This window comes from Bombus impatiens, unplaced genomic scaffold, assembly GCF_000188095.3.
Source record: "Bombus impatiens unplaced genomic scaffold, BIMP_2.2 scf_0653, whole genome shotgun sequence".
NCBI classification, from domain to species: Eukaryota; Metazoa; Arthropoda; class Insecta; order Hymenoptera; family Apidae; genus Bombus; species Bombus impatiens.
In genome coordinates this window covers 352,191-424,279 of record NT_177072.1, presented here as the reverse complement: position 1 = coordinate 424,279, position 72,089 = coordinate 352,191, and the positions used below count along the sequence as shown (strand labels likewise).

At 35.3% G+C, this 72,089-nt stretch overlaps 2 protein-coding genes across 2 annotated transcripts in view; one reads left to right on the top strand and one right to left on the bottom strand.

The window, feature by feature from the left end:
* The first annotated feature begins 11,923 nt into the window (after positions 1 to 11,923).
* LOC100747777 (protein tipE) lies at positions 11,924 to 46,325 on the top strand. The gene is made up of 6 exons (XM_012389718.3): positions 11,924 to 12,559; positions 17,225 to 17,557; positions 27,109 to 27,396; positions 28,367 to 28,560; positions 32,565 to 32,884; positions 45,314 to 46,325. The coding sequence occupies exons 2-6, from the start codon at positions 17,353 to 17,355 to the stop codon at positions 45,375 to 45,377; spliced, it is 1,071 nt and encodes a 356-aa protein (XP_012245141.1). The 5' UTR covers positions 11,924 to 12,559; positions 17,225 to 17,352; the 3' UTR covers positions 45,378 to 46,325.
* Positions 46,326 to 65,201: 18,876 nt separating this feature from the next.
* LOC100747655 (homeobox protein GBX-2) overlaps positions 65,202 to 72,089 on the bottom strand; it is a 17,182-nt gene continuing 10,294 nt past the window's right edge. The window contains exon 3 of the mRNA XM_003492147.4: positions 65,202 to 66,810. Coding sequence (XP_003492195.1) covers positions 66,050 to 66,810 — 761 coding nt within the window. The 3' untranslated portion in view covers positions 65,202 to 66,049. The remainder of the gene's footprint in view (positions 66,811 to 72,089) is intronic.

Sequence of the window (72,089 nt, the reverse complement as noted above, 5' to 3'; positions counted from 1 at the left end):
GTGACGGGGATTCCCACAAGAAGGTGAGGTGAGTGGTCTTGGCAGATACGGGCCCACCAACTTCTCCGAGGTTCTCCGCATCGGATCGGCAAATTGGAGGGGGCCGAAGACGCCGACCAGTCACCATCCGGCTATAGGAGAATATCAGATTCATCGGGGTTTCCCAGGGCGTGGACCTACGCCCTGAGAACCCGTAGCCGCCTCGTGGCCCCCATTTCGATCCCGCAAGGAGATCGAGACTCGCGTGCCTTCCCTCTTGCCACTGACGACGGAGTATAGGCGCGACGCTTTAGTGCCATCCATTTTCAGGGCAAGCTGCTTCGGTAGGTGAGTTGTTACACACGCTCTACATATCTAAATGTCTTTATTCGTTGTAACATAAAGATAAGTTTCAAAATCTTTCGCACCGCTATATAATGTAATAGTATGTGGTATTCGTTTTTGTCTTATTTATTTCTAAAAGATGGTCTTTGTTATTTAGAGGATTTAAAGAGTTTATTTAGGAGAGTTGTAAAGATTTTTATTTTCTCTCGATATAGAATGTGATCATATTTTTCCATTTTCCAACTTTTAGTTTTGATCATTTTAGAAATGGTCGGAATAATAATCAGGAAACACGGGATGCAGATATGAAGACAAATTATGTAAAATTAATTTAAACACACTTCCGCGTGAGCGCACTGTTACAATTTATGCACACCTCACAATTTAAATTATTAGAGTGAAATCCAAGGTACATGTTGAAGTTAAAGATACACTGTGCCTTTTAACTTGTTACACTTGTCAGAGCTGCGCCCATAATTTTATTTCGCGTTCCTCTTAATTGCAGCCAAACCGTGCTTAGTGTTGTAGATTTATCGGCATCATTTGCATTTGACGCATATATGCAGATTTTCTGTGAAATCAGTTATGCGGAACCTTTGTATACCAGAAACCACGCTGAGAATTCATCTCACTCGGGATGATCCACGAGTTTTGTTTTATGCTAACGACGCATAATCTTATGCATGTCGTCAGCTGTGTTTGTACTTCAAAAAGATTTTTTGTATGATGTCGTATTTTCTACAAAATTTATTGCAATCTAAAAATATAATTTTAATATTCCAAAGTTGCTATTTAATCTTCTAGAAAATTAACAAAGGAAACGCGATAGAAAGTTTTGTTCATAAGAGAAGTGAAATAGGGAAACACTTGGTATTCAAAAAGTTTCCAAATGTCAGAAGGAACGAAATAAAGGCGAGAAGTTATCGAATGCGAGCAAATGGAAGACCAGCTGCGTCGAAGACCCGGCAATGTCATTTGCATCTGACACACTGTCAGTTAGTTGTGGGATTATCGATAATTCAATGGACATTAGATGTATTACAGAGGGATATCCCATTTGCGACCCGTTCAGTTGAGGCGGTCTGTTAAAACGATAAGATGGTTGTTGTTTATCGAAAACTTCGGAAAGCAATACTTTTCTCTCAAAGACATTTTTAAGAATTGTCTATTTACGAACATTAAATTTAAACGTACATACGAGTATGTTCTCATAAAACCTTTCCTTTATACATTTATTAAATTAACTCTATTATTAAATTTACATTTATTAAATTACCTTTATGGAAGATATTTCCTTTCTGCGCCAGGAAAGTTATTAGAATTATTATCATCGATATTATTTTCTAAGATAAAATTGCAATTTGAGTGAAATTATTCGTTGAACGAGGCGAGGGAAAAGGTAAATAGGGAAAAAGAGGATGTGGAAAACTAAGAAAGACGAAAGATCGAATAAAAAAAAAGTTGAAGAAAAAAAGAGGAAGGAAGGACAAGAAGGAAAGAAGGAAAATTATTATATTCAACTGTTCCTTTCTTATATTCCCTTCATAATGGATGTATATCCCAGAGTCAAAAAAGAATATTTATATTCTTTTTATTTCATTTAGTATATTCCTAATCACAAAATTTCTATCTAATAATTGTATGTGATAAATAATAAAGTTAATATGGAAAGCCAAGAAAATCCAAGATACATATTTCTTTAGAAACTGATCGACCCAGAATTACCATAAACTACATAAGTAGGTATCATTAGAATCCCCATTGGAACTTCCACGAATCACACGACAAAAATTCGGTAAACGTGACCCCGCACGAAGAATCAAGAGAAAAAGAGAGAACGGGTCGATTGGGAGCAGAGTGTACAATTAATGTAGAAGATATACAGGCGTCATTTGCATCGTATATTCCGCGAGGTATGGACCACAGATTATCAGAGAATCCATGGAACAGACAACGTGCACGGATACGAGGAAGACATTTGGCCCACATTTCCATTCATTGGCTCCCAGCCAATTTTCCCGAGAAACCGTCGCCCTAAGAACAAACCGTCCTCTCTGAAACGACACCGGTTAAATTGCTCAGTCCAATCTTTTCCCTGTCGCCGTGACTTCCGTAGGTTAGCATGGTGACAAAGTACGTTTCACAATGGCGATTCATCGTCTTTCTGATCTCCTTTGCGCTCGTTATGCCGCAGGGTCTAAAGCTAGAAACACAGACCGCTGCTTCATCACGGGTCAAAAAGGCATTTACCACGCGAATTCGAGATGGAAGGTTCAGAATAAGTGAAGTCGCGACGCGGCTCCGTGCAAATCGATCGAGATCAGACGGTGTGGAGCCATTTGTCACATCCGGACAGAACTGCCACCGGCGAATACTCGAAATTCATCGCGGATTATTACCAAAATTCCTGACATCCTTGCCTACGAGCCTTGTTGTCTTCTACGTACGTGATTCGTCGCGAGTCGCGTATGGAATTTCGGTCAGTATTATATTATTGCGTTCTAAGCAGCTGTCCGGCACTCAACGCTTCTGTGCTGTCGAGTTTTTTCGTAGAGACTGATTTCTTACGATGTATACTTGTTTTTAATTGCGAAGTTTTTTATGATAACAAGAAGTTTCTCCTAAGGGTATAAAATATACATCCTTCTCACCGACTATAATGATAGAGCTTGGTCAATTCCATACCAATATAAATAAATCAGACGAAAATAGATACAATACGTAGAATGTAAAACATGGTCCAATGAAGAATACATTTCTCATAAGAGTAATCCTTAATTTTTAGTGCGTAAAGGTCTGACGATGTTTAAATACTTTGACTCATCTTTAATTTTCTTTAATTTAAAAAAGAGCAAGAATATCTGACTTTTCTTTCACTCGTCATTGAATTAATTTTTCTTCGACTATTTAAAGTAAGAAATAACAATTCGTGGAAGACCGATAAAATAACGGTGAACGTAACCCTTATGTTCTTTAACAGGAATTACTCGATATCTTTCCTCGAAGCATACAAACTGTTGCAACTTTAAGCAATCTCCTGACGTTTATTTGCGACTGAACGTGCTTGAAGCCAGCAAGGATTGCGCGTATAAATTTCAACTAGGTCCGCTGGTCAGCTTAAGGAAGTTTAAGAGCTTGTTAAAAGTTGTTAGTTCTTCAACCAGACTTCTTTGCAGTGTCACGAAATAATTAAATAATTTTCTTAAATAAAAAGAACCGAAAAATAGACTGAGTCTTGACGAAATTATATTTTAACGAATTCGTTTCCTGCATAGATGTATATCAAACACCAAAAGCCGCAAAAGATATTTCTCCTGCCAAATAAAAAGGGGTATATGTATACAAAACGAGTAAGAAGAGCGGAAAAAAAGACTTTGATTCATAACACGGCAACGGAATACAAGCCAATTTTTTTTTGCCCAAGCAAATAGAGAAGATTCGTTGCCTCTTTCACGCTACCAGAAAAAGACGTAGCACCATTGTTAGTATCGTGAATGCTGTTTTTACGAGTTTAAGACGAAACTAGAATACAACAATATCCATGACTCTTGTATAGCTCTTTTCCTTTTCTTCTTGTTGAAATATTCAGCAACATCTTGTTGTATCGAATACACAACGTAAACTATAGCTTCCTTGACTTGGCCGTAAATAAAAAAATTAAATTTGCTTATGGAGTAGTGTAATGTTTTTGTTAAGTGGGATTAATTATTTCTCTGAATCGTAATTAAGAAAGTGTGTAAGTACTTTGAGCTTGTAACCCATTTTTTGAAGGATTGGGATTAGGTAGGTGCATATGAAATATCGTTTTTTCAAACTTTGATGAGTCAATACGATAGATTAAATTTTTTCCTATTATCAATTATCTACTATGATAAGGCGGATGAAATTTGCCATAAATCATGTGCATTCAATGTGTTAAGATTTTAATAGAAATGTTACAACCTTATTATTGCTCGTCATGAATAGGCAGAAGTTTAAGTTTGGGAAAACTACTACAAAAGTTGCTGGAAATATAAATTTAACATTTGAAAAAGATTAAAGATATTCTACACAATTTTTGACGAATAAATTATTTTCAAACAATTGTTGGCGAAAAAATTATAACAGGTCAATTTTAAGATTTTTCGAATTTTAGAATTAATAATTCTTATAAATTTGAAATAATGAAACTAGATAGTAATTTTCTGAATATAAAAGTTTATTGATTATCGAAATGTTACCGCAAATTATTAAACATGATTGATAAAACAGTATTTGAAGTGAAGTTATTCGCTTTAAACATCATACAGGTATAGTAACAATGAAAATGACTCCCAAACACTCAAAACCTCCACGCCTAGTCTGTGTAAACATGTTCTACTTACGAGACTCTCGGCTGGCCATGCTTTTGTCCTACTACTGAAGCCGGAGTTCGCGGAACAGTTTCCGCCACGATATAATGAGATTCTACACTACACGGAAGCATCAAGCAGATATATCACACCCACGATTGCATACAAAGTTCTACCTTTTTCAATAGAGATTGAATCACAGCTAAAGTTTACTTTATGCAACCGTGATTCAGTTTTACGTTCTCTAACTTATATCAATTTTCTAAATTGTCTAGACGATGTAACTTTTACAGTTTGACTCTTCTATTTCATAGGTTTGCAATATAAGTTTGCAATATCTGGAACAAACATTTAAAAAAAGAAACAATATTTTTAAATAGACAATGCGGTTAAATATCTAGACCAGATAAATTCGTACTTCTTATAACCAAATACTTTGAAAATTGTAAGAAGTGGTTTCAGTTATAATTGATCTTTCTATGAGGACTTTATCCAGAAGATTTCTGTTTTGGGCAAATGTATGAATACCATAGACTGTTGTACCGTTGCCATACCTTGCCATATTAAGAGTGGTATACTTTGAATATTTTATATATTTTTGCGCATTACGTGTATTCTATATATTTTTGCACTCTTGAACTTCTCATAAATGTACAAACAACCGTATGTTTACTGGAATTGTATTGGGATTGAGTTGAGTATGTAGGTACATATCAAACTTGATCCTATCCCTAGTAAGAAAACAATTCCAGTAGCGTAGAACCATTGATCATTAACAGCCGTAACAGAATCAAACGTAACAAAATTACAAAGGTCGTAAAACTATGCGTAAATACTCGTACCAGATGTCCAAGTAACAGCACGACATTTCGCAATAATCCCGTTTCTTTCATTTCCATAAACAGTGAAGAGAAACGGGCGAAGGAGTTGACAACATGACGCGACGATACGCTGTTTACTTATCGCATCCAGTTCACGGTGCAATCGAACGAAAGCAACACACATTCGCGCGATCCTCCGGAACAATAGCCCCGAGAGTAAATTATTTTGCAGTCTAGTTAACCCAGTGAATTCTTCGAAAGTACATGAGCAAATACCGATCCCTGTTTCATAACAGACGAAACTCGCGATAACAGTTTAACTTTAGCAGCGAGCAAAGGAGGATACAGCGACCGTACTCTCTCTAAATATTATACTCGAACGTTGAAGGGAAGAATAAACAGTCGAAGGCGAGAGTACATCTGATCAGTCCAGTTTATTCGAAAACGCGTAAGTGCTATTTGTTAAGCTGAAACGCGAAGGAAGGGAATTATTTGATATAATCTTTGTATCTTTCTGTTTCGATAATTCTAATGATAATATATTTGTTATTAATTGATACTTTAATTTGTTGTCGTTGTCGTAATTTTCCTACTGTTAAGTTATTATTGGTCATAAATGTTTGATTATTTGAAGAATTCGTAGCAAGATATAAGAAATATTTGTGGCAATGTGTTTTCATAGAACTGTGTCGTAACTAACCGATTCCATTTTGTTGTTTGAAATTTCTAATGAATAATTCCCTTTGAGTTCAGCCAAATGCACAATAGAAAGTAACCATTTGGGTCAAATAAGCGATTAAATTCTTCTAGTTACTAGGTTGAAAATATGATGGCAAAAAGTCATTTCATTAGCTGCAACACAATTCACAGCAATTTGTATTCACAATTATTACTCTACTATTATTACTTCTATTATTACTAGTCTTATATTATAACTAGGATAATGTAGGGTAGTATACTCCACTTAACAGTATTGCATAATAAAAACAAATTTAATTAACAAATTTTTCATTCCTTTTCTAATCATCAACAGCTACTATTTTGTGATCAATACTTATACAAATTATTTATTGTTATCAATATAATAATTCACATAGTTATTATCAAATAATATAAAAAAAATTGCAATTTAATTTTTCACCATATGATTTCGTTTTATATAAAAGATATATCCAATTCACCAAGGAATACTCTCAAAAAAATTCTCGTTTACAAAGAGTTAATATCGATCACCAGAAACACCACGAACTTCCAGAAACCTAATCTATTATACACATTTTGTTCTTTCAAATCGAACCATCGTTCCAATACGCAATGCTGGAAGAATCCTATATGCTATATCCTAAACACTCTGGAGGCTGTATATCAAACGGAAAGTAGGAAACGCGAAGTTACGAGTTTTGGTATTCCCTGGAAGACGTCCCGGGAATTTCATTTCACGACGGATCCCATCGGTAATAGAAAATAAACAACAATCAGGAATTGCATGAATGGATTCGTATCGTCGAGGAAACTGACAAGGATGAAACGTCGGCAACATCGATTCGTGATTGTGTAAAGTATTAAAAAGAAAGAAAGAAAAAGAAGCAATAGAGTGAAAAGTGTGTCGTCGTAACGATATTCCATATCATCAAGAGGATAAGAGTATCCGCCGTGCGGTCTGTATCAATAAAGAAACAAACCTAGCTGGTTCGAGCATACTTGGAGCGCACTCCACTTCCAATACGGCGAGGCGAAGCAGTTCACCAGGGGAGAGAAGGTTCGTTACGACATTGTTCAAAGTGCAACGTCCTGTGGGCTTGTTTTGATCGATCCATGTGTATGGCCTGTTGTTAGAGGCTAAACGCTTACATACTTGATATTCGAGTGCTAACGAGCAACGAATAGAAGGCTCTTCTTCGAACAAGGAATTATCACCGAGCAACACGAAACAAGAATGTCGGAATGCCAGCCACGAAACGAAACTTATATAATTACTCGATAATTATTATTGATCAAAATAATGGGTTCAATTTTCCTATCTAAATCGACAATGATCGAGATTCAATAATATGCTCGTACGTGATAATGTTACGAACATCTTGTCGGAAATTGCTAGTGACGTTCGGAAATATTAGATCTGTTCGTTTGATAAGAATAATACGTGTAGAAACGTTTCTAACGCGGTTTACTTTTAAGATCTAAAGTAGCTGACATATATATTGGACAAACTGTTATGACCCGAAAACAGGGTCAGATACATATTTATATGTTTCTTTTGTTATCAAATATCTTTATTGTTTTCATTATTTTTATGCTGTGAGATTAACTTCGGTATTGTTAGACTACGGATGTTTATGTAAATTCGTACTTTTATGAACCTAAGTAAAGAAATAGGATGTAAGGGGAGATCCTCTAAATGCCATTCTTATACATCCTCTAAATAAAAGTATTACGCTATTTTGAATACGCGAAAAGAAAACAAACCTTTTTGCCCCAACACAAAATATAAGCTCGATAATTAGAGCAAAGCACTAATATCATGGAACAGAAAGGAGAACTTTCATAGCAGTTTCATGACATGAAATATTCGGTCCCATAAATTATGACAACGACAAGGGAAGGCGTTTGGTAAAAACCTCGTGACAGAGTCGTCCCAGTTTTAACTAGTTCCGCGGGAATACCACGAAACGCAGGTGTAACGGAACGCAGACATCGTGATAATCGTAATAACTTGGAGATGGTGTCATCTCCCTTAATGGAATTGACGTTGAGTGACAATAGCTAGAATAAGCAAATGCGATAATCAACGAACTGTTCATCGGTAGACGGAAACAGACATCGAAACGCATATGCTGGCTCAATACGATTTGCGTGTTACGAACTGACCACGTTTGACCGCATGGAATAATCCTCGAATTTGGAACAGGGCAAAATTGTTAATCTCTAGAAATTTTTCGTACCACGATACGTATGCGTTTTTGCGCTATCTACAAGTTTACTTTAGCTTTAGCGAAGTAATTAAGGTCAGGGGACAATTACCTTTTCTGCACTTGAGGAGATCAAGTTTTAATACTTTAACCTATTAGAGATAAAATTCTATGGATTTAGCTATATTTCAAAATATAGCTACCGTAAGGTATAAGCAACGTAAGGTTGGGAAGGTGGAGAAAAAGCGAACAAAAAATTATTGCTTTTTTCCGAATTGGTCATTTAAAATAAAAATATTACAATGTCATATAAAATATTAGAGCAAAATCAGATACGAAATGCTATCTTGTATTATTATAAAAATGAGAAACATTAGCCATTTTATTAGTAAATGTTATGTAGGACGATGTTTCCTATTTTCTCCTTATATTTTAATTCAACAGTCGGATTCAGTTTTCGAATCAGTCAAATCTTCTGAGGTTCATCGTGCTCACCACAGATAGACAGATTAATACGACGAATCCACGTAGAGCTAGGTTTCATAAATGAAACGGCATTCCTGGCGAAGAGGATCGATTTACCCTGCCGGACAAACTAATTTCTCAAGCTCGTCTCGAACATCGCTGCACTGGCTAACTTCGTTACAACGATTTACAATTGTTCCAAACTCATGGTAGACCGGTTCTTATTGGTTTCGGTTCCAAGGCTCCACGGCTGCATCAGCATTAGGTCATTAGGGAAACCCTGGAGGGTGCATACACGATCTTGGAGAACTTACCTTCTCGCAATTTCTTGCGACTCGTCTTAATCCGAGGATAAAAACTTGTCTCATTACTAAATTGTATTTTCAAGAGATCCTTTTTTTCTTTTCTCTTTTATTAATCGACGTTTGATATTACAGAATTACTTGATTAAATTCTTAAATTTTATTATCTTATATTTAAAACATCTCCAACTGACAACCAAATTGAAAAATTCGAGGAATAGACTTATATGAAATATAATTTACTTTTATTTGTAATTATTACTTGAAATAAAAGTTTAAAAGCTGTTCTAGGCTAACAATGCTCCAAAGTACAATATAACAAACATACTTTTGAATCCCATATTATGGAAAAAATAGAAAGTATATAGAACTCTTGAAACTTAAAAAAGAATAGAAATAAAATTTTTCGCGACACAATTAGTTGAATTTACGAGTGTAATTTACCATCCAAGATATTTTTCAAGACGATAATTAATCATTTTACGTAACGAACGAAGTTGCATGGTCCGGCAATTATCCTTTTCTGTATACGAGGGAAATTGTACGAGGTGCAGTTGCGTAACCCAAACCATAGCCGATAATAGCACTCAGTAACGAAATACATGCGTAATTACGCAAGTCACTAATATCAAGTGTAATTCGAATTAGAATGTGAAATTCGTAACGTGGGAACTGTACATTTATTTAAAGAATCAAACGCAATAAGACCCCGTGATAATAAACAATGCATTGGTAAATCAAATTACGTGGCCATAAAATATGCGTTTACGTCGAGATCGATTTGCACAATTTGTGGCATTCCCACTAAACAGGGTGTTAACTTTCCTCGTTTATCTTTTCTTGATTAATGGACTAATGGATTAATTTTGCTTGAAACTCTACTCGTTAAAAATCAACGTGTAAAATTACATTTGATAACATCCCTCCACAACTATAATATTGAAAAGCAGAATTCAGAAGCGAATGAAGTGTCGCGTTAACACGATGTTGAAGAAAATTAACTTCCTTTACGAATTAATAAAAATTTGGTCCTGAAGAATTTAATGTCCGAACTGCGTCAGTGTATTCTATAGATAAAAATAAAACTAAAACTAAAACGTCATGTAGCAAAAATTCCATAAATGTTGTATTAAAAGCTATAAATAACTTCACGTACGACGTAAAGCTGTATACGGGGTGGTTGATAATTGGTGGTGCAAAAAAGAAGTCGAAAATATAGAATAAAAATTTTCTTTTTTTAATTTTTCCATCGAGACAACGATCTACAGTGAGATCCGTTATAACGAGACGTGATAAAGTGCACGCGTACCGAGCGAAAATTCAAAGTCGATTTTCTCGAAAACAAAGCCTCAAACGAAAAATTGTTATCCTATATTTTCGACTTCTTTTTTCGCGTAGAATCACCCCCTTTCCGCTTGTACCACCAGTTACCAACCACCCTGTATATTGGCCATTATATTTAATTTTAATCCTTTTAATCCTTTTTCTGGCGTAAAAACAGTAATCTTTCGGCTGTATTCAATCCCATAAGTTTCCACTGACACTTCACTCTAATCTCTGCAGTAGTATTATGTAAATTGAGAAGCATCAATGCCCGGCTATCGATAAACACATTGTAATTCGACCTTAAATGTCAGACATCTATTAAAATTCCCTGGCTAATTTCCAATATGTAAAACGTTATCGCAAACCAACCTGGTCTGTTACCAAAACGATATTTGATATAAATGGTAACAACCGAAATTGCACAAATCTGTCGACCTCCTAAGTTCGCCAGAAAAAACGAGTGTTTGTTACGAGAATAAATACCACCGTCGTGAAATGAATCATTCCGAATTATTGCAAGGAAAATCGCGGAGAGTCAGAGCTAAATCACTCGGATGCTTCCATGAAATCGCGAAACTTGGTAAACCAGTTTCGTCAAGTATTTCCGGTCGAGTGTTACGAAAAATACGTTTCGTTAATTTCAACCAGAATCTTATTACGATCCTCTTCCTCTTCTCGAATAACGTCGTCCGATCGATACAATCAGGTCTTCGATGAGTTTTCTGCTTTCACTTTTCTGTTTTTAACCTAAACAACTTTGTTAGGGAAATGAAAACATATAATTAAATTATGTAAAGGGCTCGTAACAATATTATGTACTTCTACAATATTGTCTATAAGTGTTTGAATGCCTCACGCAATTTAATCGAAATATTTATGTTTTTCCCATAACTCGGACTAAATACTCTGCTTTTAAATTAAAGCAGGAGATATGTCTAGATTACTGTATTTAACTACATGTCTATCTATAATGAATAATTCGCATCTTATATAATTGATATAAACTTATAAAATGCTGCTGGAAATACATATGTCAATCGGTTTCTTTGGAAAGGAAAAAGATAATTTAACTTTTTAAATGCCTGTTTATATTATACAACTGCTGTGTGGAATTATATCGCAAAAGAACCATATCTAATTAAATCATGATCGTAAAAATAGTAGCTCGTGTAGAAACGATTCAGAAATAACCACTACGAATATTCCATATCTGTCAATGCTAAAAGCGTATATACACGCAGATATGCTAAGAAAAAAGGTATACGTGTAAATGCAAAGGAAAGGAGGAACGAGAGAAAGAAGGACTGAAAGCGCAAGGTCGTGAAACAAGAAGCAGGAAGGCGTAGAAGATGAAGCGAAACCCAGTCAGGGGACGCCCTGGTGTCGATGTTGAGCGTCGGTTGGCGGCGTCGGCGGTGGTGGCGGCGGTGGCGACGGTCGATGCCACCAGATGCCACTGTGGCGCTAGCATCGCTCGAAAATAAGCTCGCCCAAAAGCTCTACCGACTGCAGTAGCCCGGCATCCGTCGGCGCCGCGGCCAGGACGAAAATTTCCCGCGGTTATATCATATTCCACCGTGTCGTGTGAGCCTCGCCGATGGAAACTCGAATGGCAGCTCGAGGTTAACCTAGAGATACGAGACGATCGACGGAACATTTCGTGTCGACCATCGAAATCGTACGATAAAACAGAAACGAGAAGGGAACGAGAGGAAATAAAAAAGAACAGGAAGAAAAGAAAAGAAGAAATAAAAGAACGGCGACCATGAGGTGGCAGCCACGATTAGTGGACTGAAAATTATTAGTCAGAGTTCTCACTGGTTACCTGACCTCGCTGTGCTTCGACGGAAACAGCGGGTTCTTGGTTCGATCGAGGCGCGGTGGTTCGCGAGATCGCGCGACAAATGTACACGGGAGTGGACAGTGTGACATAGTGCCGCGAAGTAGGCGACGAAGAGCGACGGGGAGGGAGGAAAAGGCCAGTGAGCAAAGAACGCGGGAAGAGGAGGAGGTGGGACAGGATGCGGGGGCACAGGAAGAGGGCGCAGAGCCCCGACGATTTCTCTTCTTCTTCATAGGGGGTACCGTTCCCTTCCTTTCGTCGCGGAAACAATCGAGCTTTCTCTTAAGTTGAGTCGTCTGAGTCTGTGAGCTTTTTCACACACGGGTAGGACGCGCCTTCAGGAGCTGCCTCACGAATGGATGGGTCAGGGGGTGGTAGTCGCGATTCAGACCGAGACTCGGTTATTACTCCACGTTCTATAATTCTAAAGTGTCTTCTTCCGTTTCTTTGTTACAATTCGTATAGTGTCGTATTATCTCATTTATTCTTACAAGTGACATAAGCATCTACAATAGAAACTTTTAATAAAAATGAAAAGACGTGATTTCTTTAAGAACTCGGTTGGCCCAGTTTCGAACGATAGGAACCATCGAGTGAATGTTGGTAGAATCTCCCTAGAGAGGATCCCCGGTAGCACGTGAAAAGGGTGAACCTGGTCGACTGAAAAAAACATTGCGAAATTGTTTTCATTCGTAGCTTCTTCAAATGTACTCAGAAATATACGAGTCCGATATTTTTCATGGAAATCAAGAGAGTCGAATCTCTAGTACACTTTCAATTACGTTTCTTCCATCATTGAAAAGGATTCTCGAGATCCTCCATTGAGAAAGGCCAACCGAGGGGCATGCTGATACGCGGACGAGGACGAAATCGCGAATTTAAAAGCACACCCAAGCATATACTAATTGCTGGTTAACGAGGCAGGCCTGGCTGCTTCCATTTGCAGGCACTGGCGCAGCTTCTTGTAGATTGGATACTTCCTTTCGTACGGACGCGGCCACGTAATCAACGTGGACACTTAATGCGGAGCGTGTTGATTTACGTCAAGTGGCTCTGTAAATGCAAAGCGTTCTCCCTCTCCACCCTCTTACACGGCTCGCCCCTTTGTCGTGAAGGGGTTGCAGCGGGACAATTTGATCATTCGGGGCGGAGAACGAGCTTGTCGTAATTCGAACTGCTCCGAATCACACCATAGATTTCAAAATTTATAGAAACGACTCCTCCATAAGTTGAAAATGAAGAGCTTTTTAAATCCAATATTTTTGATACTTTAAACAGAAATTTGGAAACGTTGAAAGAAGAAAGACTATAAAGTGTTTCGGTATTACATTTTAATTGATGCTTTCGTATTTCGAGAAAGAAATTAAAATTGAATTATAGTTTGAATAAAGTAATAAGTGCGTACGTTTGGGTGATGAATAGGATCTTGTTCACCGTAAAAGCTGTTTTTATCGTTTAAATCGTATTCAGAAAAGGTGTTGCTAAATTGTTGATACTTGATTGATACTTGAGTTTCAGTGTCAACGGAACATTAGAATAATGACGCGTCTGCGTAATAAGTGTAGCGGGTAAAAAATTGTAGGAGATATAAATATAGGCTGAAATTGTCTTCTTCACTTGCAAGGTGATATAAAAATGAGCAAAAATGTAAAATTACAAAGGACCGATGAAGATGATTTTACACAAAACACTCCTTTGAGCTTTCTCTGTGTCTAGCTTAAGCTTTCTCTGACGTAACTTGTCGGCACGAGACTCGTCAAGTCAATAAAGGAACACAGAGCACTTTGTGGCCGTAAAATCTAGTTTCTTTGTATTCCGGGCCTAAAATGCACACCAAAGGAGGGAAAATGCGATTTACAAAATCATGAACCTGCTCTTTTTTCTAACGTAAGATTTTTCTATATTCCTTTTCTACGTGCAACAACATAGAGACCTCGTTTTTATTTCTGCGCAATGCAAGAAGGGTTTAGACATTTTTTAAAAGGTTTATATAGGCGACTAAAATTAGTAAAAGGTGTAAGTGATAAATTGTCATTTAGCGAGGAAGCAAACAAATCGTGTATTCAAGGCTTAAAAAACAAACTCTTCCATGGCAGATCAGGAGTACGTAAGTACTAAACAAGTCAATCTAATGAACTCAAAAAATTGCAACAACTTGAAATTTTGCATTTTGCAAGTAAAAAGATTCATCCTGGCTTTCGTTTATCTACTAATCAATCAATTACTCTTCGCTACTTTATTTTAATCGTTCCTTCAAAACCTTGTTATCATTCGTCATCATTCTTTGTCATCACAATCTTAGTTTTTAAATAACGATTAACGTAAAAGTCGAGATAATACTTATCCTATTTAATTGCGGGAAAAACGGATGGTGCCAGAAACTACACGGCGGAAGACACTATGCCACACAAAGCTCGGCGCTAAGTTTTATCTCTATAATACTGGCGCTCCGTGAATCGGGGCAATCCAATAAAACAAATCCGTAGTTTGCGGCCTAAAGTGCGCGGAAGCGTCGAGTGTAGTTAAAGTTCCGTTACCAGTCTTGTAGAGACAAGTAAAAAGAAAGGATGGGGAGAAGAGAATGCACGATCGTGCGTTTAGTTATTTTCGTTTCCTCAGATTTATTAAAAGGAGCTTGCGCGACATGGGCGTTTATCGAAAGCTTCAAGGGCAGGCTACGCCCGCCACTGAGTTTAGTGATAGGCGAAATGCTTAAAATCCAATAAATAGCCACCAGTGTTCCATAATTTACGGAACACGAGAGCGCGAAATCTGACTCGCTTCCTTTTTTATACAAAAAATTTCGCAGAAAAAGTTTCTTACGTTAGGAGCGACTTATTAAAGTGTAAATCATATCGACTACTTTATTTCTATGTTTGTGTCAAGTCGAAGACCTTGATAAAAAGTTTTATCTTTCCTTTGAAGAAATTTATTTAGCGTGAGTTATCGAAAAATATAGGTTTATTGGAAAAATAGGGAAATTTAAGGCAAATTCGGAGTTAATATATTATTGTAAAAATATTATATGCATCGTTTTTTCGAGTGATATGTAACACTTTCTTGATAAATGTAAACTACAGCTCTCAAATTTAAGCTTAAAATCAAACAGTACAATCCGCATATTTACTTTTACGTTTTGTACTAGCAGAAAGTTCAAACAATCGGATCACGAAATATTTTTTTCCTGGTATGACGCGATAGTTTTCCCAGTGTAATTCGGTCGCTCAAAGAGCGGTAAAGCTCGGTTGAACTCTGTCTACGCGAAGCAAACTTTCCCAAAAAGTCAAAGCAATGCTTCGTAGATGAAATACCGTAAAAGTTTCGAGCGCAGATGGATCCAAATAGAATTATTCGTCGACTCAATTACAGGAAGACGTGAATGGAAAGTTCGTAGCTCGCGTATCGCATTGTTGGTTCATTGTCATGGAAATATCTTACGCGTAATGCTATGAAATTGGCACGTGCCTCTTGGATAAATGAATGGAAGGCATCGTGAACGATAGTTCAAGATCCGAATAGCTAAGGCTTCGTCTTATTTACAAGATAATAAAGACCAAGATATTGCTTTGTCGCTAAAGAAATGACCGTAAATATTGAAAAGCTTCATTTCAAAAACGCATTTCAATGTGTATTTACATTTCATTGCTTTTTATTACGTTGCCCCGTGAATTTCTCTGGTTTTCTACCAAGATTTTTACATAAAATTACTCAAAAGCATTGTGAAAGTAGCTTAATTATCAACGTATTTTTCTTTGTTTTAGAAACTAGTAAAATTTAGGAACCAACATTTTTACCTACAACTTCTAAAGTTTTAAAAATCTGTGTGCTTTAAAATTTTATTAAAATTTGTCAATAAAACTATTCCTCTTGAAGCCTCGAAAATCATCTGTGGCATGTTTTTACATATAAAGCTCGTGGATAAATGAAATTAATATTTTCAATTGCTGTCATTGCTGGATATTCTTTTTCGATTTGCATAACTTCTGTTAGGAATATCTAGAATGGAAACATTGTGCTTCCAAATGTTAGTATATGCGGTTAAAACGGATCACAAGATCCTGAGAACGAAATCGATACTGTTCCAAGAATCGCATAGCTTTCGGGGAGATTTATTGAATCTCGGTGTAGAAAACTCCGTTTCCTTGAAACTTCGTCGACATCGATACCACAAATATAGGAGCAAACTTGTGCGTTGACAGAACGTAAAGTCACAACAGACATTACTTTAGGATCCTCGTTGTGTCTCTTGGGCTTTCTTAAATCCAATTTGAGAATAGAAAGTCTAAAAGATTTCGGGGAACCTTTATCTAAAACTCTGACCTTGCTGTCAAATATTATACCTTAACATCCATTAAATAAGAAAATGATAAAGTGATTAGCTATTTACAATCTGCCATAACTCAAGAAATTCTATAGATGTATTATATATAGTATATTATAAATAGCTTCATTCAAACGTTCAAACTTCATGATACTCAATGATGTTTAAAGCTGCAACAGAATTCCGGAATTAGATCAAGATGAAACAGCAATATCTGAGAGATTACTCAAACGAAGCAGACTATCCTGAAACTTGATGGCTACCTTGACTATTTTTTACTAATTATTATCCAATACGATGAAGGGAAATCTTATCTTAGAAAAAAAATTAAATCTATCTTAGAGATTCTATAAGCTTAAACCTCGCTCTTGAACATATAAGTGCCCAACAAGACAGCTGGAAGTAACTCTCTGTCAAAATATTCAACCAACCATAAGAACCCTCGACTTGTTTGCTTTCAACAAGCTCGGTTCTAAATCTATAAGCCCGTCCAATCCGTGGAGAAAGCGTCTGTAAGAGAAAGCTCGATCTCTCGAAACGCGATACAAAAGCAAAGTGGTGAAATTTGAGACGAATCCGCAGATCGTTTCGCCTCATCGACGTCGAACGTGACGACGGGCAGCGAGTACGCCGAGGACGACGACGACGACGAACACGACGACGTCAACTAGGTGCACCCCTGAAACGAGCACTGCCGTTTGTTCTCCGAAATGGCGGAGGAGAAGGAGAAGCAGACGTTCCTGCAGAAGCTGCTGTTCTACACGACCGCGTTCTTCATCCTCCTCAGCACCTTCAGCCTCTTTGCCTTCCTCTTCTTGGTCCCCTTCGTCATCGACCCCGCCTTCACCACCATCTTCATGCAGTTCGACACTCGGCCAGCCGAGTGTGTCACCATCGACGTTGAGTCCAGGAGAGGTGAACAATCGGCACCCTTCACCAAATTCTTTCGTCCGATCGGTGATCGCTTTCGTTGTGTCGTTGCATGTGAAGAATTCTCTTTTCTAACACAATTTTTCTCTTGGAGGTCACTTTTCTCTTCTATCCCTCGGATGATTACAAAGTTTTAGATCGATTGGTTTAGAGCTCTGAGTTTCAACGGTCCTGAAGTTGTTTCAGTGTATTGGGTTTTGTGTATGATTCGCTCAAGTTGGAATAGTCTAGTAATATCGTAGTTTGATATATATCTGGACTTTTCTTTTTGAAAAATAAATAGCAAAGATGACGTATATAAGTTATGTGTTTAATTGGAAATTGGTTTTGGATTTAATATCGAACTTTGTCTCTAGTTTCTTGGTAGTTGTATTGGAAGTTCTATAAGTGTGAATTAATATTGGATGTAGATTCGAGTTTAGTTGAGATACATGTTCTATGAACCTCTGAGGTTATCCTGAAATTTAGTTCTTGAATAAGCACTTTTATTCTAATGTTAAAAATAAATCTTATTTTATATTATGTAATTTATTTATTTGTACACTATTTGAGAAAATGTTATATTTGATTTAATTTAATGATTATCTATTTATCACGAGTCGTTCAACAAATCATATTTAAATTAACTTCGAATTTGATGGACACTTTCTGAAATTTTTAACGAAATATTCTTATCGTTCCTTTGTATCTTTTCCTTCACTTCCATTATTTTAAATTTAATTCAATCATTTAAACATCTTTTTATTCTTTTTTGTATCGTATCTTCAACAAATTTCATTAATTGTAGCAGAACACTCCATTATCATAATTAAACGTTCATCGACTTTTATCGTATGCGTACTTCATCGTTTAAAGTATAGAAGTAAATAATTTTTTCTTGAACTATTTGATACGTTCCTTCCTTCCGATCTCTTTGATCTATATAAAGCCACGCCTGTGATGACACGAATTATGTTCGTCTCTATACTCCTATTTTTCTACTCTCTCATACTTTCTCGATAATTTCTCTTCTATGTGTTCCATGGTGTGATCATCGCGTGAGATTAAGCATCATGTAACTGTATGTAAGTACGTCTTTGGGGTACATTTAGCAGTGAATGAGTATTAACGATATACGGTACATATACTCGTTGAAACAAGGGTGCACGTTTGACGTGAAGATTTAGGAAAAATTGTCTTCTATGCAATTGTATATTTCACATTTCGCAAAAACACTGGTAAAAATAGGAATATATATACAAGATATATTATAGTAGTTAGAGAGTTTTATATAAAACTATATGATAGTAAAATTTGAGATATTTTATTATCTGAAGGATTTAGGAAATATTCAACAAATATTATTTTAATATGATAATAAAAATGTTTCGATTTTAATTAAAACATGTGCTTTTATTACATTCTTACTGGTCAAAGTAACTTGAATTAGATTTTTCGTTGTTTTCGATTTAGGAAATATTTGAAGAATATTATTCCAATGTTTAAAATCTAAGGTTTATATCATGGTTATTGATTAAAATTACACCAAGTTCAAGGGAAAATGTAACATAAAGAATGCAATAATATATTTAAAGGATAATGGATTTTCTGCGACTCCTCATAAAATATGTAACCTTCTATTGACACATGTCAAATTCGTGATATTTCTGTTCACCAGTATCGATTGTAACTTCATTAATCCTTTATGAAACGTTTAACCAACGATTGTTTGATTAATGGACAACATCAATCGATGAATTAATTAACGAAATCAACAACGTAGAACGTTCCTTAAAACCTTCAATGGAAGCAGCATCGATTGTAACTTCCTACAACAATTCTACAAAAACAAGTCTGCAGAGTTCGCAATTAATTTTCAAATAATCCAATCTACAATGTTCTAATTGGAAACAGAACATCTCTTAATCAATCAGTCAGGTACGTCTTTTAAATTCAGCTTTTATGAACTCTGTCTTTCAACGTCTATTTAAAGTGTTCATGTTCAATTTACCAAGCGAGAAGCTTTCTAAAAAAGAGACTTACAATAAATCTGTATGATAAATATTAAATTGTCTAATAAGAGCTGCATTATTTAATTCTATCATGCTTTGCAAATTAATTAACTATCTTAGTCAGTCTATCACGTCAAAACTTTAGCCCTTTTATTAAAAAGTTGTATGCGTAATTTCAAATTCTTTAAATTATTTAATGACTACTCGCGAGAAAGATTTCCCAAATATTGAAACGATTGATATTCCAATATGATGATCTCAATTATTTTGCAAACTTCAATGAAATCTGATGTAATAGATCTCAACTGTGTTTTCCAGTCAAATAGTTGAATTAGATCTTATTTATTTTGTAAATACAAAAAGAATGTTTCACTTACGAAATATTACAATGAATATTCTATCCTGGATATTTTATATATCGCTGCATATTGTTTTTAAAATTCTTAGATCTTAAATTTTTTATAAATTGCGGTTTAATAAATTTTTTATAAAAATCTGCGGTTTAATACATAGTTATCAATTCAAACATAACGGATACTAGAAAATTAGAACTAGTACTTCTCTAGAAGATACAATTTATTCAAGTCGTCATTTTGTCCTATAGCCTTTTTTCGGGAAGTTCCCCATCCATATTCATAAATAAATATTTCAAGGTGACGTTGAAAATGTTGGTATACGTGTAATATTTTGTTCTATTCGTAGGAAAGACGGGATATGCGTGAAAGGAACTGCGGAATGTATAAATCGATTCGTCCTAATTCACGAAATAGGGTCACCATCGGAATATACGATTTGCATGAATGATTGAGAAAACTATTTCCAGCCAAGTCGAATAACGAGAGCTGTTTTGATAGACAGTCTTTCGACGGTTTGCACGACGAATTTAATATTGCATATCAGATCACGGAGCGGAGGCAATGACATTTAATTTAATATTCAAACGGGACAGTTCAGATTCGCGGCCGAGAGACCTTTGCCTTCTGTTCATTATTTAAGAAAGGTAAAAATATGCGCATACACGGTATGACATCTTCCGAAAGGGCGTCGTGGTGTTCGAATTATACTTGTTTCATTGACACGATGATTTTTCGTTGGTTTGCATTATACTTGTAGAAGCAACAACACATTCCTGTGAACAGAACTCATTTTGTCTCATTTTATGAGAATTAAAATATAAAATGGGACAGTTTTTATTTTATTCAAAATTTTATTATCGATTATATCTGTTTCTTGATATTTATCGAAGTATCTAATTTTCAGTACTCAAAATTTTTCACTGCAAATAAATTTCCATAATTTCTGTCCATTTGAAGAATAATTCAGAGATTCAATGAATTTACTTACTATACTAGATTTTTTCAACATATTTTCCCACATTTTTCCGATGGCGCAGTGTCTACACATGCCACTGGAAGGTATCATGAATAAACGTGAATCTCCTGTAATAGTTAAATAGTACGCAACCGAATCTCCCGAAACAATTGATTCATGCGAATATGTACATATTTGGAACGTAAAAACCCACAGAGATATACTGTAATATTTCCCGAGAACTCCTCTCATGTTTTTCGAGAAACAAAAAAATCTCATAAAGTTGAACTTTCTTTCTTCTCTCCCATAAAAATGTACAGATATAGAATATAAAATAGGTATCTCCAGAAATATAACATTTCTTCTACGATAACTATTTATGCATATTGACAAATGGTTATCGTAGCGCTATTTATGTAACGAGATATTTATCGATAGTTCTGCTGAAGAACGATTACTCATTTCGATTGCGAACGTTTGATATCTCGTACACCACATTTAGATATTACTTTTATAACCATTTACAAACTCGTGTCGCTTTAATATGCCTTTATACCCATCATGGTAACTTATTGATTTACATCGTTACACCGCCTACCTGATTTTAAAAAAAGAACAAATAATAACGAAGAGTATACATATATATTAAAAAAAAAAGAAGAATTCACCCGATGAGAGTTTCATGTAAATATGTTTTATACAATAATAAATGATCGTGAAATGGGAACTATCGATAAATTACGATCGCATGTCGTATGGTAATGAAGAACAATAACGACGAGCATTAATATTATTTAAGTAGAGTAAGGGAGAACGTAAAAAGGTATCGACGTTTTTCGCGACCCCATATAAATTCGACCACCTCGAAGGCCTAGTTTCCATAGATATTTCCGGCAGACATTGTGGTGTTGATTTTCATGGAAACAAGATTTAAACAGAAGGGTTAAAACGAGAGACAGGAAGGGTTGATAGGATGGGGTAGCTTTCTGAACTGTGAAACGCTTGTAGCGGTTGTCATTGGACGGTCAGTTGCACGTTCAACGTCAATCAATTTCTCGAATACGATAAAAAACCATGCAAGGTGATAGTGACAATCATAATTCTTCTAGACAATATTTTTGTAACTATACGTATCGATTTTGGCAGTTATAGACGAGGAGTTATATTTGTGATCAGTTGTCAGGCGAAAATCGTTGATTTTCCGTACAGGGAAATTCGTTTTGTCACGAAAGAATAGGAATGTTCCAATAACATGAAAGTTTCGACGTTTCTGTAAATAATTCGTTGGATATTTACGAACAATGCTACCGATGGCCATTGGAAACGCACAACTGTCTTGACGCTTTTAATATTTTATCGTTGTAGAATATACGATCAATTGTTGTTATATTATACCACTCACCTAACACAAGGTTTAGGGAAACATTAGTTCTTACCTATCTGATAATTTTTGAATACGATACAGTTAGTCTTTGGATAAATATATACGTGAAATTTGTTGAAAATGTTAATGAATCTCGGCTAGTGATAGTAACATTACGATTACAATAGTAATAGATAGTAACATAAGAATTAAAATATGACAATACCTAAAAAATAATCAGTAAATTCTATTTTAATTGAATTTCTAATCGGTCTATCGAATACATTCGTCTTAGGAAATATCAATAATATATTGCTTAAAGGAAAACAAAAGAAGCCTGATAACATTAGTCTGGAGAATTTTCTAAACCAAATACGAGTAGGTACTTTTTTAAATATTTATATATTAAAAAATACACATTCTGTTTCTACAATAGAAACTAAATTACGTAATCTGTGAAATGACTACTATTAAAGGAAAAATTTTTTGTTTTCCCTGCAGCTATACATAATCCATATAATTCATATGTCACATAACGTGTGTACACATATATGCATGAAGAAGCAAACGTCGAAGCATTCGATCGTTGGAGAATACCATCCGCCTACGGCCGCTGGCATTCGACAGAAGACCTAAAGTGTAAGCGGAAGGGTGACGAAAGAGGGAATACACAGAGTGTAGGCATAGGGGCGGACACATGTTCGGATTGCTCAAGACCGACTTGAATGCTGTGAATACAAAGACACCAGTTGCGTCGATCTTAGCCTCGTCTCCGTCTAGTACCTCTTTAGCGGCGTTATTACGCCGATATATCGATAACGTCGTCGTTTACCAAAGTTCTAGGTGACTCGGCGCGTCCAATCTGTTACCTCATTTCTTGTCGCGATCGTTTGCATCGATATCCACGGCGGACTCCATCCTTGCTTAATTCTGCAGCGGTACGTCTAGACGTTAATTAGAGGGCGACCAGGAAAGCCTGTACTCACTTCACTCAAAAGAACGAAATCTCTCCCCTCGGCGGTTGTTCGTTTTCGACGCGACGCCGTTGAGGGGCTGAAAGAAAGGCATTTGAAGAATTATTACAAATATTATTATAATGTCTACCCAATCGTAATTCTGTTTTTCAAGATTCTTACACAATATAATTTATTAAAACTATTAGTGAATTAATGAGTTGTATGTTGTAGGTTATAGACTTTCGTTGCTCATAGTTCTTACAGTCTTACAATTTTATAGTTTTATGTTAAATAGAAAAATCAGTTATAATTCGTATATTTGAAATATTCCTAATTTTAATATCAAATTTGTTACAGTTATGCAATAGAATCCTTTTTGGGATTAGTAATTTTTTATTTATGTTTTATAACATTTTTCTGACAACATTAGTTGAATTACGTAAGGAGCCTTAGCTGTTGCGTTTCAATTAACAGAAGAGAAAAATTATAGGTGGGTGGGTTAAGGATTCCAGAATAGGATTCTTTAAATTGTTCTTGTAATCCCATTTGTCCTTTTCTATAATTCTTAGTAATATTCTTATTTTCTGTAAACAATAATAATAAGTAAAGAACAAATTTTTTAATTTTATTAAATAACTACAAAACGAAAAAACGCGATTTTTAAATTTGGAAATCGAATGGAAGTCGGTTATGATATATTTATAAAAGAAATACTGCCTAAAATCGTGATTAAAATGATGCTCTCCTTTGTATGTGGAATAATTTAATTCAATTGCGAAATGTGAAATATAATAATAAATATATCTATCTAATAATCTATATAATAATAAATATAAATATAACTATAGATTAAAGTTTTCGACTCTTTATTGCGTTAAACAAATTTACTTAAGCTCAGATTTCATGTATTGCATGTAGTCTAAATATACATACATACACCAAATGCAACTTTCAGTTGTCGCAAGATTGGCGATATTTATATATGAATGTGTCTCGTTTCTCTGGAATATGTCATCATGTTGGTTACTGTTGGTATTTGATATTCTATTAATTGTCGTGGTTTCCATCCTCTCTCTCTGTAGATGTTTTCAATGTATTTTCAGACTTCTCGTAGATTTCTACTAGTTATGTTCGTGTTATATGAACTTTGACTGCATTATATAATCTGCTTTTTTGTATTATCTCTGGTATAAATTTTATATAGTTATAAATGTATCTGTGCATATATGCAAATCCCTTGAATGCACATTTCTCAGAAGCATTTATCTTAATTTATCATGAAAATTGCTGAAACGAATCCATGTTTCAAACAAAACAATTTCCATTTAAAATTTACGACTATTTGAAATTTAAATTAAAATGAAATTATAACTAAAAATTTAAATTATTTCCTGTATAAAACTTAATTATTATTACACTTTGCTATATTCTTTGGTATTTTAATATTTGAATATTTCATTCTAATTTTCTATAGAACACATAATTTCACTGATTGATTAAATGTCACTTCAGAGGAACTTAATTCTCAAAATATTTGTCACTTAGTGATAACATTGTTCATTCAACACAAATACTTCATATGCAATTGAACAAGTGTCAGCGACAAGTACTGCTAAGATTATTACGCGTAGCTGATGTGTCGTAATAGGATTTCAGCGAGAACACGAACTCGGTGGCAAATTTGTACAGGGAAGAAAATGCACGAAGTTAAATTATATTCATCCCTATACGACAACAGCCTTGCAACTGCGGTTAATTAACAATACGAATTACCACCGACGTTGTTGCGGCTCCATGTTGTTACAATTAAAATTTCTGCATGACGCGACCTCGCAAATAACTTTGCATCGTTATATTCCACAAACGACCGGACTATTTAATTTTGATAACTTGAAAATTCGTTTGATATTCCAATTACAACTTAGTCCTATTGTATACAGAATCTAAAAATATTGCATTGAATTTTTATTTATCGTTTTACAGTAAAATTATTTTACAAAATAAGCTTTTAATTATATTTTACTAATCAAAACTTGTCAACAGTCAATAACTAAAATCCAGGATGTTTACATTCCTCGCATCTGTTTCGAACTGAAACTCGTCTTAAAAGAATTAAAATTGTAACGACGTGCTTTTTAAGTTGGAATCTCCGGACGTTGGGCGTTATCCAAAAGTGTGACCCGGTATGTCAACTACATCATTGCTGAAGCTTTTCTCTCCGAAAGTTTCGAGGAGGAAGACGAGGTCAGGGCAAGGATTTCGTAACCTGCCTCAGGGACTAAGTTGAGAACTTTACTACAATTTTCTTGTACTCGAGAATCTCGAGGAAGTCACCGTGCATTTTTCCTCCCTGGTCAACTTCGCCTGTTTCCATCTTGTCTATTGATTCTCCTTCATACGATTGATACGAAACTTGATTAGTTTTTGAGATAATGATGCCATGTGTGTCTTTCAACTATCATTGTCTTCGTTTATTCCTTGATATATCTTCGTATGACACTATGCACGTCGAAAAATTGTGTATGTTCCATTACTTATCCAATGCTTTTTATCTAAGAATATCTAAGTTCTAAAAGTAGTTTGCTGTTTTTGTTTTTCTCATAAATGAAAAGTGTTTCCTTGGTATTTGAGTTTCAATTTGCTGGTGCTAGATATTTAGTATCTTTAAATTAATGTTTTGATTGATACAAATTTTTAAACTAAGTATTAAAGTAATAACTTGTACTTAGTAACTTATAGTATATTATATGTTATATACATATAATAATATAATATAAAATAGATTTTTATTTATATTTATAATATATATTATATATATACATATAACGTAGTAACTTGTACTTTCCTTTTTATTTTAATTATGTTGTTACGTAATACCAATTTATAGCTAGATCGAGGTATTCAAACTTCCAGTTTCTCAGAATAAATATAATTTACGTATATCTATATTCAATAGTACCAAATATGTAACTAAATTTTGTGCTACATAGAGCCTTTCGTAATTAAATGTAATAAATCTGCATAGTTATCTTCAATCTTTTAATTTATACAATAAATTCATACGTTCAAACGATATAGATTAATATACAGATCTATCAAACCAGCTAGAATTATCAAAATCCTCCAAAACGAAAGTAACAGCAAACTACACACAGTACTACGATTCATATATACTTACCCAGTTCTCAAATATTTATTACCTCAAAAATGAACACTTCCTCAAGTTTTTCGATTCACATGTTAAATTCTTCGGTCTTCGATTTCACTTACTGCACGGATACACATAAGTTGCATCAATCAGAGATCTAAGGTTTTTACATCCCGGTATTACAGAATTTTTCGAATCGTTACTTCTGGGTGTGAGCCATGTTCTCGAGTAAGATACGTTTCACAGTATTACAGTTAGTTTCAGACGAAACAAATGCTTCCTTCCGAAACAAATTTTTCTGAGAAATAAAAACGTTATCAATTACGACTTCAATACTACAAATTAACGATATTATGAATAGAATTTTTATTCACTTGAACAAGTTATTTTTTTTTAGAAGTCCTACTATGCTCCAAACTTTGAGGCAGGAGTACGGTATTTTATTTTCTTATTTTTTATTTATTTATTTATTTTTTTATTTTTTATAATCATGTAGATTTAAAGTTCCCATAAATGCGTAAACATCTGCGGTACATCAATAGCCCCTTAATGATGGTAACTGCAACACTGATTAAACCTCAAAAATCTTCCTTAAGAATACGGCTCACACCCAGAAGCCTCGATTCTAAAACTTCTAAGTTGCATCGAATTACTTTTTCGGCGTGCACCACTCTTTGCTGTTAAAATAGTTCGTTTCTTCGTGTCTGGCCCCCGTAAAATTCGTGTCTTCAATCGATGAAAGTCCATGATCGATCCGTTGAGTCCAGGTACGAGCAACTGCTCATGGACATCCTGTAGAGAGGGTTGCACCAAAGAGCTGTACGATTGCACGCAAATACGTGTTAACTACAAGCTACCGACTAATACGTCCGAGGATAGCGATGGACAGGGTGAGGGAGGCGGGGCGGTAGGAGGTGTCGAGGACGACGAAGACAGCACGATGATGGGAAAACCGCGTTACGAACGCTCCCTGAGGGAGTACGATTATATCGAGGACCTTGACGACGACTTCGCCGAAGACGACGAAGCAGGACTGCCGAAACCCTTTCCTACAGGTACAGGGCAACGTACTGTGCCGTTTTCATCTACATATTTATTATTAATGTGATGTGGATGATCTAATTTAACACTAAAATATATGTGTGATAATTCTGACATGATCAGTTTAATAGTAATATTGGAAGAGGGGAAATTTCATATAGCACGAAGGTAATAGGAAAATGTACCGTACGGTAGAAGCGTGATTCAATGCGTTGAATGTTTAAAACGCGATTACAAGAGAGTTTCATTAGTTTCTATAATAAAATGGAACGATAAACGTAGAAGGAAGTTTGGTCTATCATTTTCCTCAGTTTATTTCAACCTGTCGACATAAGGGACTGCTATATGAGAACATCTTAACGCAGTATTCAGTTTCGTGATTAGAAAGAAATTGTTGAAAATCTATTTCATGTATATTAGAAGGGAATTTTATATCGCTCTAAATGCCAATATGGTTTTTAAGATTGTATATGGTAATCTTTATATGGCAATACATCTTCATAAAAATGATCGAAATTTAACTTCTCTGTATCTGGATTAACGTAGATATATACTTTTAATACACCAAATCACCGAACAGATGTATTTCAAAATACATATATACACGGTACAAAACCAACTTACAAAAACATACTTAAGAGTAATAAAACAATTCCGCATGACAGTAGAAATTCGACCTACTTCCTAAATGTCAGAAATGATCCACCCCGCGGAGGAGTGTCACGAAAGACCGCGGAAAATAAAGGGTCAAGTACTGTAACCATGAAAACCTAACAACCATCGTGCAACACGTTCCACTAACGAAATAGCAAAATTCATTATCGTTTGAACCTACAAACTCTCGAATTCTCGAACGTCAATGACCATATTGTCGCTAGAGAAACACTTTCTACTAACAATGTCCACTTTCACCCTCTCATTGATGGAAATGTCTGTCGACGGTCGGACGAGACGACTAGGATGATAACGAGGCGAAGTTCGCAGGGCTCATGGGCAACGACTCCGAGTGGTACTTCACCGGGGCCAAGCTGTTTCCCAACGTAAAAGGCTGTGGATACCCTCCAATGCTGAATTGCAGTATTTTCTACCGGCAGTACGCCAACATAGGGCAGAACTTTAGCTGTTACTACTCGAAAGTGGATCCCGGGATAGTCATCAGCGAACTCGACATGTGGCAGGTCTTTCTATGATTTTCTATTATTCTATGTGTGTATACAGGCCATGGCAATATGGTACAATTAGATTGAAGATTATTCTATGTGTATACAAAAATAAATCGAAAATTTGAAATACAACTTTTTCATTTGGGTATTGAGGTTTGTAGGAAAATTGAGTTGGAAGATTTATCAAGTATGAGATATATGTAAATTTGAATAATTCCTGAAATGATACAAGGGGGTACGTGTAAATAACTTAAAAATGTGGAATAAAATTTCTAAAAATTTGAATTTGAATATATTTAACTAATAATTTATCCTATACAGGCGCAGTTGATACCTTTTTGTCAGTGCTATGATTTTATTCTTCATTTGTTATTTTATCTTCGCGAATATAATAACCTATTATCGATTGTGCACCTGTCTCCAATTGAAAATTAGTTGAATTGATATGTACTCGACGAGTACTCGACTTTTCTTTTGAAAATAAAGTTTCAAATGAAAAATTATCCTAGATCTTTGACTTAATTTTGCATGTGAAATAACCTTCTGTCCAGTTGTATCATACGTGTTGCCATATCCTATATACAGCCTACGACATAAGATTGTGGATTCGATACCTGCGAAAATCATTTCTTTACATGTACCTTTTATCTATGTAAAACGTTTCATAAAAAAAATTAATTCCCGCAGAGAGATAATATATGTACGATCTTATATTATAGACTGCATGTACGTATTTACTTCAAATTTGTCTCGTACTATGCAAAACACTGATCTGGGCGAAACATTGTTGCACTTACGTATGCAACGTATCTGGTTTCTATGCATATAATTCAGTTGATTTTGTATTCTACGTTTGTTATGTGCTACACCTCAGGAATTTTTCTATCGTTTAAGTTTATTGTTCTGTGTAAAAAAGAAATGGATATTATTATTGATTCACATTTATGTGCATCTGTCCAATTGGTATAGATAGTAATAATTCTTCCTGAATCTTGATCTTATTTAGATAAGCAGGAAAAAGGATATTTATATATGATATGGATATTGCAGAGAACATGAATATAACGATATTGAGATAACAAGAGAAATGCTAACACAAATTTAAACTACAAATCGAAAGTCATATTCAAATATTGGAGTGAGCAACAAAACCTTGATATAAATTAAATTAATTATAAAATATGTCGGCAACGTTAAAATGAAGTGAGAAGTATAGCAAGTATCATAGAATCTGTCGCTCATGATCAGACATTTTACCGTTCATCTTGATCATGTTACTTGATATCCTTCGAACCTGCAATATATTTATTTGTATCTGCATGAAGAAAATTCAAAAATATTTATTATAACTAACAAAAAATTAAATATTTGTTTTTTAATTATCGAGCAGCTTACAAAAGCAGAGTCAAGTACGTCAAGTACAATCGTAACCTACAAAAAGATCGAAAATTATATTTAAAAAATTCATTATAAATAATACAAACAAGAGAATCGAATCAATTTCCCAAAACGAAAAATGTGATAATACTGTTTACTATGTCAAGAGTTCGACATCAAATGCCACGCTAATCATTGAGAAGTGAATTCAATATCCATTTCATCACGATGTAAGACTAAGCAGAAGAACAAATGGTACTGAAAAATCAGCTTCACGATATTATTTACCATATGAATCATTCGACAGTAAGTATCACGTTGATTGTCGAAACGTGAACTGTTGATGCTCGTTCCAGACAGGATTGCAAATAGAGGAATTGATCTTTACGAACTGAATCAATATTACGATAATCGAAAGGGATAAGAATCGTATCTCGTCGCAGTGACGTGTCGTTTGCTTCGAGGTGTAACCCGGTTACCGCGTTCTAGACGTCGCCGATTTACACCCGGTGCTTGTACGTACAAGTCACGCGACAGTAGTCTTTATGTGTGTGATTTTCGTGCGAGTTTACCGTAGACAGGAACGTCGGACCGTGAATCGATACTGCAGGTGCTTATTGAGGGCATAGTGCATTATGCAGCGAACAACGTCTCCCCAGTAAATGGTTAAATACGTAACGACGCTCATTATTAACGGAGATCGGTATCTGTTTTAATTTGGACACAAAGACACGGAGCAGCGAGCTAGAGTAATTGATGCCGATTGCATTGGTTGCATCAATGGGGAGAAAGAGTTACGAAGAAGAAAGGCGATTGTGCGCGTTTAAATTTCCCTCTTCACTTATTATCAGGAAAGACAAAATTAAAAAGTATCTGGACGAACAAAAAGAATGTAATTGTGTAATGGAATTTTATCTACGAGAGAGCGTAAAATGGCTTGTCTCAACGATCCGTTGATTATGAGATACTTTTAGTGAACAGTTCGTGAGTATCAAATTGGATTTTTGGAATATTTGAAAAGTAGAATGTAGAAATAAAGCATTCTTATGAAACACAATAAATTGCAGAGTTTGCAGTATAAGAGGATAATACGAGAATGAATACAGTTATTCACAAACGGATTATAGAAGGAACAAAACAAATTCATTTAATTTATTATTTTATATATTAAATCGCAATAGTCATCGATCCGCCTGAAAGAAATTGGGCTTCGATATTAGTACTTGAATAAAATGTTTTACCCATGATTATTCAAATAATACATCGTTTTATTCGGCTACAAGTTACTTTGAAATAATTACGTGAAAAAATTAGCCAAAATAGAAAACTGTGTGAAAATGATTTATTTGGTCTCAACACAGAATTTTATTATAAATAATTAAAATGAAATAATATAAAATAAAATAAAATAAAATAAAATAAAATGAAAATAATAAAATAGTCAATAATAAAGTCAAAAAGATACATTATTCGAAATTATTATTTTTCACTTTTATCTCAAATAAAAGTTTCCATAAATCTGGAAATATTCCGCATACTTTACTTAATTCGCGTAAATTACTGGTGGCGCGTCGATGGAAAATTCCGAAAGAGGATTTAAAAAGAAACAAGCGTCGCGAGTTGGAAAGAGCGATCCAACGGTATCTCGGCGTGGAAAACGATATTCCGGCGCGAGGCACAGTAAAATTCCGTTACGTTTACGGAAACGTAGCCGCCTGTACGGTGACGAACAATGCATTTCAAGCGGGCTGAATACCCGGCCCGACGACAAAGACGGAAACCATCGTACTCGATGAAACTCGTGCCGCACTGTCCGGAAGAAAAGAAAATTTCTCGCTCGTCCGCTCTTCAGCTGCGGTAGAATTGAATCCACATGAGCGAGAAAGGATGAAAATGGGCAAGAAGGGAGACCGAGAGAGATAGAACGAACGCCCTGACCATTATAAAGCGACGATAACATCGTGGATTTACCGGTGGAAAAGCTTGCCACTCCTACCACGCTACGTGTGTCAATTTCGTAAATTAACGGCGCCCTCGAGATGCGTTCAGACATTGGATCGTTTGACGCCACCGAGGAAATTTATTGAATGAAAATGTAAAGACGCGAATTTTGGTATCGGACGGAGATAAAATGTGTTCTTGATGAAATAGTTTTTTATTAGCTGTTTTCTCTTAATACAGGTCTTAGAGGACATTTTATGGACATGTGTCTATGTATCGATAGTAAGATCGAGATTTTGGAGGAAATTTTACATTTGGATATTTTAGATCTTTCTTTTATTGATTACTAAGTAGGAAATTACTACTCCATAGTTATTATTCTCCTCTGAGTTTTAGATCATTTCTTTACATTATAGTTGCTTGGCTCACACTTTTCTATATCTCCCAAGAAATTGAATGAAAATTTCTTATAATTTAAAAGATACTTGTTCCGTAATACTTTATATTTATTCCGACAAGTTGAGACAACTGCTTTCATCAAACTGAAACATTCCATTCGATAAATTCTTCGCATAAATCCTTTCCACTAAACTCCCCTAACCGGTTCAGTGCGTACGAGCTATTCTTTGATATGCCGCACGAAAGCGGAAGTGGACGTTGAACCATCCAGTGAGGTTGCTCGCGTGACGTATTCCCCGCAGGTTTACATGAATCTGGTGTACGCGATGGCGATTCCGATACCGTCTTTCATAATCTCGGTGATATACCTCACCATCGCCTACTTCAAGATCTACAACGAAGAGGAGGTGGTCCTCGTGGGTGGCGAGGAGGGCGAGGACGGCGGAGAGGGTGAAGGAAGTAACGCGACACCTTTACCACTGACGAGCGGCGCCCTTACGCCCGGTAGCGAGGCTTTCAGGGAAGACCTAGCAAGCTTCGGGCATCAGCTGAAAGTCGCCATGGCCGACGACATCAGCAGAGAAAGCCTGGATGAGATACCTAACACATACTACACTCATGGGTAAGCGTGAAGATCTGTAAGATCTAAAAGGTCATTTGTTTCTGCGTTTTCCATTTTCGTTCTTACGTGCCTTACAATCTTGTAGAGAGCAAAACTATTAGTTGCAATTGGTCGAGGAGAAGTGGGAAGTAGGTTAGAAATTTCATGCTTGAACTAAGCTAGATATCTCGAGATTTTATGGATGTGGAGTTGCTTGTGGCGTTGAGAATGTTTCGGCTTGTTTGGTGTAAGTTCAGTTGTTGAGTGTACTTCTGAGAGAATATTTTGGAATTTCGGTGGTGTTGGAACTGGGTTTGTTAAAAGTGTGTGTTAATTCGGGTTTCGTAGTTCTAACGAAAGTAGTCACAGTACTAAACACGTACGAAAATGCTCCTATATTTAATTATTTCAGGACCAAGCACTCCTGAACTCTGAGAAAGTACTATTGTCGATATGCAATATCGAACTTTATTAAATGTGGAAGCATCGTGTACGGAGGGACGTAATATTGGATGTTTGTTGTATCATGATTAATCTCTAAAGATTAATTCGACAGGAAGTAAACATTTCGAATGTTCTATTTAGGGAGAAAGAATTTATCGATAGGTCAAATAGGTCAATCGCTTCGAGTAGCCTGCCAAACGAAAAATTGGGGTTCGAATCCCATTTCAGCAATCTGACTGACTGGTTCTTTTCTCTATCCAATTTATCAAGACTCTATGTATATAAATCTATGGTATCACCACTTTCCGTTGACGGAAGCTATTTGGAAAATTGGAAAATCTGAACGAGCAAACAACAGACAACTCCAAAAGTTTATTAGTTAATTGAATCATATTCGAAATTAATACTTGCAATATAGAAGGAAACATAATTTCTGTATAATGCTGTTAAAAGTGTTAAAAACTGTTAAAATGCTACTACTGAATTAATCGCTGGTTAAAAATCTGACACGTGTGTATATACAAATTTAAAGATACTTTATTCTCCAATCTCTACTACATACAAATTTCAAAATATTAAAGACATTTCTACTTAAACAAACGTTTACACAGAATTTTTATCGCTAGCAAAATAAAATACTCGTATCGACTAACAATAATTTCTAAATTTCAAACCCCAAAATCATCACAAATCTCCATTGAATGTAACATTCCTATAATTTTCTTGAAAAATACATCTCAAAGGGTTAGTTTCGGACACGGCGAGATTAGCATACGTCTTTCGAAAACAGCTCCGAGAATTTATGATACCGCGTAATAAGAGTCATATTTTACTGGTTACATATCAAAGATCATGTATTTCTGTTGTTACGACTAATAGCGTAATAAACCACAGGTAATGGTCAGGATTTAGTCGAGCCAAAACAAACGTCGTTAATGGGACACTTGGGTGGTTTTAAGCGCCTTGGTAGTTAGAGTACCACGTTACTTAGATCATAGGGCTTCTGGTCAATCTAGCAACACTCAGCCGCGTAGGGTTTAAAGAAATCGTTAACTCTAACTATGTAATCGAGTTAAAGCAATTTTCCCACGATTTACTCGTTGAAAGTAAAGGAAGAAAAAATATATCAACGAAGTTGTATATTGTGACAGAACGTGATCATGGACGTTTATAAACATTTTACGAAAGAAGTAGATGATGTTGAGGGACAAATAGCAATATTCGAATTGTAATTACGTAATACGTAACTGTGTAAAACTCGAAAAAGGAATGTAAGCCGAAATTCTTTGGGTATTTTCTTCGTTACGTATGCTTCGGTAAAAATTTAAAAACAGATTTTGTTAAGTGACGTTTGTATTTATTCACGTATGAGAATATAACAAAAGATTTGAAGAATTCAATACAGTAGAATGTTAGTGCAATTATATCGATTGTTATTTGCACTAATCTGTATGAGGACCCTAAAATGGGTTAGGTTTTAGGATTTTATAGGATAAAATTCTTTGACAAAGTTTATCACCAATAAAATCGTTATAATTATTCATAAATGACATATAGAGAATTAACTTTTGCTTTCTTTCGATAAACATTATAACTGTGAAATCTTCGGAGAAAAAAGAAGATATATAGATCATCATTGGATCCTTATCATGCTCAAACGAAATTTTGGCATCCTTGTTGAAATTCCATTGCATCTTTCTCAAAACTCTTAAAATATAATATTGCTGACAGGTTCTCTCCAACATATTACGAATATCTTCATCACCTTTGAAACCTTCAGAAAGAAAGAAAAGTACATATACTTATATGTACCATCATTCTATCTTCACCACGTCTGAAAAATCCTTCAACATCTGCATTGGAATTTCAATACACTCTCTCGTAACAGTTTAAACATTACACCGCTATCAGAACCTTTCCTGAACACACGAACACATATCCATCAACATCACAAAAGACTGCACGATACTACAGCAGCGTCAATCTCTTTTTCATCCCTTAAAAACTTCGAACACCCTCGGTTTTCCGTTTTAACTCGCACTTTCTCGCGAATCCATAAATGGAAGAACTCGTTTCGTCGCGTATTCTGCGGAGTATCGATCCGATCGGCGTAAAACTACGGAGAGATTCCTTCGCGAGGACAAAAAGCTTAGCCCAGAGTGCACGGTCATCGAATGGGAAGAACGGAGTGATCGTCGTTGGAAAACGGTTATCGAGCGGCCTTTGTGCGCGGGAACAGGCATAAAATACGCTCGAGATAAACGGTGCTCGCGGATCGTACGTATATAAATATCCATGGCACACGGTCAGCAAGCTCGACAAAGCGTCGATATCGGATGATTACACGGTCAATTTCGCCGGTGGCCCGCGACAAACCGAAGATATCCGATCACTCGGCTGCGCAAACGCTGCGGCCTGCGCATCGAATACGATTAGCCATCGTTGAATCGGATCTATGGCCTCGAGATTTCCGAACGATGCTCGCCTGGCTTAACCCTAAACGCAGTTTAACCCTTTGTACGAAGATCTTTAACGTTGTCGCATGTTTGTCGCGGGAAATCTGAACTATCAGGATTCGTGCCATGAGGTAGAGAGAGCGTTCGGTGGGAATGAAGTTTGTTTTGATGCGTGGAAATTCCGTTTACGTTGCTATCTTCAGTGGTCGGGTGAAATGTCAAAGAATATATTAGCCATCTGCGATTCTACTTCGAACTGAACTTGACATTCTTGTATCGTTCGACTTCTTTCAGATTTCATATATAAAGCGTACTGTTCAGCAAACAGAATTAAAAATTTTGAGCAGTTCTTGGGAAAATAGTTTATTAATTATGAAGTATTTGAAATGAATGATTGAATTGATTCTAAAGCCGTAAGAGATTATTCCTTCGAAGTAAATAAGAGTCATAGTGTTGTCAACATATTTAAGAAAAATAACCATAAATGTCTGTGAATTCATTTATTCAGTAGCCTTCTTCCGTATTCTATCTTTATTGGCGAAAAGAATAAAAGAAACAATCTTCGCATTATCAATGTCGCTGTAATGGTGCCAATAAACTACAAAGGGTTTAAAGGATTTACGTGAATGAAATTCAGGTTAAGAATTCGATAGAATAAAATTACATTAGAACGTTTCTTCCAAAAAAGAAAGACGAGAAAATAACAAAAGAACGTGTAGAATGTAAAAAAAGAACGACTTTATCGATCAAAATAATTATTCTCGCTTACGATTACCTTTTATTAACGCTCGTCCACAGAATAAAAAATTCAGGAGCAAAAATACTTTAGAAGTAGTGTATTGAAGAGATTTCCCACCCTCCAAAACTGTGACTCTTATAAAACCAGTTTCTATAAACTTACTTCCTCTTAAGAAAGAAGCTAGTTACCCATGAGAGTGATTATTTTGTATTTGTTCTTTTCTATCGTAAGAGAATAGGAGTTTCTTACTTACTTAATAATTCTGCGATTGAAATGTTCTAAAATTGTTTCTCTTATTTGTATAACATTGTTCGAAAGATAAAGCCACCCTATTTTCAGGTTTTTATTAGTTTGCTTTTCATGGTATAGCGGAGTGAATCTAAGGGTTTAAATCTTTATCGTATATCGTTTTATCTTCAAAGAGATCCATTTTTAATGTTCGTCTTTTCTTGTAAAAGTATAATTAAGACATAGTTAATCTATACGAAAAGTTATTATAAGTAGATCAAGAATGAAAAAAAGACTTTCCGGAATATGATCGTCTTTGTTGAGAAGAGGGACGATGAACTGAAGAGAATGCGAATTTAACGCAACCTCATTACCCGGAGCGAACGTTCAACTGTCTTTGCTTTTAGCAATACGAAAGCACGGTAATAGCGTTAACGTGGAAACTTGCGACGTTCCTCCCTGTTTGAACTCGCTTATTATATAATGTGTTTCTACGAAATTGTCCTGCATGTTCAATTACAAAATTTGATGAATCATTTTCATTGCGTCACAAATATTTTTATTAATTTTTCGACTCTTTCTAACGCTTCATTTTCGCAATTTGTGAAACATATAAACTTCAAGAAGAAACAAGCCTGAAATACATGAAACATTTATTTTACAATTTCTCCGTACGAAATTATAAGCGTTTCACTTTAGAAATATTTTCTATTAAATTATTTAATAGAATATCGATAAATATTAGACTATTTTCTATAAAAGCGTGAACCTTCACGATATTCTTTCCCGTTTAAAATACGCTCTCGTATGCACACAAATAGAACAAAATCAATCCCCGCAATGTTCTGCTCGGCACACATACTTACGTTAGAAACGAATCAGAACCTATCACTTGAATCCGTAGTATAACTTTTCCTTTATCAACATCAACTTTCTTCACTATCTCCCAAAAATCCCTAAAAAACATGAGTTATCGATAGAACAAAAGGAATAAATTCTTTTACAAGAAATCAAGCTCAGTTAGACAATTGATCGACTTTTTTGCTCCAGTTACTTCAATCAGTGTTCATATCACTGTAGATACGTTATAGTTGCATCGGCGATAGTGTTACAGAGATGAAAAACGTGGGTCCAACGTCAAAATAACAGTTGTAACGGTCGCAATATCAACAATTCGCGAGATAGAACGTAGAACAGAATTAAGTAGATAAATATGAACTGATGATAGATCTGACATATGTACACCAGTTTGAATCGCATCCTCTTATCGTGCAGAAATCCTTCATTTCTATGTCGAACAAGATTCATCTAGATTTTCTGTTAGTGTTGATCGTAATTTTAAAAACACATGCTTTGAAGTAAAGAGATATAAAAGCTTGCCGGATAATAAATTTTGGATTTATTTCTAAATAATCTGTGGATGTTTATATAAATTTATATTTTTACGAATGGAAGTATAGAAATCCGACGTAAATAAAGATTTGTTTCAGGGATATTTGAATTTTGACTGCAAAAAGTGAGATATTATCTTTCGCTGTGCGTTGTGCGCGTCTGAAATTAAAACTCCATCGTACGATCGTGAAAGACAATTTTCCTCCTTTATCGTTAGCATAAAATAAGTAATTGGTTTTTATGTAATTTATTTGTAGACACAATTATCATTGAATTACAGGTATTATCTTATGTAGGACGATTTTTATTCCTTCGATATCCGAATAAAACACAACTCTTTTCTCCGATAACTTTTTTTCTCCGTTCGTTACGTTGCATTAAACAGAATTTAGCATCTTCACACAATAAAAACAAGTGAAAACACGGTCAAATGCTTATTTTTCTTTTCTGGATACTATTGTTCCAATTCCTTTATTCTTCGAACATATTTCTATTCTCGTAACGATAAAAAAATTGACGCACCCTTACGATTCCACCAAGATCGAAATACATTTTCAATGAAATTGCTTCGAGAATATGTGGTGATCTTTAATTAAATTATAAAAAATAGTCCTTGTTAGATTTATTCTTCCTACATAATAGTTACGATACTTCCTATTTCCGCCTGGGAATTTTCATCTTTATCGAGTTTCTTCGCTGTCGATTGCAGTTTTCGAGTTGAGATCAGAAAACTAGGCGATTCTTTGCTTGATTTCGGTGTTGCCAACGAAATTATGAAAGTATAAAATTATGCTGTTCTCGTAGATAGCAGAAGTTCCAGTGAACGGGCAATAGGAAACTTTATTTTCCAGACTACCAGTCGCCGGAGTTTTTCCCGAGCTATGCTATATATGGAAGGGTGCTTTGACTCGTCGAAAGAATTATACGAGAGCACTGAGAAGGTCGGAAATTATGATTTACTTTTTCGCTGTTCAATTATTGAGAGAAGTTGTGAAATTCGTAATAAAGATATCACGGAACTCTGTCGATTTCAATTAATTTAACTAACCTCTTTTTAGCGTAAATTAAACGTTTATCTGAGTTAAATAAAGGTTCTTACCCTCATGATAGCTACATTTCAAAAAAAATGTCTATCTACTCTTTATTCCGATATAAATATGTGAAAGTAGAAAAGTTAATAATTTGTAGATTTTAATTTTTTTGAAATATTGAACTAATAACTTTAGGATAGGATGATAAAGAATTAATAAAAAATAAAATTCTTATGAAAGGGAGGAGTAGTTAAAAAATTGAGAGGCCGGAATATACATAAAGTACTTATCGAATATTTACAGAAGTGAAATTTCGATATTATTTTCTATAATAATTAATTATATCTTTCAATTCTTGTACATTACTAAGTTATTAATTTAAAATATACACGATTCAATGTATTGGATGTAATGAAATAATGCAAAATATTACATTTTGAAAATATCGATAGTAAAGAAACTATCGTAATAAAAATTGGAAATGCTTGAGAGCCTAGAGAATGTGATGTTATAAATACTGTTAATGACACACGGAGTTCCGTTTCCATATAGAGTGTAGTTGAAAGGAGAGTGAGCGCTTTGTAGTCTACGGCGAAATCAATGGATTACTACACGACATTTCAAAATATGTGTTACATAAAAAAATTCACAATAGTTTCGTAGCTCATACTTTTGAAAAAAGAAAGAATGTCAACAAATTTAGTTTTTATTTATTACATAAGATTATATTACACATAATAAATTTCTTAGTTGACATATTTTTAGAATGATGGATTCTTCTATGTCAGAAACGAGGATTAATATAAAATTTTATGCAGATTTATAATTCTATTTTTGAAAACTATTATTTTTTTTTTAATCAAACCACTCTTTTGACAAGCTCTGTATTTTCGCGTGATCTCTAGAAGAGATCATATTCCATATTTCTCTATCGTATCGTACACAATGTGAATCTATCGTATAACTACACAATGTATGAATGAACTTGAGCATTTATCTATTGATGGAATTAAACCAAAAATGTTATAGAAAACTGAAGCGCGCCAATTTATCATCCGATTTATTATTCGAAATAGAGAATATAAATTTCACCAGAGGCATTAAAATTTTGACAGTCAACGATATGCGATAAATTTCAAATAAAAAAAATAGAAGGATCATTTATTGATAATATTTATTGACCTTTTGAAAATTGAATTTTTCAGACATAGAAAGGAAATCAAACGATCTAATACAATGCAATATTTTATCGAGTTTACAGTCGCGATTGAACTTTTAATGGATAGAAAAGAGAAAAAAGAATCTCTTTCGGGTTCATTGTTAGCTCTCCTGTTTTATTGAGAAAAATGGAATTGTGAAGAAAGGAGCTCATCGAACAAAGCGAGAAGAGATAATAGCGTTGTTGGCTTGCCAAAACTGCTACTAAAGCTTTCTTCCTTAAGGATGCCTCACAGTTAAATAACTTGTCGCGTAAACTGTGTGAACGATTGAATTCAAATCGTTAAGTTTTATCCCTCTGGTATTTAGATACAATCAATCCTCACAAGTTCCTGAACATCGAAATATTCGTATTCAATAAGTTCTTATTCATTTTACCAGAAAATTATCAACATTGTTTATTGCGCTAAAAATTACAAGTAAATATTTATGGCTATTAATAATTTAGAGATAAAAGAGTTAAATAAATAAGAAAATAGACAACAAAATACTTGCGCTCTTTTACAATCTTCTCTCATTAATTTAAAATAACTTACAGTATTACAGTCACCTTTCCAAAATAAATGAAAAATATTAACCAGCTTTATAAGAGAGGATACTTTCCTATCTTTTGATCTTCCAAGATATGTATATTTTATCTATATTGGATCGATATCTTACCTGAATTCACAGTGGAATTTCGATGATATTTACATTGCTTTTAATGGCTCGATACTGATTATGAACTTACGAAACCGATATGTAAGTACAATGAACAGATCTATCTGCTCGTCAAAGATTCGAATAGCTTTAATAGGAAATTCCCATCGGCTTTTCGGTGTCCCACGACGATTAGTTTACTTGCCGCAATGTAATCAATTTCTCTTAGGGGGCGCGTATCAGAATTCGAAGCGCAACATGTAATTAGTTACAGTCGTGGTACCAGAATTAATTCCCAGCAGACTTATTCTTTGGAGGTGGTGAGGACATTAAATTTGTTAAAAATAATTGTGGATAAATTATAGCAAGTATATTATAGGTTGATAAATTGATTTTTTATATTAATATCTTAACGATAGACTAAGACTACTGAACTTAACACGAATTTAATCATATACTACATGAAATTACACGAAGTCAAATATCAGTTTGTTCGACGTTTGCGACAACCAGAAACATGATGAAGTACCATAAACGATGCTACTTGCTCGTATATCTAAATGTATATTCATGTGTTTATTTAATTAGCATAAATGTAAAACATCATCCAGACTAAGACAAAAATAACGATGAATACAGTTTATGAAATTAAATTAGGTCAATTGATCTCTCTAATTCCAGTTTCGTGAAATTAAGAAATACATACTTGCATTTTGTTAAAGAAACAGAAAGAATAAAAGCTTTTATTTTCTTGCCCAAATGGATAAACTTTTATAAGACATAATCGTACAGAACGTTATCTCACATAGTTCTCATTGGTAATTAAAAGATTGATAGATTTACTCCTTGTCTAGATATACATTTATATATTTATGTATGCACATACATACATACATATATGTATTTACATTTAACGATACCTATAGTTCTCGCGTATCATCCTACAGTAATCGTAAAATGAAAGTAGTATAAAATATTACATTCAAAAGAATTAAAAATTCAAAGGATGAAAATTAGAAAGTTACATATTAAATATTCCAAATGGTACAAACATCTTTTTCAACCTAATTTCCTGGACAAATCACAAACAATTAATTCGTTTTAAATCTACAATGAAATGTGTACCGTGTACATACGTTTTTCCTATACGTAAATCAACCTCTATATGGGATGCGTGAGTAGCGTGAGTGAGGCCAGGCAAGGACGCAGGCATCGATTCTGACCTAACCACCTCCATCCCAGCTTCTAGCCTAACTCCAACAACTCACCCCGTTTCCACTTTCAACCTGCTCTTACCCCTTCTCTGTCAGGTCAACTCTGAACCTTGCGACTTTGTTTTACTTGACTACTCGTCTACCTATTCGTGGTCACCTACTCCTGGAAACCAGACGAATAGTAACATTCTTCTATTAATATCCACTAAAGATCTTAATTAGGATTTTGAAATTTCACAATTTACGATCTCTAATTTTCTTTCGTTTCTCGACCCTAAGATATCAGATGAAACATGAACGTTACGAGTGGAATACGATATTACTGTTCGGTTAACCTTTAAACTATGAAGGTGAATATTTCATGCTGTTTCGTTTCGTCGCCATTTCGACCGGGTTGAGTTTCTCGCAAGACAATAGATAGAAAACTTTTATCCTACCGTTTTAATCTCGGAATACAAGAAATAAAAATCACAACATACAATTAAGTCAGATATACTTATATTTCCAAAAAGCCATTTACAAGATATTTAATTTTATTTTGTGCGATTTCTCAGCACTGTTTCCGCTACCTCACATTATTTTAGAAGGATGGATCTCCTTTAGAAAATCAATTTACAATAATATAAAATTGCGAAAAATATTATAATAAAATTTGAGTGTTTTGAGATAATTCAGCAATAACTTCTAAAAGCAAAGAGAATTCCATAATTGAAACGTGGAACGACCTATCAGAAGAATCGAACATCACGCTATTATCTTTCATTCTCCACTAACGTTCTAAGCTATGTACATTCTCAATGTCCATGATCAATAAAATACACATTTTAACATGAATTTAATACTAAATGAAATCACTCGTTAGCGTGACTCGATCGATAGGGCTGTCCGGGTTGAATGTTTGAATATATAGCCCCGATTCTGGCATCTTGCCTACACACGATCTTGCATTTACACTATTATCCCATTTCGAAGCTTTATTTTTATTCTCATAACAGTACCTCCAATTGGCCGATTCGTTAACAGCCTCTGATTTCCGTTCGATTGACGTATCGAATTCGGTGTAACATTACTGCAGGAAATCGCATGCTGTTTCACGAAGTAATAATCGATAACCGCGTACAATTTCGAAGATTTTCAACGTCGAACAGCGTGTACACATTTTGATCAATAATACGGCAGCACTTTGCGTTGGACTGGTTTCGAGCAGCAAGTAGAGCATGCGCCCGATAAACATTAAGGGATTTGCTGTCGTCTTCTCGTTCGAAACGATTAATCGTTCTACGTTCGCGCGATCGCTTTTTTCCTTTTATTTCTCCTCGGCACACTAGTTTTTATTCGCTTTCATTTCGCGCAAACGATCGGTGGAATTTATCGTGAGAATGTTGGGACAAATTGAGCGTTTATCGTTCCTTCATTAATTTCAAGATAGAACGTTAATTCACATTTTAAATGAAGAGATATAGTTCTATAACAAGAGTTTTTAGTAATTAATGAAAATAGTATTAGATATCTAGAGCTTTCGAAGAAGAAATGGATTTTAAAATTTTATTATTTTAGTTATTTAGTTCCATTAGATAGACGTAGCAAAGAAAAGGGAATTTTAGAATTTTGTAAGATAATTATATTATTTTAAATATGTTACTTTACATATTCAGATAAATTACATAGAAGTTGTTCGAAATATCAAGTATTTTTAGAATTTAAATAAAAAGAAATTTAAAAATTTTATAAGATACGTTGTTTTAAATACATTATGGTTTTTTACATATTTAACTGAATTATATACAAATAATAAGAACTCTGAATTATCTTGGAAGGATAAAATTTAAATGTTGATGCATTATTCGTTATATTATATCTACATTATTAAAAAATTAAATAGGCACCTTATTGCGAATTTAAACAACGTTTACTGTTTCCAACAGTTAGTTTTGTAATATTTGCGAATTACTATCTAGTGAATTCTGTACCTTATTCATTTCCTTTCTTAGTAAATTTTAGAAACTAGGACAGGAAAGGATATTAAATTTTGAAGTAAGATCGAGGAAAAACGATATTACTTCGAAAATGAATTTTATGCTATATCTTATGAACCATGCAAAGTTTCCTTGGTCCGGTCTCTGGTCTTTAAGGTTAGATTATGAGACCATTCATTTGCTTAACTGTTTAAGACCATCGGCAAACTTGGATTATCTTTCGATCGTTGTCGTTGACGAGCTTCTTGGTGGCATTAAAGATCTTCAAGAGCCTCTTGGGATATCAATGAAATCGATGATAAAATTATTTCGTAGCATGTGAGCGAAGCATTAAAATTACAATAGCGTCAGAAGTACGATTTTTAAGGGATTTTAAAAGATTTCTTTTTAAAATATGTACTTATTATTTCGTAGTACGCAAATACCAATAAAAAATAAAAACTAAATAAAATCTACGTTATGGAAAATTTTGTTCGTTAATCTAAATCATAACTTAAAAAAGAAAATTTAAAAATCCCAACTTTACACACAAATCCTTCGTTTTAAGAATGACGCTCCATCTTCGTTAAAATGTGTACATGTGTGTGTCTGCGAAGGATGGGTGAATGTGCGAATCTAAAAGGGAGAGTACGAAAATTATGTACCTGAGGTGAGAAAATTAATCACCATAGATCTTCCATTAACTTTTTCTTTCTTAAACAGGACAAGGTAATCAATTTACTATCATTAATTCGCTATCCGCTATAGTTGGGTCATTCAGAGTTCAAACGCAAATAATGGAAATTTGGTATCAATTATTATAATCTTTTCCACTTTGTGTATAGATGTGAGTAGATGTACGTAGATGTGTGCACAAGTGAAGGTGCGATACTTATAAATTTTTGCCAATACTGAAAATTCAAGCGCCTTATCTTCAGAATAGCTTTTTCTTGTTTCAAAAAAAGATTAAGAACCAATTTTCATCATTCGAGACTGCCAAGTGGAAAAATGGTAAATTTACGTATCAACTGTGACTGTCCCAACTCTACTAAATTATCATCTGACGCTTGATTTTCTTACAGTCTGCACTGTATGCATTTACAACGTTAACCAACGCTGATATACCTGTTTCAGAAACTTGAGCAAGACGATGACGACGAGTATCTCAACTCCCCCTGGGCCGACGGCAGCAGTCTGAAGCGACACTTTCAAGGTCTGAACAACATCTCCTGGAAACCGCACTAAGCGGGAACCCAAGAATGGGACCTAGAAGAAACGAGAGAAAAAGCGAAAGAAAAAGAATTTTTTCTTCTACGTAGCTTGTTCAAGTTACCGACCGCAAATATAGCCAATATTCTCTCACCGACTATCAAAGATGAAGAACGAAAATTTTATGAAATATGTAATAGAGAAAAAAGACCGCAATGGCGACCGTATCTTCAGGTATTTCCACGGATTGAACCAGTGGTGTACGATGCTCAACGTAAGAGTTTTCGAAAGGAACGGGCGTTCAATTGCGTCCAATTAAATACAAAATAAAAAAATAAAAGAAAGAAAATAAAAATAGGATATTCGTCGGCGTTCTCTCCTCAAAGCGAAGAAACGGAAAAAAAAGAATTCAATTGATATAGGGTTTGATCCAGAGTGTCGTTCAAGATGAAAGACAAAGGAAAAATAGAAAGAGAGTGTTTTAATAATATGCCACAACGCTATCGCATGATACTGTCCCACATTGTGTACGCGCTAATTATTATCCAATAGAGATATAACAATATTTTGTGACAGACTTTTTTCTACTCGACAACCGCCCGGCATCACGAGAAACGCATGCAAAGAACGTGACCTCTCGGTTCTTGCTGATCGATTAATCCGTTGGTGGCTCGCGTTTTTAGCCCGGCACCGAGGTCGAACGATCGGCTGCTTGGCGAGGATCCAGCGAGGAAACATTACATTCGGATTCGTTGCCGATATTCCGAGCATCTCTGGGGACTCGTCGTATCGTAAAGGGTACTTCCGAAACATTATAGAAGAACTTCCAGGATAAATTCCCGGCACTACTCGATCGCCATTGAGGGAAGATCGATGCAAATGAACCATCGACTTGGAAACTATTCCATATCTAAACTGTATAATCCCTCTTCCTGACGATTTAACAAGTTTCCGAATTTGCTCATAGCGATGCTCGAGGAACGTTGTACAAACGTAGAAATTGTATAAATTCTCAATGATTGTGCTTGGGGAAACGCGATTCGTAGCACAATATCAAAGAGAATTGCGAAATGGATCGATTTTGGAGATCATTATATATAATATATATATCGTGTCGAGTACAGGAATTATTTGTCGTTGAGCTTCTTCGGGAACACTCTGTACGGTATCGACGCCCTATAATCGCAGTCAGGCGATTTTTTCTTCGTGTATGCAATTCACGTAACTATTCTCACGGAAGCCTGCGAATGTAAGACAAATAAGGCGAATCGTTTCCTGCGGGTTGAACGTACCATACGATTCGATCACCGACAGAATAAATTATATGTAATAAACAGTCACGCGATTCACTCCTCATCGTGATACTAAGTCGAGCGAAAGCATTCCTGCCCATTTCTTCGATAGCACGCGCCTGGTGAAAAAAACACACATACACATACACACACTTGGTCCTTTTTGCACAACTCTGGCTGACTCTAATTTACTTGACCAAGGAAATGTAAAAAATGAGAAAAAAAGGAAAATGTAATCCCTGTCGTGATAATCGGCAAACGCTAAAGAGGAGAGAAACCGAGCTTGCGCGAAACGGTCGCGTTTACTCAAGTGGACTAGAAGCTTAAAACGAGTAAATTAATGAATTAAGAGTACCGTTACCAAGTTAACAAGTATTACTAAGTTAATCTGCTTGCTGTGTGATCATGACGCGCATCCGAGAAACGCCACTTCACGTGCATCGTAGACGAATCGTGAACCACACATGTATCGATATACTGTATCTTTCACGTACACAGAACATACATACACATACACTTACATGTACACGTCCGTTTTACCGTGAACCGTAAATACACGCTTCTGTCTGAGAATATTCGACGCGATTCACCGAGACGTAAAACGGCGAACTTCAAATTACGCTTTAGGGGTGCGCCCTTCCTCCATTGATTACTCGATTTCTGCGTTTGTTTTCTTTCGGCAAAAGTAAGATAAAGGTCGCTCGGATATGATAGAAACGACGAGTAGAACATTGTGATCGAAAATTTGGTGATTGATGGAAATCGAGTGAGAAGGCTGATTCGTATCTACTGTGGATTTGTCTGACTAGTCTCGGGTGATACTACTGAACCCCTTCTAACTCTGCTGGCGTATTGAATCAGTAGGTTGCTATAAGTATATTACTATAAGACTTGATATAATTTTCGCAAAATTATAAACAATTATTATTGTATTACGTTAAAACATATGAAATGTCCGATTTTGAACAGCTGGCTGAATCGTAAAAGAATATATTAATATACGTAAATGTTAGAAAAATAATATTATATATGATAGAGAAAATTCTCAGCTTTAAGATGACATATAGGAATAAGAATATTTGTTGAAAAGAAATTTTAAAAAATTGATGCAACAAAAATGGACATTTCATATATTACAAATTATTATTAACAAACGATCATTTTTTCAATAATACAACAATATAAAAGGATTTATGTAACAAATTATTGTATGTCAAAGCGGTTAGTGAGAGCTATCAATGAAAATACTGTCTGTAAGAGATACTGCCACAATGAACCTAAATGTTTCCTTCGAAATACGTTCATACTGCAACATATTGACAAATAAGATCCGATGAAGTGTCGGCGTTCAAATCGACGTTGTTTGTATGCTGAACGCTCAGTGAAAAGGTATCGAACGATACTTTATCAAACCAATATCAGTTCTTTATCAGTAGATCGACACACAGCACGAATCAGCCCTATCTGAAGCATATTGTATGGCATCACGATACAGTTTCGTGTCGCGAAAGAATGTAATTTTTCAAAGGTGGATCGGGTGACGTTTATCAATAGGAAGGAACGGAAAGTTCATTGTTCCCGCTTTGTATCTCTGGTTGAATAACGAGTAGCACACAGTCAAATGTTGCACGCGACATTTTTTAAAATTATAGATTTCGAACCGCTATCGTAGCGGGCTCAAAGAAAACTCACCCCCGCGATTACGTAAAGGAACACAGGGTGCCACTTGCGCAGAGGGTGAAACAAGTAACGATGGTTTTTTCGCGGCATCGTTGCTGCGCGTAAATCGATACGAGTGGCGCAGGACAGGCGAACCTTCGCCCCTGAGATCGATGGCAAAAATTGATGCTGAACAAATTTTAGCAACACCCAAATTCTAGTTATTTAATGAATTTCTGCTGTAATATTCTTTAAAGTTCATATTCTTCTTTTTGGACAGATAATATCATGATATTCGGATTAACTTGATCCGTTTCGTGTCATTACTGTCCTTTAACACTGAAATTCAAAGATAATCGAAAAGATTTCTGAAAAAGGAGCTTATAAAATAAGATAGTAATTAAATATTTGGTGCTTGCGTAAATTGTATCGGAAATTTTAGTTTTATTATTATCATATTACCTAGGTTTGAATTCACAATTATAATGGATCTTAAAGGAGATCGTTCTTTCGATATTTGTGATATTTTATGATCATTCCACTATTTGAGTAAAAAATATGTTCGACACCTATATATTTACCATAGATTCTTACCTACAAGTTCTATTCTTAGAAAGCTCCTGCATTGTCAGTTCTATTAGAATTCATGAGCGAATTTAGAATAATATTGAACAACATTAATATCCACTTTGTACAAAGTACTAGTTATAATGTAAACATAGCATTTTATAAAGAATGAATCTTGAACATATTGTGTAATTAACTCAGAGATCTATGTTTAACGAATGTAAATTATAGTATTTTCCATTGCTCGGTTCTGGAATTATTGTTGAGCAGAGTATCGATCAAATAGTCGCACCCTGGGTACCACGCAACTTGAACCTAATCTTCTACGTTCGAAGACCTGAAACAACGCTAATTTTAGCGATTGAATTACAAAAAAGAAAATGGAAGCATAGTAAAAAACAACTAAGATTTCATATAGACTATTTTCCTTTCCGCTGAAGAACGCGAAAAGTGATTACTATGGTGCTTGATTCGAGAAACAGTTAAAATATCTGTATTAAAAGATAATTTTAATATATTTAACACAGCATCGAATTATATAAGATGATCTCACGTGTGATTCTCATTCGACGTGATCTTTCATCATTTTACAAGTTTGCGACCTGTTCCATACGTAAAAACGCCATACACACACGCACACACACAGACACACCTTTTCAACGAACATGTATACACACGTGTACACACGTATACGAACACACATATGACTAACACGAATATACATTGGTAACCTATGGAAAGAAATAATAATTGAATTGTTTTTATGGATTAAGAACAAGTTGTCTGTGATCTACAATAATTAAAAGAATATTTAATAAGTATTAACATGGTAAATGCATAATTGACATGTCGATAATGTCGAACGAATCGGTTTAGGGAATAATAACTAATAATAGAGCAAACAAAAGAAAGAGGAAGGAGAACAAGGAAGCGGAAGTAAAAGCAGTCAGATATCGGAATGATCTCAATGTTAATGGATAGAGCAATATGATAGAAGAGATGGCGGGCAAAAAATAATAAAGATAACGTTTGTCGCATTAACGACATCACCGCAAAGGAATTCTAGAGAGAAAAGAGGTATATTATATAAATGCATATATAAACATTAAAATAATAAAGAAAGAAAAAAAATAGAGATTTAAAAATGGAACACGCCACGTCTAAATACTATGTAATCGCTGTTGTTAATCAGTAATAATCCGCGATGTAAAGAGAAGAGAAGAAAAATACCAATTTATGCGTGCTGCGTTCGAAGTACCGATTAAAATACCAAAAAAATTATATAAATAAATATATATATATGGCACTTGACCGTCGCGGCTAAAAAAAAAGTACATAGGATAGATAGATTTATAGAAGCGCAAAAAAACACCAAAAATCGTTCCTTCCACCCGCTCCGGCCGTGTATTTGATTATCGATTTTAAATATATCGCATCTCATGTAAAAGTCAAAGAATGGCTCTGCGAACTTGTAAACGCACCTCAGAATGCAATTAGTATGTCGTTTTACTAATAAGACAGGGAGGAATAGAGTTGTTAAACTGAATGAAAACAAGAGATTAAAAGGGGAGAGGAATGGAAATTACAGAGGAGAGAAAAGAACGAAGATAAAGAGAATGCTATATTAATGCCACAATCACCGAGTAATAAGTTGTTCAACGAGCGTTGCGAAAGATGTTCGAGATAATTTTTGTACAGTTTTGGCACACACGAGAACGTGCAACATCGTCGTCTTTATATTTATGTACAACATTCAATTATTATAAATTTTCGATATTATTACAAACTATGATCGATTTCGTGTGAAAGTGTATATGGCTTTTTCTGCGGTTAACAATAAAATGTTGTCAAAGCTTTTTCACGAGATATATATACATACATATTTCACTCAGAAGTTTGATTTATCTACTGATTATTGTCCTTCCCTTGTTCCACAATATATTATAGCTAAATGAATTATAATTTTTTCAACAGAATTTTGAATAGTCAAACTGTTTCAAGCTTGTTTATATGATACGTGATCTGTTTGCATGGGTGTTTTATTATCAATAATTTCCGTATATAGGATATTAAATTATACATTATCAACTATTATAGGACAACATGCAATAATTAAAATGAAACGTTTAGTTTAATAAAATACTGATTAGAATCTGAAAGAGTGATATGATTTGTACAGTTTACATTTGCAAATAGCTAACTAAAAAAAATTCTTTCTATTATTATATAACAATATAGGAATCTGATTTCTTGCTTGTTTAAGAATCTTCTCAAGGAGAATATGAAAATCGACGACTTCGATTTAACCAACAGCAGGTATTTCTTGATACAAGAATAGACATCAACCTCTCTATACCATTCTAATCTATTGTAGATTACAATTCTTACAGATTACCGACGTAAGAATAATCTAGGGATAATTTGAATTTCCTACTTTACCAACAAAGCCTCTTACTCACCTTAGCAAATATTACTAAATAAATAATCTACATTTCTGCAAATCAAAAAGTACATGACGTTAACGAAGACTAAAAAATTAATCATATGTAACGACTAAATTAAAAAAATATATAAACAATTGTTCTTAAAAGCTATTATTAGCAGAGGGTACTAAATCCTCCAAAAATCGGTGCGCGAAATCAATTTTTTAGTTCCCACTTTTTCATTTGGATCATATTTCAAGTCCAATATACATGTCCTTGGATTCTTTTACTTTCGTATCCTTCAGCTCGCACATACTCAGGATCCATTATGAGCTGTAGGCATGTCGAAATTATCATACATATTGGTTGGTCAGATGCCGACACGGAGATACCTGCCACGGTCCCGAAACGTCCGATTATTTAAACAAACCCGCGCGATACGATCGCGGTCGCCGGTCACACCCATCTTAGCTTGGCGAGCACCACAGAATTCTTCCAGACAAGAGGTCTTGGACAAAACAAAATTCACCTTCTTCTTATCTTACAAATAATACAACGAAACGGTACCAATAAACTACAAAGTCAATAAGTTACAAATTGAGCTCGACTCGTACAATGAAACCAAATTAGATGTTATTCAATAAATAATGATACGTATGTAATATAATTATTTGCATAGCTCAAAAGGAAAACTACTTAGAAATAAGGAGTATATAATACAGTGAACAGTGTAACAGTATGACATTATCAAAATCAATTGGTCCTGTCGAATTGAGAAATCGACGAAAGTTATATTCACTTAGAAATAATTATTTTCAAGTTTTCCACTTTATACAAAGACGAGTGCTTCTAATATTTTGTTTACAATAATGACAGAGTCTTCTTTAGATTGATTTAAAGAAACTTCGGTATTTCTAGTGTTAACAAAATATTTTCTCCAACTTTTAGTGGAACATAGGTCTGTGATAGCAGCATTTAAAAGTTTTAAAAGCGTAATTTCACAGTCGGTCAATAGTAGTAGAGATGTGAGTGTATCGATGGCTCGCACAATTGCACATGAAATGACGCACGCGTGGTCTTGTCCCATCCCCTGACAAGAGGGTGGCAGCGTGACCGTTGATTTCCCTTCGTCGCGCGTGCACGCGGCGAAATTAAATGTCTCGTGCGCGGACATCGCGAGCATTACACCCGCTTCACTTTCGCATATGAATAATAAAAGAGCCGGTAATGCGTGAGTTCGACACCCTTATTCGGCTCTTAACCGAGTCGGCGTGCCTGTCGACCACTGCTGTATAATCAAAATCTTCATCGTGCACCGATAATTTATGCATTATTTCGCACGCTAATTCATTGTTTCGCATCATTGGTGAGCTTTACAATAACTGTCCACCGCGATATTAATGAATTTATAGCTGCATGTCGATTCTCACGGACCTTTCTTCGGTATATCCAGCGTAATTTGTAGTAATTACTATTGTTTGGTGATTCGTTACCATGACGATGAGTTTCGCTTAAATTTTTTATAATTGGAATTAGTAGAATGTCCATTCCGATAAGAATTCTGATAGAATTAGAAACCGCACGATTAGCCTCGGAAATCACTTTCTATTTCATCAAGATCAATCCTCCTATCTCTAACCTACATGAATGCGTTGACTAAGCATTTCCTATTCAACTTAGTGACTGCTCTCTATAAACAGAACAGACATTCATTTCTTGTACTTCTACAAAACCCAGACTTGTCGGCACGATACCACTAATTGTTTACAAGAATTGTTAATTATATTGTCAAATACGATATTCAGGAATATTCAGATAACACCTAAAAATCTATTTGTGCATCTTACAGAAAGAGATCTTGTGTATTCTGATGCTCTATTCATCAATTACTTACATTTAACTGTGCAATTGCAATCGAGATTGACTCTTCAGTTCATCCTTATTGCAACAAACAAAAATACATTTAATATTCCAAGAAGAACTTTAGCATAAAATTGTAACAAGAAATTGAAACAAGAAAACGTTTCAGTAGCAATTCTTTCGTACTCCCCTAGAACTTAAAGAAAATGTTTAACGTCGGAAAGACACGATTGAGGCAAAAATATCCTATCAGAATGTAGAAACTTAAAAGAAATGTGCAAGAACTAAAAAAAGATTACTCTCGTCAAAGCAACGTCTTTGTACAACAACCTCGTACAAGCTTCACTCGCGATTCATCGTCGATCATCGTCACATCAAGACACAGATTAGACGATTTTCCTGGAAGCAGTCCGTTCCAGCGCCAAATGCAATTAAAAGCGACGCGTCACGGGCGATTTCTACGTAGGATTTCACGCGATCCATCGTCGGCGATTCCCCTCACCCCTTATGGCCACCGTACCACGTTTTACGCATTCACGCTACGTGGAAAATGCCAGAGGACGGTATTAAATAAGTACAAAAAGGTAACAGACTGACAATGAGCGACGTACGTGCCCGCGAGGCGGAGAGAAGGCACGGCGCTACGGGGGCATCTTGATATGCAGACGGCGTGCGTCGCGGCGGCATTGCCGAGCAAAGAGCATCGGGCTTCGGTTACGAAACGATTCTCGAAATACGGGATCGGATAGCGGAATACCAGTAGCCACTGTCTCCTTGCCTTCTGTCGATAAATTTTCAACTGGCCATGATAGATCGGCGGAAAGGAAGCGGTGCCCTTTGACTCGCTTTCACAGAGAATACGAACGTTCTACCGGGCAGAGGACGCCTGCGTTTAAAAACAATTACCCCAACATATTAGTGTTTAGTCTTCGATCGAGAACGTTCTCGATACTCGTTGCTATTATCGTTATATGAATCTATTAAACGTGTGAAAATAAATTTTGTGCAGGTGGTTTATGGGAATTTTTTATTTGTCTAAGTGGCACGTGTGAAGGAGCTAGAGGCTAATCATTGTAAGTCAATCTTTCGCTAAAAATGGCTTCTATCTTGGAAATATCTCATCGTTGTAGATACTTGGTTCAGCCGCTAAAAGTTTTGACAATGAAAAGGTATTTGCTTCACGTAACTCGTGTTTAACTAGGTTATACCGATTAGTTTTCGAACCCTTCGTGTATTTCAAAAGTGTCGCAACTCGAAATAATACAGTCTTATGACAGAAGCATCCTTTAAAAGGAAGCCTTCAAAGGATATCTTCTGTCGAAAATATCCTCCATCTCGAAATATGCAATCATACTTCGTCACAATGAAGAGAATTAGGTAGTTTTACCAATGATAATCTCTTCTTTCCTCAATTTAATTCTCACTAAATTCTACCCACGCAGAGTCTGTTTATGTCGGAAGAAACCTTTTTGCGTGCTGTGGTTATGAAATAGAAAGAGTCAGCAATGATATCATATCGAAGAAACTCGAGCGTAGTTCGTGTACCAGTGCCACGTATCCTTTTTTCCTCGACGATATCGTTCCTTTACGCAAGAACCGGGACCGAGGATGGGCTCGTTCTCGTTTTCCGCCAGGTCATCGAGTCTCATTTACAGAAGGGACGTTCCTCGTTAAACGGCAAAACCAAGATCTCAACTGGCTGACCCTCGAACAATACGCCCACTCGATACCACGATCTGATCCACGAACAAATCCCCGACGTTGAATCGATCTGATTCGCTGTTTTCTTACTAGCGGTACGTTCGATCGATGGTGTGAAATGAATACGCGATTTCTCGGCTGTTCCCATTCTTGAATACGTTATCACGGTTTCGCGAACCATCTCGAGTTCCAACGAGCTGTGACGCGTTTATACAGAGTTTTTGGAAAGTTTGGTTCCTTACTTCTTTCCATCAGAAGTAATGATTTATAATTCCAGTCGTTTGTCATTTAAATGTTCTGAATTTTTAGCATTTACCACGTTCGCGGACGATAAATGGTGACAAATGCGTGCGGTCTGTGATAATTAGTTGAATTTATTTATTTCTACAGAGTATACTGTACGTACTTTTATATTTTTCAATCGTGTCCTATATGCGATTATAATATTACCATAATTAACATCTTGCTTTCCTAGTGAAATAAAATGACGAAAAATTAGAACAAACGATTTAGAAAATAATTTCCTCGTCCTTCAAATTTCTTGCATTTCTATAGTCAGATATGAGAGACACGGATTTTCAATTGTTCATGGATAGCAAATTTTAATAATTACGTTATGTATACGTATATAATAACATTTAAGTTATGAAATCTGTGTGGGGTTATATTTATTTACTTCTTTAAGTCCCTTCGTATTACTCTGTAGAAAAATTAATTTCTGAAATATAAATTTTTGTATAGTTAGAAAGATTGAGAGGTGGAGGGGAGAAGTGACACGTGGAGAAACGCAAAAAATATTTCATCCACCTCATTTGCATCATCCTTTTTAATTCTACATTTTTATCGATGCAATATGATACTGTTGAAAGCGATGTGGTAAAAGAATAGAAGGTTTATAGCATCGACAGGTTACGTTCTTTACATCTGAAGTTGTAAGATTGCTAAATATACCGCAAAATATTGATTCAGAAAAGAAGGATAATAAAGAATATCGTAGTCGTTCGATGGGAATTGAACTGAAACCGATATCTTCGAATGAAACTCCTAGTGCTAGTACATAAAGAATGGAAATTAATGAGATGGATATGAAAATTAATTATTGGTGAGAAAATTCGAATAAAATATTCTCAAATAATTTCTCTCTCTCTTTCTCCCTCTCTGTCTCTCTATCTTTAATACGTTCATTATTACGCTGGTTCGTGATATGTTTAAGCATATAGAGGAAAATATCACAGTTAATCGTAGCGCTTCTCAATGGAATTTCTCAAATATATGAAACGTATCAGAAGAAATGTTTTATAGAAATTAAGATTGATTCTCCCGGCATAACATCAATACAGTGTAGCTTCACTAACGTAATTTTATTGTTCCGTATATGTAGCTATATTCATAGACGTTTCAAGATGTATGACATTTCTATTATCTATAATTCTATTATATTTTGTTAGCTGGCTCGTTTTATACATTCGTACATCATTCTCGTATTTCTACATTTACGTCGACTATTTCATATTCTATGTCACTTGATTTTCTTCAGTTTCTAACATTACGTAAGAAATATATCGATATAAATCAAAACAAATATATTATTGATTACGAAAATATAAAGTATAGTTCAGATTTACGTCTCAGCTTTCGAAAACAGCTAATTGATTGAGAATTAATTGAAACCAAATGTCAAATACTATTTGAGCTACGAAACGTTAATACATGCTGAATATATAAGAAGATGGTTTAATTAATTAGAAGGCTCAAAAAAAGAAGAAATTTGTATAACAATACTTTGATACTAATGCACAGACGAATCGATTCTTCTATTATCGAATGATAATAAATAGTGACAAGAGCTTAAAACAAGGCAGACAGAAAGAGAAAGAGAGAAAGAGAGAAAAAGTAGCAATATTCTACTTATTTCATTCATTAGGCGAGACATTGGTAGATATGTTCACTTCGGCTAATAATACCTACGTCACAGCGAAAACTGCATCTAAATTTGAAACGGACGAAATATTTTGATCAATATTCCTTCTGTTCGCCTTTTTTTCGGCTCCATACAATGCCTACGTCCATAATCGAAGTGACACAATTAGAATCTCTCCATTTCTGTAAAAACCAGCATTAATTTTATCAAAAGCACTTGCATATTTTTGGTAAAGATGGAAACAGAAAATCCAAAACACGCTATTTTGACGTTTGGGTGTGCTATTTCCTACTATGAAAAGATCACATTAAACCGACTCGAAAATATCATGATTTCTTGTATTTAAAAAAATATCACGAAGTTGAGAATACCTTGACTTTTCGCAGTTAAATAAAAAATCGCGTCAAGTAGAAGACACTGTGATTTTGCATATCTCAAAAAGAAACACCTATATAATTTCAAAAATATCGTAAATATTCGTACTGAAGGAAAAGCACGTAAAATTAAGGGTATCATAATTTTTCGTATTTAAAAAGAAATCATAAAATGGCAGACACTTTAACTTTTCGTATCTAAAAAGAGACCGCCTTCTTGTGTTTAAAAGAAAATCGCATAAACTCAAGGATATCGTAGTTTCTGATATTTTAAAAAAATGTTACATAAAATCCAAGGTACCGTGATTTTTCGCATTTCAAAAACTGCACAAAATCGAGAACACTGGCGCGCTTGCACGTAACACGAAGGGGCCGCGTATACGTTTACAAACGCGCTGCGCTGACTCGAACGTTTACTCGCCGCCGGTGTCTCCACCCACTTTATCCCTGCTTACAGTTGCAGACGGACTGGACTCCAGTTTTCCTAAGCTTCCCCTGGCCTCGCGCTGCCCGCTTTTTCCTAGTACGCTTCCTTTTTCCCCGTTCCACAGTTCCGCGTGTCCCCCGAAGGAGAATCGTCCTGTGGCTCGGGTCGATCTTTCGGGCGCGGTGGCAATAAAAAACAGTCCAGTCAGCGGGGCGTGGATCGCCGATGGCACCAGTACCCTGCACAACTTTCGTTCATTTCGCTGGCAATCACTTGACGCGCGCGATTCGCGAAAGGGGACAAACGAACTCTAACGTGGAACGCTGTTGCGTTTCTTTGAGAAACTTGAGAAACTGATGATTTCAGTTCGTGAAAGAGAAAAGTGAGATACGTTGTTCGTCACGTTGTTTCATAATTCTTGTTTCTGTGGGAAGTTTAATATAAGATAACAAAAAAGCATTATGAGTGCAATTAGACATCGTTTCTTATTCAAAAACTACGCTTTCAGTCATGAGTAGACTGCGGATATAAATTCATACTTTCATACAAGTTATTTAAAAGATGGAACCTGGACAAAAAATTTATTTGATCTTGAGTTAAAAGAAATTAAGATATTGGAAGATTGATTTTGTAATCATGCGTATCATCTCCACAACCTGTACAATTTTCATTAAGGATTGTATATCGTAGTGAAGATTTGTAATTTAGAGTATACGTTAAATTTAGTAAACATTTTATGGTTGTAAATTATTGTTGATTCGATCGGGGAATTTTAATAATAATAAGAACAATTTTTCTTATGTATTTATAAATTTATGTATTTATGTATTTATAAATGTATTTATAAATTCACGAAAGAGGCCGAGTAGTAAATTTTAATGAAACTATTATACAAAGCAAAGATACGATGAAAATTGCAAGATTCGCAACACTTGAATAAAAAATTGAAGAATTTTTGGTTACGATAGAAATAATATAGAAACAGGTATACCGTATCGTATTAGGCAAAACAATATAATTTTAATGAGAATTCATTGGAAAAGAAACGGAGTAGGTGAATTTGAAATTTCTGCACTCCTGGCAGTTGTCCACGCGATATCAGAAAGAGGAGGTCCCTTGGCGAGCTTTGATTCGGTTTCTCGACTTCCTCGATATCGTAAATTCGTATCTAAAGCTGAAGGAAGCAACGAGCCAATATGCATTGCAAGAGTTCGAGAGAAAGAGACCAGAAATACTAAGAACCGCGTGGAAAGCACGTTGGAGAAATTAAATTGTTAATAATATTCTGAAATGTTCCATTTAACGAATCAACTACTTGTGAAAAATTAATTCGACTTGATCCATTAACGAAATTGAATAAAAGTGATCCTCTGTTTGAAATATAGAAAAAATAAAACCGAGAAAGCCGACAAAAAGAAACTATTAGCTTTTAATATATAAAATACTCGATTTTGTTCTGCCAATTGCTTGAACCTTCTTTTTTTTCTTTAAAAATATTAAAAGACATTTTTTATCCTTTTGTATTAGTCAGTATTTTGTCTACCATTTTTATACATGATTTAGCCCTGATATTCTAATTTCCTCTGCTCTTATTATTTTCTTATTACCGTTCAAACCTTTCTACAATTTTAGTCGTTGACTCTTATATGCCTGACGATTAAAAACCAAGAATTACTTACTTACCACATAATCGAAGTAACGCCTTCGTTCCTTTCTATACAAACTGAGCCCTCAAAAGCTTAAATCATTCTCACACAAACACCCTCCAAAAGTGCACCAACCATACACCCCCGTTCCGCCTTAATCGAACGATACCCAACTCCGTCGTTCTCTTCTCCAATCACCTCTCCCAATTTCTCGATCTTCGAAAATCACCTTGTGGTTTCTCTCATCCACAAGCTTTCTTTCAACTTAATCAAGCAAGTCACCCGATCGAGCTGCCGACGTTCCGAAAATAAGCGCCATTTCCGCTTATAAGAGCAAATTACCCTGAATCGTGGAAATCGAGGAGAGCCAAAACTATAGCCCGAGTCACGAGTATCGAAAGGAAGAGTCAGTCGATCGGGTAATTTTCGAATTGAACTCGATCCGTGTCGATGGATTCCCGGGCGGCTAGGACGGATATCGGCGCGGTCCGGTGAGCGGAAAAGCGAGAGAGGGGTGCGGCCTCGTCGCTGGTAGCCGAGATATCAGTATCAACGCGGTGTAATCAGCGAACCACGCCCATCACCGCTATACCCGCTCTGTTCCGCCCACTACGGCAATTACACCCTCGAGTCACCCACTGGAGGGGAACATTAAACTCCGTTTCCCTGTCTCCGGTCCTCCCTCGTCCAGCTCTCCGTCTCTTCGGGTTTCATTCGCTCGCTCCACGGCCACCGTTCTCCTTCTCTGGCTCCGGAGGCAGACGGCCACTGCACACGACCGATTCTACCGCCAAACGATCCTGCTCCACGCTGTGCGCCTTTTTCACCCTCTTTTTCTAGACGTACCCTACAACTCCTTCCTAGAGGCGACAGGCTAGAGGCGATTCGACCACGGTGGCTCGCTTTACGAGTAGGCGCGGTAATGAGACCGATTAACGGGAAAGGAATTATGTGGCTCTCTTCTACTGTCACGTGGTTTCCCTCAGACAGTTCGTTGTGTACGACGTGACTCGAGTGCTACGGCTCTTGCGTTCGATCAGCGTGCGAGTGGTTGCAGGGGTTTGGGTTTGATTGGATCGTAGTTGAGACAGAATGTTTGGGATTTTTGAAGGAATGTTCGATTGAAGAGGTACCACATATATTATATATGTTTAATACTTTTAAATAATGTACATTGAAGCAGATGATTTTTTCCTAGTAGACAGCTAAAATGAATTAATATGTTCCAGTAATAATAGTTAGAAACAAGGGGGAGATCTGGAAATTGAAGGTGACAGACGTTGGACACAGTAGCAGAGGGCACGGCCTGGTGAAATTCGTCGCGCTCTCTCGAGCTACGATTTGTCTGCTCAATTTCACGGCCCTTTTGGGGAAAATGGGAAAATCTCCCAGCACTCGACCGCAGTGCCGAGTGTGGGAAATAGACCGCGTTAGTTCACCGTTTATATTTGCCATTCTCCATCCATGTGGGTGTGGGAATTCGTTCAATCTAGCAATATACTTCTCTTGATTTTGTTAAGAAATTTAATTCCATAAATTTAATTTCGCCAGTAGTCACACGCGCGAGATATGGCGCACAAATGTATTAAAATGTTGCTTAAAAAATGAATACTGCTTTTTCATTTAAGTTTGAAATTCTATTTGATCCAAATAACTTTCATGTTTTTTCATTTAAATTGTTATATCATAGAATTACGTATTTCGGTCGTTTTCTCTTTTTCTATATCTTTTCTTCTTGAATTAAAATACACAATATTTCTTGCATTTTTTCATTAGTATGTATATTAAAGTCTAATGTATCTAATAATCTTATAATATTACAAGATTGATTATTCTGTGCGAAGTTCGAGTGTTTTAAGATTGAGTTTTAAGATATTGAAGCTGTAGTTAATTCAAATAACTCAACGTTGCCCTACTACTCTCCTTTCTTCTAGCCACTTTTAAATAAAAAAATAATTTCATTATCATCTTTCTATCAGCTAATAAGTTTGCATCATCCTCGCTATATTTCTAACTCCAAACTTAATTATATCAAAAATCCATTTCCTGTGTCCTCCATACACTTTTAACCCATCAAATTTACGAATCAATACTGCCAACACATCCGATCGTTATTCTCAATTCCTTGTTTGCATTCAATTACCGGGTAGAACAATCTATTTCTAATTGTCGATATTATTTAAAACTTTGAACTTTCCGTTTGAAGTTATATAGTATTAAATTTAATTTAATTCCCTTTCAGTTTTCCAACAACTCTCGATCGTTCTAAAGTTATTTTATTCCTTCGTCAGTTTTAAAAGTCATCAGTTACAAATCACGGTATTAGTAAACAGCAGCAGTAGTTACTCAGCAGTAATAAGTTTGGTAATAAAACAAGATGTTAGAGGTAAAATGTATAAATTACAGTCGGTAGTTAATTACAATTCGAGTATTCTACTTTATGCAAAATTGTACAACTGTAAAGGAAAAGTCTACAATCTATAATTTGTAAAAAGCTCATCAATTGATTATTATTGGTTTGTAAATGTTTGTCCAAAATGGCCCTAGTAGACGTTTATTTACTACAAAATCTTACGAAGCATTCGTCGCTAGATTGAACTAATATTCCTAGTCAATAGAAACAAACTTTTACTTCTTTATAGCCGAATCTAAATTCTCTGCGAATTCCATTCGGCATATGTAACAACATCATAATGCAATAAAAATGCAGTAATAGCTAAATGTTGTGATATTCCTCACTGAAACCCATGAAATGGTGAGATAATCGTTGGTGGTGATTTCGAAGCCAAATTTCCAGCAGACAGTCGAAAACATCCACAACTGGGCTATCAATATATTCGGTTCCGTGCTAGTGGCTGTTCCAGAACGGATATCCGCGGCGGAGGATTATTAGTTTTCCGCTTTCGGAAGCGGCGTTTTCATCGAGCGGCATATAACAGAGAAAAAGAGACAGAGAAATAGAGAGAGAGAAGGAGAGAGAAGAGAGAGTAGTATAGAGAACGTCTAGGCCGTACGTTACGCTCTGGGGGAGCCGCTTCTCTGTCCTACGGTAGGCGTGGTTGAAATCACGAGATGATTTATCCTTTGCGAAGCGGTAACTGCCGAGATCCTCGGCTAAACGACCGCGGTCCTTCGTGTATTAACCGTAATGCACTCTGCTGTTGCCATTGTGAGCACTGTATATAACTATAGCTAGCCTGGCTCAAGACCTTGCAACCCCTCGTCCGAACGATCTTTCTCGTTCCGCGACGTGAATTATCCTCGTTTGCTTTCTAGACCACGTTGCTTCTTCCGTTCCAATGTATACAGTGGTTCACAAAAATATTCGAACACTTGCAGACAATTTTTATGAATATATTATGTCCGTTCTAGGAAACATTGTGAAATTTCACTTGCAGCTTCATTGAGACTCGACTATAATGTTTATACATATCGCTAAAGTTTGAAACAAATTTGATAATTTTTGTAGAAGTTATAAGATACTTAGTACACGTATAGATTTCGCAAAAATCAGAAAAGTACTAAGTCAGTAGTAATATATTTAACACTTATTATATGTCCAAGATGGCTTATACTGCGATGGCGTATATTCTGTACTAATTGTTTGCTATTGATCGCTTCGATTGTTCTAGTAGTTTTGGTATTAATTAGAGTAAGAAAGAGTGGCAATAAATAACGATTTCTCCTCGCCAAAAATAGAGGACGGAGTTAACTCTTGCAGTTAATCCTATTATATCGTAAATAGTCCAATACTTTGTTTCGTTTCTATATATTTATTGAGAAATACGTGCCCTGTATAAAAAATAATATAGTTCATTACATGAAGAGGTTAAATCTAGCAATATCGCATCTCTTTTAATCATTTAAGTACCTAAATACGCTTCAAGAATACATATAGAAAAAGCATGTTGTTAATTTGCTTCTATATCTCCCACACAAGTTTCATTTGTTATTCAAATATCGAATTAGAATTGTCACCGTGCAAATATTAGGGCGCAGCAAGAAAATTACAGCCATGATACCTTCCGTACGCTAAACCGATACCCTGTGCACTTTGAACCCTACTCTATTGTGTTCCATAATTTCTTTCCCCCGACGTAACGCCCCAAGCCGAAGTCACTGCATGATTCTACCCGATCCACTTCCTACTTTAATGCGCGTGAGATGCACGAGCGTATTGATATTCGTGTAGTCGCAAATGTTGATCGATTAGGCGTTGCATAAGCTACGTATCGTTTGCATTTTGATAAAAGGCACGTCAAAATTCAATCTCGTTTGCTGATGATAAGTAACATAAACGATTTCCGTTTTAATGCAGCTATCATATATTGTGTGACGTGATATTAACAATTGAAATGATATACATCAAACATTTCAAAATCATTGCGTTTTAAATTAACATTCTTATTAAATTTCTAGTAAATTCATAATATTGATCACGTGGCATATATAGTACAAATTGAGTTTAAAACTCTAAATTAATTAATCGAACTCAAGTCTACGCTAAGGCGTGAATCATCTATGATTCAAGAATATCAATTAAGGGTTAGTAATTTAATATGGAAGGAAATATCCAATAAGGAATTTGCAATGATATAAAAAAACAGATTTCAGTATTTATATTTATATTCTATAATTTAAACAAAATGCAAAAGCTATACCTATCCTTTAATTCTTAACCCTTGTCTGTTTGGATAACACACGGAGAATTCCCAATTTTAACCTTATAACGTACCAATTTTATTTCCAGAAACTTCACTTTGCCTCACATACGCCCTCTTCCATCTACAAATCAGTGTCATTGTATTTTTTCGAGTCGCCTTCGTAATCGATTTTCGAGTTGTTTTGACAATTACGTCGAGCTAGATTCCCCGAAGGGGTGGCTTTTGTCGGCTCCCAAACGAGATCAGTGTCTCCCATGGGATCACCTTGACGTGGAAAATTGCAGGCTGCACACCACGGGCGGGATTCAACGCGCGTATTTTCGCAGGCTGCGGCGCGTGCTGGCTCGTCTTTCGAGGGGACCCATGGAAAAAGCCGGACCCCATGCTCACCTTCAGTGAACGCCTCGTAGGCGTGACCCCATATGCCACTTTTGGCCGCGCAACCTAACCGCTTCTCGATATGCATTGAGGTTTCGTGAACCCAGCTAATTTGTCCAGAGGTCTAAAGGCAACAAAAAGACGAGCACGAGAATCTTTGGGTAGATTCTTGGAAAGAATCCCTTGGCAGTTTGACAGATGTAGCATTGGGTAGTTTGTAATCTTTCATTTGTATCAATACAGATATATCAATGGAGATACTTTCCTTTAGTGAATTAGGAAATGTTTCATTTTCTCCAAGGATTCTATGAATAAGGCGCATATTTTTTTTAGTTAATTGTTTACAGTCACATCGACCACTGTAATAAAGTATTAGTTGTTTTTATAATTGAAATCATAAGTCGAATTTTATAATTTTTAAGAAATTTATGCTATTGCTATGTTAGTTTAAGAAGGGTGATGAATCCTTCTAATTCTTAAAGAATGGACTTAAGAAAGATTTACTATTTTTTTACTGTCGACAAATTAAATGATGCCATAAATCCGCACCAATTGAATTATTCATCCATACCATTGTTAATAAAACATATTCTCATCTATTGTAAACAATCGATAGACATAACAGTAGAAGATGGATCACTTACCTCCGAACTACTTTTTCTGACAAGAATGAAAGCACGCTGTAATCCTGATTGAAGGCCACTCGAAATAAGCACAGAATATACATGCATCTTAACTCGCGAATGCATAATAAAAGCGCCTTCTTAACCATCTTGTACGATATATAACTCGTGAAAAATTGCAAAATAGCAAGTCTCTTTGTGAACCTTTAACGATACTAAAATTAACGCGGAGAAGTTAGGGATCTGTGATATGGTATACATTCATGAGTACACTATGATATTCCACATGATATTCGCACGTTTTATTGCCATCTTGATATACACTTTCGCTGTTCTTCCGCTCCGTATCCCTGATACAGCTGCGGCAATCGCACGCTAGATCAATATCGATATCGTTGTAAAAGCGTTTCTGGGATAGAGCAGAGGTTTGCTTAAACGTAAAGAAATTATCTACAAATACGATCTACGGTCCGTGTACGGGATATACAGTCTGTGCGAAAGCTATTTACATAATTCTTCCCTGTTAACATAAGTATGTATATTTACAAGTTGATCAATTTATTGTTGTCGTTGGATATGATAGAAAATCAGACGATTTTGAGATGAATTGATGGGCCATGATACAGAAATTGAGTGATGAGAGAAAGATGATCTAGAGAGATGATTAGATGTAAAAATATAAGTCGTAATTTGTAATACAAATTCCCATCTCAATTTTGAATCTCGTATTTAGTGAATATCTAAAATTGAAAACTGTTAAAGATAAAACATTGTAGCTAAATAGCATCTTGCTGTGAAGGAACTACTATTATATACCACATTTGTAAGAATGGTACATACAAGTTATTCGAACAACGAATTATAAACCATCGGCAGTTTTACTTTTAAATTTCCCATCACTAGTGAATCTTTACCTTCTCACCACTCACCTTCACACAACGATACCAGACCACCATACAATTCCACAAATATCACTCATCGTTATGAAATATCCACCTACACCATTCATCTGTTTCAAAAACTCACTTCTTTCATCACTAAACTTTCTCATAAATACTCAAAGATTACAATTCTCACCACGAATCTACAATTAGTCCCGCGTTCACAGTTCACTTCGTAGCTTTCACTACCTGCCGGAAGAGCTGAGTCCTCCTCGATGAGAGGGTACCGTAAACGCTCTTAGTCCAACACCGACTCCGATTCCAACTCCGCTGTTCAGAGGACTTTGCACTTGTCCACTCAAGTTGATGGACGAATTGACCAATCCAAGAGCGTCTCCGAGTACCGACGACGAGGCGCTGGACGTAGGACTATCCGTCGTTGGTCTAACTCTAGGCGGCCTGGCGCATTTCTCCAAATGATGGTGGTGAGATCTAACTGCCAATCGACTAACGTGCACTGGAATGGGCACGACGATCCTGGTACCATTTCCAGAATGTTGTCCAGCTACTCCATTATGTCTATTGGATGTACCAGCAGTGGCCATGTTGCTTGCACTAGACCCAACGCCTCCGCCGCTCAATCCTGCTTTCACCCTTTTCCATTTGGCTCTCCGATTTTGGAACCAGATCTTCACCTGGACCTCTGATAATTTTAGAGCGTGAGCGATATGCGATCTTTCGGTTAGACTAAGATATTTCTTCGCGTGAAATTCTCGCTCGAGTTCTAGGAGTTGTTCAGAAGTGAAGGCTGTTCGTCTGCGTCTGGCTTTGTTGTTACTGGACCCGCTTGTTGACGTGTTTTGACCGTTTTCTAATGATCCCCCGGGACTAACGTTGCTGGATGCGTTGCTGGACATCGTGTCGGTCGCATCGTGGCCCTCACCAGCGACGCTCAATCCTCCACCCTCGTCCTCGCTGTCCGCCGAAGCGCGACCATTTTCTGAACCTGGAACCAACGCGGATTATGAATGAAGAATGTTTTTGGGAAGAGGGTTTAGTGAATGGTGATTAGTTTTAGGTTGATCAAAGAACTACGAATGTTTATAATTCGTACTTTTATGAATACAGTTAAAGAAATAAGATATAGAAATTTATTTCGTCTATTAAATATTACAACGAGTACTATAATTAGAATATCTTACGTGATTTTGCATATTGGGTGCATATGCAGTTTTGCACTTTACAAATTTCCCAATATAAATCTGCAGCCTACTAATCAAAAGAGGCTGAATATAATATACAAAATTATTCCCATAAAAATTAGTACTCCAAAGTTGAATATATTATGTAACAAGCTGTTCTTATATTTTATGTTTCATAATTGATCTTCGAATTTTTATTGAGTTGAGGTATCAGTGCGTGTATTTTGAAAAATTGTTTAATTTCCCCCTTGGTGATTTTAAGGTCACTCAATGCAATTTTCATTTGACCATTTTAAATAAAGATTACTTTCGATAGATCGTCATTTTGTTGAATTCCAGGTCAGTGAGTAGTTAGACTATTGCACAGGGACTCACGGGAAACTAATTAACAGTAATATAGTTTAAGAAGATTTAATATGCGAGACATGCAACTCGTTCGATCAGAAAGCGTACGCCTCCCGATCGAAGTCTCACCCGTTACCTTTGTTATTTTCCACGTGTTCTATTCTCTTTCCTTGTGTCTTTTTACCAGCCAGCTGAGCACTTTACTTACTGTAAACGACGTTACAAACTATATTATTTTATAATTTCACTGCATTTTATACACTTCAGTAGCCCTATGGATACAACATTGAAAGAACTCGAGCGAAAAGTTTCCTTTGAAAATAGTTACAGCGAAGTGAGGAATTCTAGGAAGAAGCGTGGTTGTATTGAAGTTGATAGAAGTGCAACTGGGTGCTATAGATTATTCAGAATCTTTAGTCATCATAGCTGTTTATGGAAATTATGAATTAAAGTACTTAACAATACTGTGAAACACGATCGATATACGGAACTTGAAAGATATCAGTAACATGAAAGGAAAATAGGAATCATTCTACGATTTGTAAACTAGAATTAGTAAAACTAGATCTTGTCTTAGTAGATTACTTACGGTAGAAAAAGATTATTTATAATTACATAAAAGCATTCTAAAAATGCTTAAAAATGGTCAATAAACTAAAAATATCGAGTAATCCTGTCTGATCTTTAAAAAATTCTAAAATATTCACCAAGCTTTACTCAAAATACAACTCGTTTGTTTTCGAAACCTTTTCCTATGCAAATTATATGAAACTATATAATATAACTGTAATATAACATAATCCACTTTCATCTTGTATTACAATAATTTTAAACGATTTTAATCATAAACAGTTCTTCCAAGCATATGGAAAATACAAACGGGAAAAGCGCCATCATCAATTTAGTCAATATTTTAATATTGTCAGCAACATTTTGAGTAGTATGAAAAAATACACGTCTTTAAATCAAAACGTCTTTAAATCACGTCTTAAAATCAAATAAAAAGGCAATTTTCGCAACATACAAGATCAACGTACAAAAGTTTTTAAATTTTTCTCCAATAAAAAATGAAAAATCTATCTTATCGCACTCTTCTTCTGTAATCTTCAACTATAAATTAATAGAAATCGCGAAATTGTCTTGCAAATTATTCTTCTAAAAGTACGATAAACATATCAGAATTAATGACCGCATAAATGTCTTTTCAACAACTACCTACGTGTCGTCGAGATTATAGCTTCCGTCTTTTATTCATTTTCGTGTTTACGGCCGTAGGACGCGACGCGTAGTACGAAGCGGAACACAAAGTTCCGCGGCTAAGTTAACGCAGCTGGAGTTTGATGCACCCGCGTGTTTATTAATTCAAAGAGTTTCGATTGAATGGGCCATACGCTTCCGCGAACGAGAGACGAGTCCGCGATATTCTCTTGGCAAGTACAACGAACAAACGTTCGGGCGTTGTCCTCTTATGGTCTTTACATTTTATACGATAGGAGAATCGAGCTGATCGATCGTTCAAACGATACCGTTACATCTCTATTCTGCGCTATTTCTTCGCTATTAAGGTTGGATAGAGCAATTGTTCGATACCGGGACGGGTGAAGTTTTTGGTTCTCGAAGACGTTTAAGAATCGAAGAATCGACTTTTAACCTATTGGTTGCGACACGGCCGCGAATCCTGTTATTTAAGTGACTCTAAATGTCTATCGCAGCTGGGGAAATATATTCTAGAGGCGTAAATGGAGCTTCGATATTTTATTTACAGAGTTTTCTGTTTTGCTTTCTATTCTAGTTTCAACTCTTCTTGGTATGAAAGGCACAGAACCGTTTCAATATTACTGATACAAAAATCGTGTTCTTTAAGTCTTGTATTTTATGTTTTTAACAAATTGAAAACGAAGGTTTATTAAAAAACATTTTATGCTGGCGATACAATTTTTCGGCGTGTAACAATCGCAAAACAAATTAATCGCAAATAACAAAAATTGTACCGTTGTGTCTGGAAGAGTTGAAACATTTCTGGAAAAAGATTTAGTTAAACAACTGAATTTAGGTTGCTATTACGAAAAACAAAGACGTGTCTTTTTATATTTGTAGTCGAATATGTGTACTCGAAAATTCCATAAACGTTTCGTTATTGTATTCTTTCCTTTAATACCCTATCATTATTATTGCGATACTTTTTACATCATTTTACTTCCCTAAACATTATTCTTTGGTAACTATTCTTTGAATAATAATTTCAAGAATACATATAATGTTTTCACCATTGACTTGAACACCAGCTACGAAAAATCATATAAAATCTTCAAATTAATACAAAATAAAGGAGGAAATAAAGAATATAAATTCTATAGAGTTTCACAACTTCAAACAGATATGTATACAGATTTGCTATTGAAGAATTTAATAACACGATAACTGCTATAGCACGATCAGGGTCTTCTTCAGCAAATTGCAAGATTTTTATTATTCCTTGCGATTATGAGGAAGATATGCAGTATAGTGCATTCTATATGCCCGCTTGAGTGCAGTGTTCACTAAGATACTGGCGATCTGCCAGATCAGAGTTCGATCCGGTTTCTACACCCGTCGGAATGGCGCTGTACAACTATACATCTTCATGATATATTCTTCTTCAGTGAATGTTTTGAAAAATAGAAACAGATGTACATATTTCCTGAATAGGTCTTTTTACAGTCGTACGTGGAAACTGTCATATTTTACACTGACAGATAGAAAATTATCTTTTCTGTATTCCAGTGAGAACAAGTGAAACTCATACGAATATTATAACAACTGGTATAATCTGGTTCAACAAAGTATAATCTTCTTCGTCGTATGATCGTTAAGTAATCATTTCGAGTTTCATGACAAAGAAAGCATTGAGCTATTATCTTATGACGTTACATTCGCAGTATTTACGGCTTGAAATAGAATTAATTATGTAATAGGATACCTTTTTTGTATAGTTATATCGATAACTTTATTGTGTCAAAAGTTGAACATTTCTTGTTAACTCATTACTATTGTTACTTTTTATTTTTCTTCTCAATAACTTTTCGTTCGTAAAATATTTCTACTAGTTAATTTCGACTGATGACATGCCTAAAAGTGTAAATACTAGATTAAAAATTCAGGGAAATAAGACACCTATATATATAGACGTAGAAAAACGTTTAAATTAGGTATAATTTTAAACGTTAAGGAAAAGGAACTTTATAGTAAACATTATAATAAATAAAAGTTATTTTATTTATCACACCTATCTACTGTATATCTATACTATCTGTGAAAATATGGATGTATGTATTTCATGTGAGAAAATTGTGTCAGTGGCATCTACAATAGTTGGGACGGTGTCGTTTAGTCGCGAAGATTAAAAATCTCTCACTCATACTCTAATGAGTATTTAAAGTACTAATGAAATATTTAAACTCGCTAGTTTTGTCGATAGAAGTATCGTCGAACCATAAGTACTTTTATAATTCACAGGCACGAAGATATAAATATCTAGGTTATAGCAATGTGGTTGGATTTTATACAAACTATAATATCAGATCAACAAACTAATTTTATGTGTCCCAATATGGTCTTCGATGAAAATGACGCGATCAAATCAATACGACAAAAGGCATATTGGAAAATAATTAAAAACCTTCAATACTTTTCGCGTGAGTAAAAAAGTCCAGACGATCGTTTTCGACTTAATTAAACTTAATTGTTGGTACTGACGTGGATGATATACGGTTTGTGTTTGGCAAATCTTTTGTGTCGTAAGACCATTAAGTGTATCGACCAATCGAAGAATCCAATTCAGACCATGTTCCCGCAAGGGGACAACGTTTTTTTCTCGTCAGAATTTGGTTTCTCCTTGCGAATAGCAACGCGAGACGATCCTCCCTTGCCATGTTGCTCGTCACGGGCATCACGGTGGATAATAAATAAGAAAAAAAAGGTCAAAAACCAAAAATTCTGCTAGAAAAGCAGAAAGAGTCTCTTTTCGAATTGTTCGATAATGAAAAAATGATATATACCTATAGTATGAAAAAAATGTAGAAAATTGTTTGTTACAATTTTGTACGGAGAATTCAATATTCAAGAAAGACATACTCTTTATTGTGATTTCATAAAGAAAAATAAAATTAATTTATATTCTTTTTACTAGCAGAGATTGTAGTAGGTACTATATAAATATTATTATAAATATTACTAAGAGTAGATACTGTATATTATAAAATACTGTTAATTCACTCTTTGTCGCAAATTATTTACTTGTAAAAGATTCAGTATTTAAGAAAGACATTAATATTTCTATCGCAGTTTCGCAAAATAAGATTAATTTATGTTCGTTTGTCAGAAATTAGATATCCTAAATCTTTATGCAATTAGAACGATACTCGCTGGATTTGTAGAAAGCAGTTATCATACATGTTTCATAGGACGAATCGGTGATTACATTTATTTCTGGATATGTCACATAATGACTTCAATCCCTCTTATTTCTTGCTTTTTAGTTTTAATTTCATGTCTGATGTCATTCGAACATGCGATCGATGCGAATATGTTACTGTGATTTACCTGGATAACTACTAAATAAACCATGCTACCTAACAAACAGACGACATCGTTTATTGGAATCGTGAAGCTGATTGTCCTGATTCAATCAATATACTACAAATTTTTAATGGAAACTGGAAGCCACTGAAACAGCTATTTATGTTTTATTTGAATCTTT

Excerpts from the sequence above, each read along its gene's own strand:
- LOC100747777 (XM_012389718.3), top strand. The coding sequence starts at position 17,353 with ATGGCGGAGGAGAAGGAGAAGCAGACGTTCCTGCAGAAGCTGCTGTTC. Across the intron at positions 17,558-27,108 it reads CGACGTTGAGTCCAGGAGAG|GTACGAGCAACTGCTCATGG; the intron begins GTGAACAATCGG and ends CGTTGAGTCCAG. Across the intron at positions 32,885-45,313 it reads AACACATACTACACTCATGG|AAACTTGAGCAAGACGATGA; the intron begins GTAAGCGTGAAG and ends TACCTGTTTCAG.